The 72,089-nt window shown below is 37.8% G+C and overlaps 2 protein-coding genes across 2 annotated transcripts; both read right to left on the bottom strand.

Annotated features, from left to right (window-relative positions):
* Positions 1–45,504: 45,504 nt before the first annotated feature.
* Positions 45,505–56,375, bottom strand: LOC122026408 (eukaryotic translation initiation factor NCBP-like). The gene is made up of 6 exons (XM_042585145.1): positions 56,051–56,375; positions 55,407–55,502; positions 55,224–55,328; positions 54,972–55,049; positions 45,848–45,967; positions 45,505–45,771 (listed from the first exon to the last, which is right to left on the bottom strand). Exons 1-6 carry the CDS (start codon positions 56,195–56,197, stop codon positions 45,640–45,642), a joined length of 678 nt encoding a protein of 225 aa, XP_042441079.1. The 5' UTR covers positions 56,198–56,375; the 3' UTR covers positions 45,505–45,639.
* A 1,345-nt stretch (positions 56,376–57,720) lies between these two features.
* Positions 57,721–61,959, bottom strand: LOC122026380 (pentatricopeptide repeat-containing protein At4g28010-like). Its single transcript, XM_042585076.1, has 2 exons — positions 59,840–61,959; positions 57,721–58,236 (listed from the first exon to the last, which is right to left on the bottom strand). Exon 1 carries the CDS (start codon positions 61,903–61,905, stop codon positions 59,896–59,898), a length of 2,010 nt encoding a protein of 669 aa, XP_042441010.1. The 5' UTR covers positions 61,906–61,959; the 3' UTR covers positions 57,721–58,236; positions 59,840–59,895.
* Between the last annotated feature and the right edge of the window lie 10,130 nt (positions 61,960–72,089).

Below are 72,089 nucleotides of genomic sequence, written 5' to 3'. Positions count from 1 at the left end.
GTGCTATGTGGAGGTCGTGAGGGCGGAAGCTAATGCCGTCTGAAAAGTTCAGAGGATGGATATCAATGTCATCCATGAAAAACCACCCACCCTTGTATATGAAGAGAAGGAAGAGGTGCAGATACAAGTCGACCAACCGGAAGCTACTACCCACATCGAGTACGATCTTACTCCTAATCTGTAACGCCCGCCCCTCCACTACTACCCAAGGAAGGGCGGGGTTACTTGAAACATACATACATGCATAAATATGATATAAAATCATGGTAGCGGAAGTAGATATATATAGAAAACTAACTACTGATCATGTTATCATAAAAGCGTACTAATGAAACATGAAACATAAGTTCACATCAAGTATAAACCATCCAAAAGTATTTAGTAGGAAAAATAATTCATATGCAAAACTTAGAAAATGAATAAATCTTGAAATATAAAATAGATTTTCTTTCCACCATGCCACTTCCACACACATCCTTACCATTCCTGCTGCTCCCTTTAGTTTAGCCATTCTTTTCCTTTTTCTGCAGTACAAGGGAAATTAAAGTAGAAGCACATAGGCTTAGTAAGATCCCTTCCTACTCACAAAATCATAAATCATGCATTAATCATAAAGTGGTAACATGCTCATTCAACTCACATCTAGGTACGAACAAAAACTTACATGCTAGCATAAAGTAGTGTCATACTTATCTTAAGCAAATCATAACATAGCATGTGAGAGCATAAACATAAAGTAGTAGCATGATCATCTAAGCATCATAGTCATATCTTCAATAGCATCTTACTAAAGCATAGAGGAAACTATGTAGCATGAACATGTAGATGCAAGATGTTCTTTTGAAAACATGTATCATGAAATGAGTATATGTCAAATGTCCTTTTGAAAACATATATTACATAAATACTTAAACATAATATCAACATGAGGGCCCGGCTTTGTACCACATACATACATGAATGCGCGCATCCTAAGTAGATCCAAGGTAGCTAATCTTGAACATACTAGGAACTAGGCCCGTTTCATTGACCATCGACCTAGGGGCAACTTAGGAGTCCATCCCTTTTATTAGGCCCGTTTCATAGACCATCGACCTAAGGGCAACTTAGGAGTCCATCTCTGGTACAAGCTATACAAAAGTAAAATAGCATACATGTTTCTTGTCATAGCATAGCATATCATGTTTCTTGTCATATCATAGCATATCCTGTTTCTTGTCATATCATGAAGAGTGCTCTTAGTCCCAACTTAAGGGAAGCATCTCTTAGGCTATCATGAAGAGTGCTCTTAATCCCAACTTAAGGGAAGCATCTCTTAGCCTTTCATCTTACATAAGCCTTGCATAAACATAACATGATGTCATAAGGTGCACATAGCATTTAGCATAACATGCAGAGTCATAACATGATGGCATGAAGTGCACATGACAAATAACATATTATAGGAATCATAACATGATGGCATAAGTGCACCTAACACATAGCATATCATAGAAAGTCATAACGTGATGGCATGAAGTGCACATAACATAAACCCTAGCTTTCTTAGTGTGGCCGAAACTTACAAGCTATGGTTCTAGGTTTTGCAAGCAACATCTAAGCATGAAACTTTAACTAAGATCACACCATATATAACATAGCAAGTGAGACTCTTAGCAAGCATAAATGAGCTCCTAACCCTAATTTCCAAACCTTGGCTGAAACATACAAACATGATTATGGGTTATTTAAGCAACATTTAAGCATGAAACTTTAACTAAGATCACACCATATATAACATAGCAAGTGAGACTCTTAGCAAGCATAAATGAACTCCTAACCCTAATTTCCAAACCTTAGCCGAAACATACAAACATGATTATGGGTTATTCAAGCAACATTTAAGCATGAAGACCTTAAACTAACATCATATAATGGATTGCACATCATGAGGAACCACAAGCTAGCATAGTTTAGGTCTTAAATTTCCCTTAATCCCTTTATCTCTTCTTGGCCGAAACCCTAAGAGTATGGTGCTAGTTTCTAAGCAATATAAAGCATGAAAAACTTTAAACTAACAACATATAATGGGTTACACATCATAAGGAATCATAGCAAGCATAGTTAGGTTTCTAAAGTTTCCTTAATCCTTTTTATTCTTTCATGGCCGAAACTTTAAGGGAGCATGATCTAGATTTTTTAGCAACATAAAACATAAAAACTTCACACTAACATCCTATAGTGGTTATACATCATAAGGAATCATAAGCAAACATAGTTAGGTTTCTAATTTCCTTTAATTCCTTTTTATCTCTTCTTAGCCGAAACCTTAAAAGCATGAATCTAATTTCTAAGCAATATATAGCATGAAAGACTTTAAACTAACATCATATAATAGATGTCATACCATGAGGAATCATAAGCAGGCATGATTTAGGTTTTAAATTTTCTCTAAGCCCTTTATCTCTTCTTGGCCGAAACCTATTAGGTACATGGTTCCAAGTTTTTAACCAACATAAATCATGAAGACCTCTAGAAATCATAGATGGCCTCTTAACCTTATTTTCTCATCTTGGCCAAAATCTATAAGGTAAGATCCTAGGTTTTCAAGAATTCTTTAAGCATAGAAACATGTAGAAGCTACTTGTACTGCAGGTGAGGGGAATACTTACATCCCCTTGCTTGATTTACTAAGAGAATACCCTTGTCTTGTGAAGCTTTCCTAGGAAGGAGACCTTAGCTTGGTTCGGCAATGGTGAGGAAGGAGGGCTTGATTTCGGTGGAGAGGAGGAGGAAGGAGGAAGAGGGAAGCAAAAATGAAGTTTTCCTTTCCCATTTTCCTATTTATTCTCAATGAGGAGAAGAAAAGAAATGATCTTTTCTTCCCTTAGCTCTTTATTCCTATTCATTCTAATGAAAGGAAGAAGACAACTTAAACTTTTCATTGGAGGAAGAAGAAGAAAACTCAAACTTTTCCTCCTAAGTGAAGGGAGTCTTCACCTTCCCTACCTTTAACTATCATTCCCCTCCTCTTTCTAATAGCACACCCTTGCTGGTGCTACTGGTTATCACATACATTCATCTAACAAGAGGTCCAAGGTTCAAACCTTGGTCATGCCTCTTTTTGGTTCTATTTTTCTTTTATTTTGGAAAAATCCACATAAGGCCTATTCTAATTCATGCAACAATTTATATGAAATCATTAGGGATCCTATGGGTGTTACATGATCTCAAGGAAGACTTGGTCAAATGCCTGATGAAAAATAGTGATGTGTTTGCCTGGACACCTAAGGAGGTGAAAGGTGTAGCATCAATGGTTATGGAGCACGCTCTTCATGTATATCCAGATGCTCGGCCGGTCAAACAAAAGAAAAGGGATTTTGAAGCTGATCAGAACAAAATTATCAAGGAAGAGGTGGATAAATTGTTGGATGCTAGATATATTCGGGAACTACAATTTCCAAACTGGCTGGCTAATGTCGTTTTGATTTCTAAGCCAGGTAATAAGTGGCGAGGATATAGTGATTTCAGGGATCTCAACAAGGCTTGCCCGAAGGACTATTATCCTCTACCCTGTATAGATCAAGTGATGGATTCCACGGCAGGATACAAATTTATTAGTATATTGGACGTCTATCAAGGGTATCATCAAGTTCCACTCGCTAAGACAGATCAGGAAAGGTTAGCTTTATAACTGCTGAAGGTACTTATTATTACAATGTTATGCCTTTTGGTCTAAAGAATGCAAGAACTACTTATCAGAGGTTTATAAACAAGATTTTTCAGAAGCAGATTGGAGAAATATGGAAGTTTATGTGAATGATATTCTTATTAAATCTATGCGGACTTCTAGTTTATGTGTTGATATCGAATAAACTTGTAGGACCCTGAGGAGGTATGGACTCAAGCTTAATCCTAACAAATATTTATTTGGGGCCAAGAGTGGGAAGTTCCTGGGATACATGGTGATCGAGCGGGGAATAAAAGTCAATCCCATCAAGGTGAAAGCACTACAAGACATGACTCCTCCACGAAACCTAAAGAAAGCACAAAATTAACATAGAGGATTACCGCCTTGTCCCGCTTCATCTCTCAGTCGGCCAATCGGGGTCTCCCCTTCTTTAAAATACTTCGACAAGCAACTACATTTTAATGGGATGAGGACTGCAGTAAGGCGTTTGAGGAGCTGAAAGAATATTTGTCTACTCTCCTTGTATTAACTAAACCAGTAGTAGGAGACTTTATGGATGTACTTATCATCCAACGATCATGTTGTGGGTTATGTATTAGTGAGGCATGAAGAGAAAAAACAGTTACCTGTGTATTTTTTAGTCATTTATTAAAAGGAGTAGAGTGTCGATATACGACACTCGAGAAGTTAGCTTATGGATTGGTTTTAGCAGCTCGGAGATTACGTCCTTATTTTCTGTCACACCCAATTATGGTATTGACTAACAACACTCTTGGTCGGGTACTCATTAACCCAGAAGCATCTGAAAGATTGATCAAGTGGGCGATCGAACTTAGTGAATATGATATATAGTATCAACCTCGGGCAACCATCAAAGCTCAAGCTTTGGCAGATTTCATAATAGAAATACCAAGTCCAGAAATAGAGGAAACCTGGATCATCTATGTGGATGGGTCTTCTACCCGACAATGTAGTGGAATAGGGATTCTTCTTATATTTCCTAGAGAAGATCAAATATAGCTATCTGTTAGATTGAATTATAGAGTCACCAACAATGAGGCCGAATATGAAGCATTGATAGTAGGTTTACAGGCTGCCAAGCATGTGGGAACTGCTCGTTGTTGGTTACTACTCGGAAAACCTAATGGTTCCACTGTACAAAAATTTTGTACAAAGATCTGAACCTTTTCCTAGCTACCATGTGTTCTTTTAAATTAAACTTGGATCGCCTGCGGAACTTAATACGTTTGATCCAAAGTTTAATTTATTTGTTCTTTTAGGTTTAGACTTGGATCTCCTGTGGAACTTAACACTTTCGATCCAAATCACCTAGGTTATTAATTCTATTAAATATTAATTTCTAAAATTGGCTTCCAGTACTGACGTGGCGAGGCACATGGCCTTCTTGGATATAGGAGCATCCACCACCGACTAGACAAAATCTTTTAAGGAAAGCTAATATTTAATTTCCTTAAATAACATTAGGTCAACAAAAAAAAATAATCAAATCACAAGGAAAAAGAAAAACAAAAGAACACAACATCGAAAATAAATTCGAAATACTAGAATCGCATGCCTCTTGTTTTTGGTATTTTTACAAAGAAATAAAACTAGTATGATGCGGAAAAACATTACTAGTTATACCTTTCTTTTGAAGACAAAGACCTCTTGATCTTCTACCGTATTCCTCTTCTAACCTCGGACGTTGTGTGGGCAACGATCTTCCGAGATGAGAACCACCTTTCCACCTTCCTTCTTTCTTCTAGATTTCGGCCACAATAAATTTCTTCAAGGATGAAGAATTTCGGCCACCACCAATGCTCCAAGGGATGCTAGAGACGAGGCTTGCTTTCTCTTCTTCTTCTCCTTCCTTGATCCGGCCACAAACAAGAGCTCCACCAAGAACATAGGTTTCGGCCAACAAGAGGAGAGGAGAGAAATAGGGCCGGCCACCAAAACCAAGGAAGAGAGGGAGAAAAAGAATAGAGGTTGTTCACCCATGAAGGCTCCTCTACCTCCTCTTTTATAATCCTTGGTCTTGGCAAATAAGAAAATTTTAATAAAAACTTCCTTAATTCTTTTGCCATGAAAAAGAAAAATTTATTTAATTAAAAATAATTTTTCTTCTCATTACTATAATGGCCGACCACACCAAAACTCCAAGCAAATAAAAATTTTAAACACAAATTAAAACTTCCTTATTTGCTTCCGCAAATTTTATAAAAAATTTCTCCAATAATTTTTATTCCTTCATGATTGGTTAAAAGGAAATTTTATAAATTAAATCTTTCTTTAAACATGTGGATAATTTCCGGAAAGTTATCTCTAAAAATTAAAATCTCCTTTCAATCTACAAATAAGGAAAGATATCAAATCTTTTCTTAATCTTTTGTAGAAACTAATAAAAGAGAATTATTAATTTTTTAAACTTTCTTTTAAATCATGAACATGATTAAAAGGAAAGTTTTTACCAAAATTAAAATCAACCTTTTAATCTACAAATAAGGAAAGAGATTTAGCTCTTCTCTTAATCTTTTGTAGAATCTTATAAAAGGAAAGATTTAAATTTTTAAACTCTCTTTTAAATCATGTTATCCACATAAGAAAAATTTTAAAAATAAAAATCCTTTTATTTTAATTTGGGCCGGCCACACCAAGCTTGAACCCAAGCTAGGGCCGGCCACCTTGAAGCACCCATGAACCAAACTTTGGTCGGCCCTAGCTTGGTCTCCAAGCTAGCTTGGCCGACCCCTATGGGATGGGTAAGAAGGTGGGTATAGGTGGGTATAGTATTCTATAATTAAGAGGCTACGATAGGGACCGAGAGGAGGAATTGGTTTTGGTCTCCCAATAAAATTAAGCATCCCGTGTTCGCCCCGAACACACAACTTAATTTTATCAATAATAATTCATTCCACTAGAGAACTATTATTAAACTACCGCACCAATCCCAAATTACATTTTGGGCTCCTTCTTATTATGAGTGTGTTAGTCTCCCTGTGTTTAAGATAACAAATGTCCACTAATTAAGTAAGTTACTGACAACTCACTTAATTAATATCTAGCTCCAAGAGTAGTACCACTCAACTTCATCGTCATGTCGGACTAAGTCCACCTGCAGGGTTTAACATGGCAATCCTTATGAGCTCCTCTTGGGGACATTCTCAACCTAGATCACTAGGACACAGTTTCCTTCTATAATCAACAACACACACTATAAGTGATATCATTTCCCAACTTATCGGGCTTATTGATTTATCGAACTAAATCTCACCCATTGATAAATTAAAGAAATAAATATCAAATATATGTGCTTGTTATTATATTAGGATTAAGAGCACACACTTCCATAATAACTGAGGTCTTTGTTTCTTTATAAAGTCAGTATAAAAGGAACGACCTCAAATGGTCCTACTCAATACACTCTAAGTGTACTAGTGTAATTATATAGTTAAGATAAACTAACACCTAATTACACTACGACCTTCCAATGGTTTGTTCCTTTCAATCTTGGTCGTGAGCTACTGTTTATAATTTATAAGGAACCGATAACATGATCTTCTGTGTGTGACACCACACACCATGTTATCTACAATATAAATTAATTGAGCAACTACATTTATCGTAAATGTAGACATTTGACCAATGTGATTCTTATTTCTAGATAAATATTTATACCAAAAGCTAGGCTTTTAGTATACATCCTAACAATCTCTCACTTATACTAAAAGACTAAGCTGTCATATCTGCTGCCATACATCTGATTCCCAACATTTCAAAAGTCTTGCCTTAAGGGCCTTAGTGAAAAGATCTATAGGTCATCATCTAATGCAATCTAGGCAGCAACAACTTTTCCTCGTTTGTATTGGGTGGTACTTGCGCTCTATTGTGTTTACTTGCCTTATAGACTTATGGTTTCTTCGAGTTTGCTACTGCACCAATATTATTACAATAAATTGTAATAATCTTTGGACAAACCAGAAATCATATCTAAGTTTATCTTGAGGTTATTGAGTCATTCAGCTTTTATGGCTACCTCAGAGGCTTGCCATATACTAAGCTTCTATGGTGGAGTCCAGAAAAACACCTATGCTTATCACTCTTCTATAGTTATGAATTTACCTCCTAAAGTAAACACAAAACCCCGATGTTGACTTACTATTGTCCCTTTCCGATTGGATGTTAAAATCCATGCAACCCACAGGAAACAAATTATCTGCCTTATAAGCTAGCATATAATCTCTAGTGCCTCTAAGGTACTTCAATATATGCTTTACCGCAGATCAATGTCCTTGTCCAGAGTTGCTTTGATATCTAATAACTATGCCCACGGCAAAATAGATATTTAGTCTCGTACACAGTATTGCATACATTAGGCTTCCCACAGCCGAAGCATAAGGAACTGCCTTCATGTCCTTTATCTCCTTTGATGTCTACGGAGACATTTCTTTAGATAAAGTTACTCCATGCTAAAAAGGTAAGAAACCTTTCTTGGAGTTTTGCATGCTTAAAATGAGCAAGGATTTTTTTTTTGATATATGAAGCTTGGGATAATTAAAATATTCTTTTCTTGCGATCCCTTATTACTTTGATCCCAAGAATATATTCATTCTCCCAAGTCCTTCATATCGAATTGTTTGGACAACCATACCCTTACTTCTGACAACATTTTGATATTGTTTCCAACTACCAAAAATATTATCTACGTATAGTACAAGAAATATCATCACGTTTCCATCACACCTTTTGTATACACAAGACTTATCCGGTTACTAAATAAATCCATAGGTCAGGATTCCTTTGATAAATCGGATGTTCCAAGACCTTGAAGTTTTGCCTCAGTCCATAGACTGATTGAGCTTGCACACAAAATGCTCTTTGCCCTTTACAATGAACCCTTCTGGTTGTTTTGTATGGATGCTTTTTTCAAGACTTCCATTAAAGAATGTTGTCTTGACATCCACTTGCTAAATAGATAAAAGAATCCGGATAGACTTAAGCATGACTACCAGTGAAAAAGTTTCCTTTTTCATCAAGCCTTGCTTTGAAAGTTTCCACCTTCCTGTTTATCCATCTTTTCCTATTGTAGACATATTTTCACCCAATGGCTTTTACAACATCTGGTGGTTCTACAAGCTTCCAGATTTGATTAGAATACATATATTCTAATTCTGTATTCATTGCTCTTTGCCAAGATGCTGTATCTTTATTTTGGAGTGCTTCATCATATTTTCGGGATCAGACTCATGTTCATTTGGGATCAAGTCCAAAAACTTTCCCAAAACATGAATCCTTTTGGTTGTTTGACAACCCTCCCACTATGATGATGTACTGTCTATAATTGTGTATCAATTGTGATATGTGTTGCAGTTTCTTGTGATATTTCATCTTGTAGAGTTGGTACTTGATTAGACATGTCCTTTATAATTTCTTTAAGAACAAATTTACTTATGGGCTTATAGTTTATTACATAGTCCTTTTCTAAAAATCGATCATTGATGCTAACAATGACCTTCTGATTTTTAAGACTATAAACCTACATTCATTTCTCTAGGATAACTTACAAACAAGTGAATTCCTTTCCAACTTATCATTGTCTCTCTTCAGCATATGTGCTGGACTACCCGAATCCGAATATGCTTCAAAATAGGCTTATGCCTATTTAGCAATTCTATATGAGTAGAGAGTTCTGACTTTGGAAGGTACTATGTTCACTTCTGTTTCCAGAGTATATCCTTAAAATGAATTTGGTAATTTTCCAAATAACTCATCATCTACTTATTTCCATAAGAGTCCTATACCTTCCTTTTTCTACACCATTCTGTAGGGGTGTACCAGGTGCAGTTAGTTGGGATTGAATCCCTACTTTTGATAAGTGACTCCTAAATTCTCCCAAGAGGTACTTGCCACTACGATCTCACCGTAGTGTCTTGATACTTTTACTTTGATGTTTCTCCGCATCAGCCTTGTACTCTCTGAACTAATCAAAGCACTTAGTCTTGTGGCACATTAAGTAAATGTATTTGTATCTTGAATAGTTGTCTATAAAATAGATGAAATATTCGATATACCTCTTGTCTGGATAGTCATAGGATCATACAAATCAGAATGAAACAATTCCAACATATCTTTGGCTCCATACCCCTTAGACTTAAAAGCTTCTTGGTTATTTTTCCTTCCAAGTAAGTCTCGCAGGTTGGAAAGATTTCCACTACTAATGAACCTAAAAGTTCATCAGCTACCAATGAATCCTACTCAAGTTAATATAACCTAGCCTTATATGCCAAAGATATAATTGGTTCTTTTCCGAAGGTTGCTTTCTCTTAAAGTTAGAAGGTGTGTTACTAATTTCCATTTGTTACATCATGGGAGTTATTGGATTATAAATTGTCAACCAACATACCAGAATAGACAACTTTCCTATTTTTCTTGATAACAACTTTGTTATCAAAATAGACACAATATCTATTCTATAATAGTTTAGAAACTGAAATCAGGTTCTTTCTAAACTTAGTATGTAAAGACAATTTCTAATAATCCATATTTTATTCCTATTAGAGAATAAACCTCTCCCACTGCAACAGCTGCTACTTTTGCAGTAGTGCCCATGTGGACGGTGTTTTTATTTTCATTTAGTTGTCGGGTTTCCTGGAACCCTGCAATAAATTACAGACATGATTAATGGCATCTGTATCTACACTCCAGGTTCTGGTAGATAACACCACTAAACATGTTTCAACTAATGAATTAAATATACCTAAATTGTTCTTAGTTCTAAGAAGACAGTCTACCTTAATGTCCAAGTCTTATTTCCAATCATTACAATTGGGACTACTAAGTCTTTTCTATAGTATAACAACTAGGGGATTGACAAACATTTTAAATCCTAAGAATCACAAAAATATTTGGTCAAGATCAATTCTTTTAAAAATCCCTATGAATTTTGTATGCCACGATAGTGTGGGCGTATACAAAATCAAAGAGGAGATTTTATCCATTAATTTTATTATCTCGTCAACTTTACTTTATGACGAATAAAATTAATAGTTGATCTGTCTTTGATCAAATATTTGGTCAGAACTTTTTGAATTTAAAATAACATTGATTCCTCAAACAATATTATTTAAATTCACCAACACCTCAAACACCGTGAATTTTGCATGCCACGATAGTGTGGACGTATACAAAATTTAAACATTTGTACGAGGAGGGTTTTACCTATTAATTATCTTGTCAATAAATCTTCATGACAAAATAAAATTACCTCAAACACCGTAAATTTTGTATGCCATGATAGTGTGGACGTATACAAAATCAAACATTTGTAAGAGGAGTTTTAATTTTATTATCTTGTCAACCTATTTATTTGATAAATTAATAGTTGGCTTTCTTCGGTCACACAAACAATAGCAGTGACTCCGATGGGGAGGATACTATTAGACGTGCCTAAGTGTATACCATTACTTGACACTAAGTCCATTAATAAGATTGTGCCCCTTCCGATGGGGAAAAACACACGCTCTTAATTAACTTCCTATAGTCATCCAAAATGGAAGTTTAAGCTAGTGATCTGCAAACAAGCTCATCTGATATGGAGGAAGGCACTCAGAGCCAACGCGCAAGCTTGTTGCATCACTTATAAACCAGTAATGGAGATCGTGGAATTTATTTAAAAATAAATCCCTCTCCCACTTAGTTATTTAAAGTGAGGAATTTTGACTATGCTAGCCTACTTAGCATGCATACTAACAAGCACACACAACACAACATAAAAAGCAATAAATAGAAAAATTAATTTTCAACTATTATGGCTTTTATCTATTGTTGTCCTCCGTGTGTCGCCAACCCTAGCTGCTGTCATCTTTGGCCACCGCCACCGGGTCTAGTTGTCGCATCCATCTTGCTCCTTGTTCCGCTGCGCCTCTGGTCCTCAAAAGGTTCCACGCCTTGCAAGATTCGATCCGCGACATAAATAAAATTTTACATTTTTCAATCCTATATTCCTCGAAGGAATGTACATGTAAACTAGATCGAACATAAAATAAAATTTACATCCATCGATCCTATATTCCATAAAAGGAATGTACATGTAACTAGATCAAAAAAAAATAAAATCCTAATAAAACTAAATACAGCTCCTGCTGTATTTTATAATACAATCATGTACACACAATAAAATGCCCTTGACATGTCCAAGGGTCCAATCACACACATAATAACTATAAGTCATAATAGTTGGATCCTGCATCCACAAAGTTAGCACATCCTACTATTAACCTGCCTAAATTATGTATGACATGTGCATAATTAAACTAATACCAAATACACAGAGGCAAAACCCTTGCTCTGATACCAATTGTTGGTTGCTACTCGGAAAACCTAATGGTTCCACTGTACAAAAATTTTGTACAAAGGTCTGAACCTTTTCCTAGCTACCATGTGTTCTTTTAAATTAAACTTGGATCGCCTGTGGAACTTAACACGTTTGATCCAAAGTTTAATTTATTTGTTCTTTTAGGTTTAGACTTGGATCTCCTGCGGAACTTAACACTTTCGATCCAAATCACCTAGGTTATTAATTCTATTAAATATTAATTTCTAAAATTGGCTTCCAGTACTGACGTGGCGAGGCACATGACCTTCTTGGATATGGGAGCAACCACCATCGACTAGACAAAATCTTTTAAGGAAAACTAATATTTAATTTCCTTAAATAACATTAGGTTAACCAAAAAAAATAATCAAATCACAAGGAAAAAGAAAAACAAAAGAACACAACATCGAAAATAAATTCGAAATACTAGAATCGCATGCCTCTTGTATTTGGTATTTTTACAAAGAAATAAAACTAGCATGATGCGGAAAAACATTACTAGTTATACCTTTCTTTTGAAGACAAAGACCTCTTGATTTTCTACCGTATTCCTCTTCTAACCTCGGACGTTGTGTGGGCAACGATCTTCCGAGATGAGAACCACCTTTCCACCTTCCTTCTTTCTTCTAGATTTCGGTCACAATAAATTTCTTCAAGGATGAAGAATTTCGACCACCACCAATGCTCCAAGGGATGCTAGAGACGAGGCTTGCTTTCTCTTCTTCTTCTCCTTCCTTGATCCGGCCACAAACAAGAGCTCCACCAAGAAGATAGATTTCGACCAACAAGAGGAGAGGAGAGAAATAGGGCTGGCCACCAAAACCAAGGAAGAGAGGGAGAAAAAGAATAGAGGTTGTTCACCCATGAAGGCTCCTCTACCTCCTCTTTTATAATCCTTGGTCTTGGCAAATAAGAAAATTTTAATAAAAACTTCCTTAATTCTTTTGCCATGAAAAATAAAAATTTATTTAATTAAAAATAATTTTTCTTCTCATTACTATAATGGTCGGCCACACCAAAACTCCAAGCAAATAAAAATTTTAAACACAAATTAAAACTTCCTTATTTGCTTCCGGAAATTTTATAAAAAATTTCTCCAATAATTTTTATCCCTTCATGATTGGTTAAAAGGAAATTTTATAAATTAAATCTTTCTTTAAACATGTGGATAATTTCCGGAAAGTTATCTCTAAAAATTAAAATCTCCTTTCAATCTACAAATAAGGAAAGATATCAAATCTTTTCTTAATCTTTTGTAGAAACTAATAAAAGAGAATTATTAATTTTTTAAACTTTCTTTTAAATCATGAACATGGTTAAAAGGAAAGTTTTTACCAAAATTAAAATCAACCTTTTAATCTACAAATAAGGAAAGAGATTTAGCTCTTCTCTTAATCTTTTGTAGAATCTTATAAAATGAAAGATTTAAATTTTTAAACTCTCTTTTAAATCATGTTATCCACATAAGAAAAATTTTAAAAAATAAAAATCCTTTTATTTTAATTTGGGCTGGCCACACCAAGCTTGAACCCAAGCTAGGGCCGACCACCTTGAAGCACCCATGAACCAAACTTTGGCCGGCCCTAGCTTGGTCTCCAAGCTAGCTTGGCCGGCCCCTATGGGATGGGTAAGAAGGTGGGTATAGGTGGGTATAGTAGTCTATAATTAAGAGGCTACGATAGGGACCGAGAGGGGGAATTGATTTTGGTCTCCCGATAAAATTAAGCATCCCGTGTTCGCCCCGAACACACAACTTAATTTTATCAATAATAATTCATTCCACTAGAGAACTATTATTAAACTACCGCACCAATCCCAAATTACATTTTGGGCTCCTTCTTATTATGAGTGTGTTAGTCTCCCTGTGTTTAAGATAACAAATGTCCACTAATTAAGTAAGTTACTGACAACTCACTTAATTAATATCTAGCTCCAAGAGTAGTACCACTCAACTTCATCGTCATGTCGGACTAAGTCCACCTGCAGGGTTTAACATGACAATCCTTATGAACTCCTCTTGGGGACATTCTCAACCTAGATCAATAGGACACAGTTTCCTTCTATAATCAACAACACACACTATAAGTGATATCATTTCCCAACTTATCGGGCTTATTGATTTATCGAACTAAATCTCACCCATTGATAAATTAAAGAAATAAATATCAAATATATGTGCTTGTTATTATATTAGGATTAAGAGCACACACTTCCATAATAACTGAGGTCTTTGTTCCTTCATAAAGTCAGTATAAAAGGAACGACCTCAAATGGTCCTACTCAATACACTCTAAGTGTACTAGTGTAATTATATAGTTAAGATAAACTAACACCTAACTACACTACGACCTTCCAATGGTTTGTTCCTTTCCATCTTGGTCGTGAGCTACTGTTTATAATTTATAAGGAACCGATAACGTGATCTTCTGTGTGTGACACCACACACCATGTTATCTACAATATAAATTAATTGAGAAACTACATTTATCGTAAATGTAGACATTTGGCCAATGTGATTCTTATTTCTAGATAAATGTTTATACCAAAAGCTAGGCTTTTAGTATAAATCCTAACACTCGTGTGGTAATTCATTCTGATTCTCAATTAGCAACACAACAATTAACAGGTAACTTTGGAATTAGCAATGAAAGACTCAAGCTATATTCAGAGAAATTTAACAAATTGAAAGTTGAATTTCATGAAGTAAATGTAAAGAAAATCCCCCGAACAGACAATCAAGCAGTAGATGAATTAGCTAAACTAGCTTCTGCCATAGAATTTGAATAGATCAGTGGAGCAAATATTATTAATATATTGTATTGAGCAACATGCTAATCTAGAAATCCAGAGTGATTGGAGAACACCTATCATTTTATTTTTACGACAAGCAATTCTACCCACTGATACAGAACAAGCTAGGGTATTCAAGAAAAGAGCAAGCCAATACACTATGATCGGAGATCACTTATATAAAAGGGCCTTCTCTATTCCTCTACTCAAATGTGTTGGATCGGATGACATACAGTATATCCTACAAGAAATACATCAAGGTTCTTGTGGTAGCCATATGAGAGGTTGATCTCTTGCTAGAAAGATATTATTAGTTGGATATTTTTGGCCTACTTTACAAGAAGATGCTGCTCAACTTGTGAGAACTTGTTTATCTTGTCAGAAACATCAAAATATCCCCCATCTTCCTACTAAACTATTGAAGACTTCTATAGTATCTTGTTCTTTTGATCAATGGAGCATGGATATAGTGGAGTCTTTTCCTCTTGCACTTGCTCAAAGGAAGTTCTTATTAGTAGCTGTTGATTATTTTTCTAAATGGGTAGAAGTAGAACCATTGGCCAGAATTACTGAACGTGCAGTTATTAAATTTCTATGGCAGCATATTATTTGCAGATTTAGCATTCCCCACAAAAAAGTTTTTGATAATGGAAGACAATTTCAGGGTTGAAAAATTAAAAAATGATGTTCTGATTATAGCATCACACAAGTTTTTACCTCTATGGCGTATCCATAGAGTAATGGACAAGCTGAAGTAACCAACAGGGAAATTATCAGAGGACTCAAAACTAAATTAGCTCACGTTGGTGATAGCTGGGTAAATGAATTACCCAATGTATTGTGGGCATATCATACCACTCCTTGAGAAGCCACAATAATTACTCCTTTTCACCTGGTTTATGGGGACGAAGCAGTGATTCCGATTGAAGTTGGAGTGGAATATGATCGAAGAAGGCTTTATGATGACAACAATACGGATTGACGCCTTATGGAACTTGATTTAATAGAGGAATCACAAGATAAAGCAGCAACCCGGCTCATTTCCTATGTGGGAAGCATCTGACGATCGAACTTGTGCTTTGATTATGTCAAAGGGTTCAAAGTTAAGTTATCTTGTTATCTAACAAGGTTCATTGAACTTGTAGAAAAGTCCTAAGTTATCTTAAGAAAAAGTCCTAGTAGATTCTAGGCGGGTGGAAAACCCTAGGGGGTGGTAACCCTTGGTCCTAGGGGGTGGTAACCCTACGCTGAAGAATATTGTAGGGGGTGATAATCTTAGGTCCTAGGGGATGGTAGCCCTAGGCAGAAAGTCCAGTCAGTCTGGAGGACCGATCTGGCAACAGGTAAACTCTCCTGAGAGGAGTAGGTGAGGACACATTCTCCGGTGAGGGAACAGTAGGCGTCGGTTCGATGAAACTTAAAGTCATAACCGGACAGTCAGAGGTTGTTATAATTTCATATTATACGTTTATTGTTTTTGCCTGAACTAACTTTGTTTTACAAAAAATAAGGGCTAGAGAAAGTTGGTCCGGGCGCCCGGAATCCAAAAGTTATCTACAAGCTGATGTGACACACGCGGAGTGACCAAACCACGTGGTCCGGGCACCCGGAACCCAATCCAAAAGTTATCTACAAGCTGATGTGACACACGCGGAGTGACCAAACCACGTGGTCCAGGCACCCGGAGGGGTTCCGGGTGCCCGGAATAGCCTATAAATGTAGCCTCGACCAGAAGCTTCAGTATAACATAATGAACAACTTCCGCTTCTTCGAGCTGCTCAGAAAATGCTTCCACGATGCCCGAAAGCTCCGATGACGTTTCTTCTGGAGATTTTATCAGATAGAGCTGTTGGTATTATTTTTATTTAGAAGTTCCTTGTACTACAATTATAATCATTTTGTACTATTTCGTATGATTGTCCATCGAAAGCACTTTTACATGCAAGCCTTGGAGTAGGAGTTGCCACAGGCTCCAAACCAAGTAAAATCTTGGTATTTACATTGTGTATTTTATTTTCCGCTGCGTGTTTTACTCTAAACGAATGAATTAGCCACGAGCGCTATTCACCCCCATCTAGAGCTTTCGATCCTACAATTGGTATCAGAGCGGGATCGTTCTGAATCGGTACAACTATCATTCGAGCATTCTTATTCTGAATCGGTACGCCTTTCATTTTTTCCCTCCAAAACTATTTTTGAAAAATTCATTTTCATCTTTTCACTAGTGGTAGATATTAGCGAAATATCGCATTTTTAAAAATTTGTAATAATATTTTTTTTATATTTTATTAATTTATTATTATTATTTTTAAAATTAGTAAATTATTATTTTTATTTTTCTCCCGCATTACTAATCCAAGACCAAGTCTTAAGACATTTGTTTCTTTTTATTTTTTGTGTGCGAGATTCTTATTTTAATGGCCCACCAAGAAGGCTACAGCACAGCTCGCCCGCCTCTTTTCTTCGGCGAAGATTTTGGCTACTGGAAGGGCCGAATGGAATACTACCTCCAAACCCAACTCGAGATGTGGATCATCATTTAAATGGGCTTCTCCCTACCAGTTGACAGCACCGGAGCACTTGTCCCCTGCGACAAATGGGATGCACCAACTCGTAAGAAATTGATGCCAATGCAAAAGCAACACAAACTCTTCAATGCGGCTTAACCAAAGAAGAATTGAATCGAGTCGGCTCGTTCTTAAGCGCCAAAGATCTATGGGAAAAGCTAATCGAGCTCCACGAAGGGGCTTCTAACACGAAGGTAAGTAAAAGAGATCTAATCTTGAATAAATTATACAATATAAAAATGTAGGAAGGTGAGTCAGCGAGCCAACTTCATGCTCGCATAAAAGATCTACTGAACGGACTTCACGCGATTGGATAGAAAGTGGAGAACTGCGATGTAATAAGGTATGCACTTAATGCTTTTCCGAGGAATACCTTGTGGGCATCCATGGTAGATGCTTACAAAGTATCCAAGGACCTTTCTTTAATTAGATTAGACGAGCTATTTTCAGAATTTGAATTGCACGAATAGACTAATGCACGTTCAGCCGAGAAAGGTATAGCTCTGATTGCAGGAACAAGCAGAACGCGGGAACCAAAAGCAAAGCGCAGAACCCAACCCGAGTCCAAAGATGAACCGAACTCAGATGACAACGATGACGAGATAGCAGCTGAACTCGTCAACCTAATACGAAAAATGTTCAAAAAGAAGAAGGTGACTCAATCAAAGACGAAGGCCAAGTCTGGAGTTACCTGCTACGGTTGCAACCAGAAGGGACACTACAAGTTGGAGTGTCCGAACCAGAAGCAACGAAAAAGGAAGTCCTTGAAAGCAACGTGGTCTGAGTCCTCTGAAGAGCCCTCTGAAGAAGAACATAAGCAAGCAAGCTACCTTGCTCTACCGTACAAGCGTACATTACAGAAACCGAGTTCGAGTCTGATATCGAGAGCGAATCAGAAACTAAATATGAGAGAAACCACGGATCCGTATCCATTTCTGAAGGACCTAATCACATTGTAAGCTCTCTAATTTTTGGTACTAACGTAGATGATTTACAAAATTTAGTTTCATATTTATTAAAGAAATTGGCCAAATCCAACATCCGGGTCAAGTCACTCCAAAAGGAGGTAACAATCCTTAAGGAAGAAACTAAACTAAGTCCTTTGACTGAGTCAGTTCAAAATGGAAGTTCAACTCAAGTCCAACAACTTGAGGAAGAAAATTCCAATTTGAAAACTCAAGTTAAAGAACTTAAGGACATGTTGGAATGATTCACGTTGGGTTCCAAGAATCTTAATCTGATTCTTGGAAAACAAAGAGTCGTTTACAATCGATTCGGACTTGGATTTAAGGCTAAACATAAATTTAAATCTTATTTATTTTTAGTAAAATGCTCAAATAGAAATTTAGTCCAAGCATGGGTCCCCAAGTCAAACTTGATCAATCAAGTTAGACTTGGTCAATATTGGATTCTCAAGGATCATATTCATTACCTTGATAGACCTTATCAAGGCTATGGTCTAGGGGGAGCCAATAAAAAGACTATTTTTTATTATAAAATAGAATTGTATGATGTTTGGTTTATTATTTTTTATTATTCATGCTTAGACTAGGCTAGAGAAGGACCTAGGCATGGTTTACACTTAACTAATTAGACCTAGGGGTTTCAAAAAAGAAATTAAATATCCAGTTTCTTTGAAAGGATTTGTCTAGAAGTGGTGGATGATCCCATACCCAAGAAGGCCTAGTGCCTCGCCACAGCCTGGAAGCAAATCTTTGAAATGCATATTTAATGGACTGATTGTAAAACATGAGTCTAACTCAAATGTAAATCAACGCTTAGATTGGAATTTAAATTGAAGATTAAATTAACCATCTCACAAAATTATTAAGGTTCCCTGTTTGAAAATCTAAAAACAAGGTGAGATGAATTTAGATTTAAAATATAAAGTAGTTAACTAAACCCAAATTAATTAAAATTAATTCAATTAAGTTAACTTAATTAATTTCAAAATCTTAATTAATCGTATTTGTAATTTCTAATTAATTTCAAAATCTTAATTAATCTTAATTGTAATTTCTAATTAATTTTAAAATCTTAATCTTAATGTTAAAATATTATTTAATTAATTTCCAAATCTTATTTAAAATTATAATGAATTTCAAAAATCCTGATTATTTGATTATTAACATAATTAAATTATAATTATTTTAAAATTTCAAAATATTAATTACTTTCAAATCATAATTAAATTATAATTATTTTTAAATCATAAATTTAATTATTTTTATATCATAATTAATCTTAAAAGGATAATTAATTTCAATTAATTTTTAATCAAAGTAAATTTAAAATTGAATTATCCAAATATAAATATTTTCAAATTCAAATCTAATTATGAAATTTAAATATTTTTTCAACATTTTGAAATCCTCAAATTCAAACTTAATAATTATTTTTGAAATATACTTCAATATCATAAATATTTTTCAAAGTTAAATCAATTTAACTCCGTCCCACACACACTCATAAGTTGAATATGCTTGATAACATACAATGAGTGAGATGGAAAATAAATAACTTAATTAAATATCTTTATGTTTTTGATTTACATGCTTGGACTCTAAGATTCCCAAACCAAAAATTACTTAATTAAATTTTTTTTGGCATTAAGTAAGGGGGAGTGGAAGACGAAGTTTAATTTTAAAACTATTTTTGAAAAACAATTTTTTTTTTGAAAAGATAAAAACTATGTTGTGGAGAAAGTGTTTTTAAGTATTTTTCAAAGAAAACTTTTATTTAGCTAAGTTTTTTTTAATATTTTTAAAAGCTAAGTGTTTATCAATTTTTTTTAAAGCTAAGTAGTTAACTAAGTTTTGATCAAATTTTTTTTGAAACTAAGTTTTTATCAAATTTTTTTTACAAGAAATTCTGTTTAAAGTTAAATGTTTTATCAAAATCCTTTTAAAGCTAAATTTTTTTAAGCTAAGTTTTTATCCAAATATTTTTAAAGCTAAAGTTTTTATCATATTTTTTTTTAAAAAAAGCTAAAAGTATTTTTTGGTAGCAAAAGTTTTTTTTTTAAAAAAAAACTAAGTACTTAACTTAGTTTTCATAAAAAAATTTAAGTTTTAATTAAAATCTTTTTTAAGTTGAGTACTTTTAACTAAGTCTTTTTCAAAACTTTTATAAAGCTAATATTAAAGCTAAATTCTTATTAACTTCTTTTGAAAGCTAAGTATTTGACAAAATAATTATTTTCAAAATATTTCTAAATTAGCTAAATGTATTTCAAAGTACTTATTTTCAAAAGTTAAGTTTAGCTATGTTTTTTTTTAAAGGCTTACTTACTTTCAAACGCTTAAAAATTAACTAATTTTTTTAAGTGGTACCCTTTAGGGGGAGTTTAAAGTAAAGATAATAAATATGTTTTTAACAACCTTCTCTCTACTTAATATTAATTTTTGAGTTATGTCAAAGGGGGAGAGAAAAGTCAAAGTTAAGTAAGAATTTAAAAGGGGAGCATAAAGATTTTTTTTTTTTTACAAATTATTGTATGCTCATGCTTAAATTTGCTTAAATTCCTTTATTATTTTGTTATGTTTTACTTAACTTTGAACCGCGTTGTCATAATAAAAAATGAGGAGATTGTTGGTGCGGGAAGCATCCGACGATCGAACCTATATTTTGATTATGTCAAAGGGTCCAAAGTTAAGTTGTCTTGTTATTTAACAAGGTTCGTTGAGCTTGCAAAAAAGTCCTAAGTTGTCTTAGGCAAAAGTTCTAGTGGATTCTAGGCAGGTGGAAAACCCTAAAGGGTGGTAACTCTAAGTCTTAGGGGGCGGCAATGCTAGGTGGTGGAAAGTCCTAGTTGTGGTTAGGTAGGTGGAAAACCCTATGGAGTGGTAACCCTAGGCTGAGGAAAACCCTAGGGGGTGGTAACCCTAGGCTGAAGAAAATCCTAGGGGGTGGTCACCCTAGGTAGAAAGTCCAGTCAGTCTGGAGGATCGATCTAACAACAGGTAAATTCTCCTAAGAGGAGTAGGTGAGGACACGTTCCTAGGTGAGGGAACAGTAGGCGTCGGTTCGACTTAGAGTTTAGAAAAAACTCAAAGTCAGAATCGGACAGTCAAAGACTGTCATAATTTCATATTATATGTATATTATTTTTGCCTAGACTAACTTTATTTTGCAGAAAATAAGGGCTGGAGAAAGTTGGTCCGGGCGCCCAGAACCCAAAAGTTATCTGCATGCTTATGTGGCGCACGCGGAGTGGCCGAGCCACGTGGTCCAGGCGCCCAGATGGGTTCCGGGAGCCCGGAACATCCTATAAAAGTAGTCTCGACCAGAAGCTTTAGTGCAGCACAATGAACAACTTTTGCTTCTTCGAGCTGCTCAGAAAACACTTCCACGACGCCCAAAAGCTCCGACGACATTTCTTCTGGAGATTTTCTCAGACAAAGTTGTCGGTATTATTTTTATTTAGAAGTTCCTTGTACTAAAACTGTAATCATTTTGAACTATTCCGAATTGATTAGTGATTGCCCATCAAAAGCACTCTTACATGCAGGCCTTGGAATAGGAGTCGCCACAGGCTCCGAACCAAGTAAAATCTTGGTGTTTACGTTGTATGTTTTATTTTCCGCTACGTGTTTTACTCTAATGAACGAATCAGCCACGAACGCTATTCACCCCCTCCTCTAGCGCTTTCGATCCTACATAAAGAATGAGATAAAAATTATAACAAAAGAATTATTCCAAGGTTCTTTCAGGTAGGTGATCTTGTATGGAAGCGCATCAAGCCTATTGGAGATGTTAACAAGCTGGAACCCCAATGGGGAGGACCTTATAAAATCATACAAAAACTTATATCGGGCTCCTATTACCTCCAAGATGCAGAAGGGAGAAAACTCGAATGACCTTGGAGTGCTAATCATTTGCAACTATATAGAACTTAGCAAACATTGTTAGGACCGAAAAGTAGCTAGAGGGGGGGTGAATAGCTTCGCGTGTGCTCGTCGTGCTTCGTTGCTTGTTTCTTCAAAGTGATGCGCAGCGGAATACAAAGAAACAAACTACAACAATGCTAACAATAGGATTTTACTTGGTATCCACCTCATAAGAGGTGACTAGTCCAAGGATCCACGCACACACACACACCTCCACTAATAAACACTCCTTTTCGGTAACTACAGAAGGCGGAGAAGCCCTACAAGACTCTCAATACAAGTAGAAGAAAGGGTAGTAAAGAATAAGCAAAAGCTTACAAGAGATGCAGTAAAAACCCTAGCTTCTTCTTCTTCTCGTTGCAACTCGCCTCTTGACTTGGATGAACCTCCAAGAACCTTCAAGAACTGGCGGTGAGGAGCTTAGAGAGTGCTGGAGAGGAGCTGTGATGAATCTGGAATGAATCAGTGAAGTTCTGCCGAAATGATCCTGCGCTAACGGTCAAATCCCGATCGATTGGAATGCTCCCGATCGATCGGAGGCTGGATCGATCCACGGATCGATCCGACCATTTCGGATCGATCCACGGATCGATCCACGGATCGATCCAGCGCTATCGCGCGAAGCAGCCGCATCCATCCACCGATCGATTGGGACCTCTGATCGATCCACCAATCGATCCGGAGGGTTTCGCGGGGACTCACCGGATCGATCGGTGGATCGATCCAAATCTTCTGGATCGATCCACTGATCAATCCATATCTGCTGGATCGATCCACGGATCAATCCAAACCTGCTGGATCAATCCACGGATCAATCCAAACCTGCTGGATCAATCCACGGATCAATCCAAACCTGCTGGATCAATCCACGGATCAATCCAGATCTTGGTTTTTGCCCAAAACCAAGCCCAAAGCCCCCTAAACCAACATCTAGTCAACCATGACTTGTTGGTACATAAGACCTAGCATCCGGTCACCCTTGACCAGCTAGGACTCTCTCACCAAGTGTCTGGTCAATCCCTTTGACCCACTTGGACTTTTCTCTTCTTGCCAAGTATCCGGTCACTCCCTAAGACCTACTTGGACTTTTCTTCCTCGTGCTAAGTATCCGGTCAATCCCTTTGACCTACTTGGACTCTCACCAGATGTCTGGTCAACCTTGACCCATCTGGATTTCTCTTGCCTGACTTCACTCACCAGGACTTTCCCAATTGCCTAGCTTCACTCACTAGGTCTTTCACCGGCTTCACTCACCAGGATTTTCTCCTAGCTTCACTCACTAGGACTTCCCAATTGCCTAGCTTCACTCACTAGGTCTTTCACCGGCTTCACTCACCAGGATTTTCCTCCCACCTAGCTTCACTCACTAGGTCTTTCACCTGACTTCACCCACCAGGATCTTCCTTTCAACCTTGCTTCATCACCAGGATCTAACCAAGACTCAAGCTTGGTCAACCAGGTCAACCTTGACCTGAGGGATGTTGCACCAACAATCTCCCCCTTTTTGATGTTTGACAATACCAACACTATCACTTACAATACCACATGTAAGTTATGCTAATCCCATAGGCTAAACCTTCTTCATGCCACTAGGTAATGAATACATAAGTTAAGCCCTTCATTCTCCCCTAAGAGGGCAAACTCCCTCTAGGTGATAAAAGCCTAACTTACTTCCTTTCATTCTCCCCCTATTGGCACACATCAAACCATGCCCCATTTTTGGGCACTATCCACTTGAAACCACTTGAACAATGAGGATATCCACTCCCATTAAAGTTCAAACGCTCAACCTTGAGCATGTTCTTATGAAGGTTAACCACCTTCCAAGGTTCATGAAAATAATTTTCATATCTTTAAAGAGTCCCTCCCCTAAAGACATGGTGGTAACATCATTGCACCAACAATGACTTGGAATCCCCAAAACTTTAGGAAACCCAATTTTAAAAGTTTTGAGGTTCACATATTCAAAATTTGAAACAAACCTCAACCTAAACTTCAACTTAGCCTTCCTTAACCATTTCATCCTTGTTTTCCACACGAAAACACCCTTTTTATGTATACAACTATATTTTCAGGGGTTTGGAATGGTTTCCTAGACTAAAATAGGTTCAAAATGCTGAAAATAAGCTTTCCCAGCCAAAATCAGCATCTTCAATCAATTGGAGTTGGGTTCCAATCGATTGAACCCTGCTGAATCGATCCACTGATCGATTCAGTCTTCTTGGATCGATCAGCTGATCGATCCAGCGAGCTTCTGCTCGCGAGAAATACCTTCTCAATCGATCTGCTGATCGATTGAGGCACTCCAATCGATCCACTGATCGATTGGAGGCCTGAAATTGCTGAAATTCAATTTCAGCCAATTTCAGAAACCCCTAGAAAATTCTACAAAATTCCAAAAATCGTAAAAATTTGTGTAAACATTATTTAGGGTATAATTTATCATGGAAAAATAGTTTTCTATGAAAATACATCATATTTTCAAAGATTGACACAAACAGAACTTGCAAAAACTTTAGTGTTTTCTTCAAGTTTGTGTCTAACTATTCAATGGTGATTACTATCAAAAGATAGCCTTCACCAAGGTTTTCCAAAATCATTTTAAAAACATTTTCAAAACCAATATCCCACCATGTTCCTTGGGCTTAATGCACATGACTTGTACATTAGCTTTCCCAATGATGGGAAAACACATAACTATGTGTTTTGATGAACCTAAAAACTCAAAAGAATGCACTAAATCAACATCTTGAGCTTTGTTCATCATCCTAACATCTCACTTGTATCTAATGTGCACTAAAACACATACAAGTTACCTTATAGTCTTTGTGAGATGTAGATTTTGGTTTTTCCCTAATCTAGGGATCATGCATATCTATCTAGGCATTTTAGAGATATTAGACATTCACCTAGGATGTCACTTGTTAATCAGTGTTGTTAAATGTCATTTGTCCTTAATTATAAGGAATTAAACTAATGCATGATAATGTTATGGCATACATCAAAAAGAAATAATTTTCAGAAGAAAATTTCCTATAACTACATGATGTATGTATGTCATGACATGATATTTTTGAGTTTTTCATAATAAGTCATGAATGCACAAATAAAACATGATGTCATGGAATATAATGGGCAACCAAACATGGCAAGATTTTACATAATTAAAATATACCTAGATTATCTATCTAAGTATCCTTAACCCTTAGCTAATCCTAAAGCATAAACCCTAGATTGCCCAATTTCCTTAAGAAAATGTCAAAACCCAACTTGACATTTCTTTAATCTCTTGAATTAATTATGCCAATTAAAAATTTAAAACATTCCTCAAATATTGGCATATTTCATTTTCCCATAAGAGTAATCACTTTAAATTAAGGCTTAGATTTGCCTTAAATTCCTAAGACAACACCAAAGTCCCAATTTGGTATTTCTTAACACTTGATTTCTCGTGCCATTTAAAGTCATCTCAAATTTCTTCCTTTATAGCACATTTTACTCTTTCCAAGATTAACAATAAATCCATTTCATTTTCAAAGGTTAACAAAAACCTTGAAAATGCTCCTTGAGTGTCAATTTCTTCAAAGTTGGGTTAACTACCCTTCTTCTCAGAGTTGACACTCTCTAACCCATCTATGGGATAGAGAAAATGCTCCTAGGAACCCAAAACCTATTGGTGCTCCTTGGATACTCTAGGTATTCACTAGGGATAACTTCCCTAGATACCTTCCTAGTGACCTTGTTTGGTTTCTTAGAAGTCTTAGTCACTTTTTCTAGGTCAACTCTAGAGATTGCTTCCCTTGTAACCTTCTTTGTGACTTTCTTAGACTTCTTAGAAGTCTTAGTCACATTTGTTGCAAAAATACTCTTAGGGATAACTTCCCTTGTATTTTTGGCTTGACCACTAGACCTAGGGTTGGTTCCATAACTATATGGAACCCTATGGTAAGAGATTACATCCTTCTTAGCCTTTGGTTTGTATCCCAAACCACTATGGCCATTAGATGACCTTTGTGCTCCTAGACCTAGGCTATGCTCATTTTGCCCTTTTAGGATATTTTCCATCCTTTTTAGGGTCTTTTCCATTTTATCAAGCCTTGACCTCAAGACTTGATTTTCTATCACTAAGTCCTTAGTTTTTGGTTTTCCATTAAATTTATGAGCATTTTTATTTCTAGACTTGTAGCTAAGGTCCTTAGTATTATTGCCTAGATTTTTATCTACCTTCCTAATCCTAGGTGTGGTAGTTTTAGCATGGTAAGCTACGTTATTTTCCTTAATTTTACCATGCTCTCTATTCTTATGGTAAATAGCATTAAAATGATATAAGTTAGAACTAGCATGCTTTTTACCATAATGTAAAGGGATAGGCTCAATAAAAGTTACATTCCTTTTTACCTTAGAGGCTCCCCCTTGACTTGAGCTTCCTCCTTGAGCCTTGACCATCTTCTTCCCCTTAGGGCATTGACTCCGGTAATGCCCCTTTTGATTGCAAGAGAAGCACACAATGTGCTCCTTACTCTTCTTTGTTCTGGGGATGGTCTCCTTTGGCTTCTCCTTGCCCTTAGGTGCCACTTTGCCCTTCTTCTTGGCCAATTTAGGGCACTTGCTTTTGTAGTGCCCATGTTCCCTACATTCAAAACATATAATATGATTCTTATTATTAATTGAACTATTTATACCTTCTTGTGTAGGGGTGGCACTTGCTCCTCCATTTGATATGAATGTAGAGGCTTCCTCTTGATCCGAAATCGATTTCCCTCCAATTGATTTATCTTGACTTGTGGAGGTGGAAGCTTCTTCATCCTCTTCTTCTCTTGACCAGGATGTGGAGGATTCTCCTTCTTCTTGATCCGGTGTCACCAAGAGTTGCTCCCCCTCAATCCTAGAGGTGGAGGCTTCACCTTCTTCTTCATCCTCTTGTACATGAAACAAGGAATATGCTCCTTCCTTGCTCTTTTGATTACACTCCCTTGAGAATGAAGTTTCTTGGATTTCCTCTTCTTCGGAAGTTGAGCATCTCTCAACTTCGGAGTCCTCCTCTTGATCTTGCTCCAATGAGTCACCCTCTTTGGATTCTTATTGGTTAGGTACAGTGGAGGGGATCTCATGAGCCTTTTCCAATTTGCTCCATAGCTCTTTGGCATCTTCAACTTCTCCAATTTTCTCCAAGATGTTGCTCGGCAATAGATTGACCAAAAGTTTGGTCACTTTGTCATTGGCCTCACATCTTTGGATTTGTTCTTGGCTCCATTTGCTCCTTTTGAGAACTTTGCCCTTTGAATTCCTTGAAGCCTTAAAACCTTCCATTAGAGCAAACCATTGCTCTATCTCCATCATCAAGAAATTTTCAATTCTTGATCTCCAAGAATCGAAGCTTGTGGATGTGTATGGTGGAGCCACCCTTGTATCAAATCCAAGTCCATCTTGGAATTGCATCTTGAAGTTGAGCTTCTTGAATTCTTTGACTTTGATGAATTTGCTCCAACTTCTTCACCCTCTAGCCTTGCTTGTTATGTTTGCCCCTTCCGGCGGTGATTCCGGTGAAGAGCAACCTTGCTCTGATACCACTTGTTAGGACCGAAAAGTAGCTAGAGGGGGGGGTGAATAGCTTCGCGTGTGCTCGTCGTGCTTCGTTGCTTGTTTATTCAAAGTGATGCGCAGCGGAATACAAAGAAACAAACTACAACAATGCTAACAATAGGATTTTACTTGGTATCCACCTCATAAGAGGTGACTAGTCCAAGGATCCACGCACACACACACCTCCACTAATAAACACTCCTTTTCGGTAACTACCGAAGGCGGAGAAGCCCTACAAGACTCTCAATACAAGTAGAAGAAAGGGTAGTAAAGAATAAGCAAAAACTTACAAGAGATGCAGTAAAAACCCTAGCTTCTTCTTCTTCTCGTTGCAACTCGCCTCTTGACTTGGATGAACCTCCAAGAACCTTCAAGAACTGGCGGTGAGGAGCTTAGAGAGTGCTGGGGAGGAGCTGTGATGAATCTGGAATGAATCGGTGAAGTTCTGCCGAAGGAAATGAACGCCTGCGGCTTAAATCGACGCTAACGGTCAAATCCCGATCGATTGGAATGCTCCCAATCGATCGGGGAGGCTTTGGATCGATCCACGGATCGATCCAGAGCGCCTCTGTGCTCTGGAAAAACTTCTGGATCGATCCACGGATCGATCGCGCGAAGCAGCAGCGTCCCAATCGATCCACTGATCGATTGGGACCTCTGGATCGATCCACCGATCGATCCAGAGGGGTTCTGTTCGCGGGGACTCACCGGATCGATCGGTGGATCGATCCAAATCTTCTGGATCGATCCACTGATCGATCCAGATCTGCTGGATCGATCCACGGATCAATCCAAACCTGCTGGATCAATCCACGGATCAATCCAAACCTGCTGGATCAATCCACGGATCAATCCAAACCTTGGTTTTTGCCCAAAACCAAGTCCAAAGCCCCTAAACCAACATCTAGTCAACCATGACTTGTTGGTACATAAGACCTAGCATCCGGTCACCCTTGACCAGCTAGGACTCTCTCACCAAGTGTCTGGTCAATCCCTTTGACCCACTTGGACTTTTCTCTTCTTGTCAAGTATCCGGTCACTCCCTAAGACCTACTTGGACTTTTCTTCCTCGTGCTAAGTATCCGGTCAATCCCTTTGACCTACTTGGACTCTCACCAGATGTCTGGTCAACCTTGACCCATCTGGATTTCTCTTGCCTGACTTCACTCACCAGGACTTTCCCAATTGCCTAGCTTCACTCACTAGGTCTTTCACCTGGCTTCACTCACCAGGATTTTTCTCCTGCCTAGCTTCACTCACTAGGACTTCCCAATTGCCTAGCTTCACTCACTAGGTCTTTCACCTGGCTTCACTCACCAGGATTTTCCTCCTGCCTAACATCCCAGTTAGGACTTCCCAGTCAAGTATCCGGTCATCCTTGACCTACTTGACTCTTCTTCAATCAACCTTGCATTGTCAAACATCGAAATCCAAACCAAGACTCAAGCTTGGTCAACCAGGTCAACCTTGACCTGAGGAATGTTGCACCAACAAACATGTCTGTAAGTTATTCATAAATTTTGTACAAACATTATTGATATGAGTAATAGAAAGGGTGTAGGCAATATTATGGGAAGGGGTCATATACTTCTCTTTAAACCCCTATACAGTCGATCGGGAACCTTAAGGAGTGACCAGACATGCTTTCTTAAGGAAAATCAGAGACTTTAAACCATCGAACAGTCGATCAGGGACCTTAAGGAGTGACTGGGCAGATTTCCTTAAGGGGAACTAGAGACTTTAAACTATAACAGTCGATCGGGGACCTTAAGGAGTGACCGGGCAGACTTCCTTAAGGGGAACCGGAGACTTTAAACCACCGAACAGTCTATCGGAGACCTTAAGGAGTGACCGAACATGCTTCCTTAAGGGGAACCGAAGACTTTAAACCATCGAACAGTCGATCGGGGACCTTAAGGAATGACCAGACAGGTTGGGGAACTGGAGACTTTAAACCATAACAGTCGATCGCGAACCTTAAGGAGTGACCGGACAGGCTTCCTTAAGGGGAATTGGAGACTTTAAACCATAACAGTCGATCGGGGACCTTAAGGAGTGACCAGATAGGCTTCCTTAAGGGGAACCAGAAACTTTAAACTATCGAACAATCGATCGGAGACCTTAAGAAGTGATCGGACATGCTTTCTTAAGGGGAACCGAAGACTTTAAACTATAGCAGTCGATCGAGGACTTTAAGGAGTGACCGGACAGACTTCCTTAAGGGGAACTGGAGACTTTAAACCATAGCAATCGATCGAGGACCTTAAGGAGTGACCGGACAGACTTCCTTAAGGGGAACCAGAGACTTTAAACCATCGAATAGTCGATCAGGGACCTTAAGGAGTGACCGAACAGGCTTCCTCAAGGGGAACCAGAGACTTTAAACCATAACAATCAATCGGGGACCTTAAGGAGTGAACGAACAGACTTCCTTAAGGGGAACCAGAGACTCTAAACCCTCCCTAAGATCAACCATGGGTTTTAGCATCAACATTACTTATCGTGCAGATGTTTAATTTCGCTCAGGCATACAAATCCGACCGGTCTATCAGACGGTCGGGGAAAGTCCAATGGAGCATTTATATTGCATATGTTTAATCTCACTCGGGCATACAAATCCGACTAGTCCATCAAACGGTCGGGGAAAGCCCAAAGAAGTATTTATATTGCAAATGTTTAACCTCGCTCGGGCATACAAATCTGACTGATCTATCATACAGTCGGGGAAAGTCCAAAGGAGCATTTATATTGTATGATTATTTCATCCGGAGATATACATCCGATCAGCTTATTAGACAGGTCGGGGATTCTTCATATATATATATATATATATATATATATATAAGTAAGACATTTAACTTATCATACAAACCTGGAGATCATCAGAAAAGGTTCATTCAACATTACATATCACTTAAAAGATAATTATGAGGTTTACTTCCTTCGATTATAATTTTTCTATGGGATTTCTCTGCATATGGTGAGTATATTGAAAAAGTTCGTTTATATAAACACTTGGGTGGTTTTGAAGGCAGAGAAATCACACAAGGAAAGATAGGTGAGTGAAAATTTTTATTAACATTTAATAAACAACAAGTAGTGTACAGTAGTTATGAAATTATAAGAAAGTATAGATACAAGATCCCAAGTTTACTCAAATTTACGTAGGAGGTCTTTTGGAAGTTCCTGGTTAAGTCGACGGTGATCTACAAATAGGGGAGGAGGTTCTTCAGATAGGTAACCCCCCTCTCTTAGTTGTTGGATTACTCCTTCAACAGAGTGGGTGAGAGTTCCTATAATGCGCTTAGTATACTCCTTACCAAACTCAGGAGAACTTAAATAGGACCTGCGCCTGCTTTGCCAGCGCTCTTCCTCGCCTGCCTTATATACATGAAACTCAGAATGTAGGCTATCTTTTTCTCGATGTAAAGCAGTTTTCTCTGCCTTAGCCTTCTCTAGTTCTTTCAAAAGCGAGCTTATCTGTAATTCCTGGGCTCGTAATCATTTCTGCTGCTGAAATAAGGTAAAATCTTTAGAGGCCAACTCTGGGGCTAATTCAGGGGACTTCGAGCTATAGGATAGCTGTAATTGGTCTAGAAGAGCAGTTTTGTGAGCAACATCTGAGAGAGCTTTGTCTTTTAAGCTCATTTCAACATCAAGCTTAGAATTGAGTTCTTTTAATTATAATTCTAAGTTTTTCTTTTCCTCCTCTCGGGATTGTAGCAATTGGTGGCAGTCTTGTAAAGCTTTTTCTAAGCTGGCGTTAAACTCAGTCTGTGACTTCACCTTGTCCCGTAACTGAATAAGTTCATTGTTAGGGAGGTTGGAGGTAGCTTGTAATTCCTTCACTTTGTCTTTTAAAGTCTGATTAGTTCTCTCCAAATCTATAACTAGTTTGCCCAAATGTAGGCTCGAAGCATAGAACTGGATAGAATCATAGTGTTGGTGCGGGAAACATCTGACGATCAAACCTGAGTTTTGATAATGACAAAAGATTCAAAGTCCTAACTGCGGTTGAATGATCTAATGTGGTTGAATGAGTTGCAGGAAAAGTCTTAAGGTATCTTAGGCAAAAGTTCTAACTGCGATTAGGCAGGCAAAAAACCCTAGGGGGTGGTAACCCTAGGTGCTAGGGGGTGGTAACTGTTGGGGATCGGACGACCGGCTTGAAGGGGGGTTGGATAGACGGCGCCCCCAAATACTCGCTTCTTTCTACAACGTTAGTGCGCAAGCGGAAATGCAAACAAAACAAGTAGAAAGCTAAATACTAAAGGAAAGAATTCAAACCAAGCTACACGATCATTTACGTGGTTCGGAGATAAAGCTCCTACTCCACGGCGTATCCGTAAGGTGGACGATCCCGATCCTTCGGTGGATTACTCCCCGGAAAACTTCCGGCTAGCTCAAACCTCCTTGTGGGTGGAGAAACCTCACCACAACCCTCACAAGAGCTCTTTTGACGCTAGGGCACAAGTAGACTACTAATAGAGATTAACCACCTCTATTTCGTCAACTCAAACCAAGCTCCCAAGCTTTGGTTTTATAGGCCCAGGTTGGAAAACCCGCCTACGATCATTGCTAAAACATGCGATCGGCGCCTCTGTGAAATTCGGCCGTTACATCCCAACGGCTCGATTCCACATTACGATCGATGCCGATCGGCGCGATCGGCGCGATGCTAAAACATGCGATCATCGCTGATCTTCTACGATGGTGCTACGGTACTACTACGATGGCGCTACAGATCTTCTGATAAAACCCTAAAAACTAGGATTTTACTCCGAGTACAATCTCTCGTGCACTCGCACCCTCACCCTTATGACTCACTTGATTCTTCCTTTGCAGCCTTGACCTTTTGCCTTCAAGCCTACTTCCTTTGGCTCTCGTCCCTCGGATGCATTCAAGCCCGCGGCTCGTCCCAATGCCATCCTTCGCGTATGCCTCGAAGTCGCTTCCCTCGGCCCTTGTCCTCGCTGCCTTGTCCACGGTCCCGCGGATGCTCCATCCTTCACCGGACCCGAAGCCATCAACTTGAGTCACATGTGTATCCTGCAAACCTGCACAACTCAAATACACATATCAAATACAAGGTGAACCTAACTTAAACCCTTTGCCCAAACACCAAAACACATGGTCCACGGACCATTGGGATTGCTCCAACAATCTCCCCCTTTTTGGTGTTTGGCAATACGTTTAAGTTAGGGAAAACATATAGCAAATAAACATGCTAAAACAAATGGACTTACGTTGCCAAGGCTACACACTTGGACTTACACCGCCGAATGGACTTACGATGCCAAAGCTACACACTTGGACTTACAACGCCGAATGGACTTACGTTGCCAAAGCTACACACTTGGCAACCGCCGAAACAATGCACAGGGCTTTTTAAGAACCTATCCCAAGGCTCCCCCTACACCTAAGCTCCCATTGAGATAGGATTTTCCACATAGGGCTTTTTAAGGACCTATCCCAAGGCTCCCCCTTTACCTAAGCTCTCCATTGAGCTAGGATTTTTACAACGGGCTTTTTAAGAACCTATCCCAAGGCTCCCCCTACACAAAGGCACTTTCAGGTTTTCCCAACTAAACCTTACTTCTCCCCCTTTGCCTAACATCCAAAAAGTCCTTCAACAATATCCCAATTATTGAAAACTTGTCATCCAAATGACCCTAAACTCATGTATGTATCACCCATGGATCCCATACATCTATATGAGCTGACCCGGTCAAAATCTAGTGCTGAAAACACTTTCAGACTGGTATCAGTCGACTGCAAGAAGTACCAGTCGACTGCCCCCATGAAAACGAGCTTACAGAGACATTCTGTGCTCGTGAACAGTGTTACCAGTCGACTGGTAACTGTACCAGTCGACTGGTACACTATTCATGAAAAAATCAGCCTTTTCTGGCCAACTTCAGAAATGCGCCAGAAATTCCACAGACCTCCAAAAATCCCCAAATTTTGTGGAGAGGTCTGTTTTACCCATGTCTACTTGGGAAAAATACATTCAAAAATGTATCTATCACCAATCCCAAGATTGACACAAAACTCAAAACTAGCTAAATGGTTCAATTTAACCTTGACCTAAAGCCCTAGTTTTGGCTTCCTCTTGATGTATTTGCCCATACTAACCCACAATGCATCCCTAGCATTGGTTTATATGTCATCTATACATCCAAAACCAATTATAATGCTATATGACCCCAATGTCATATTTTCACGCATGAAACACAAACTAATTGTGCCAAAACCCTAAGTTTGAGACTCAAGTTCGTCTCCAAACTACTTGGCACATTCCATAGCTTGTCTAGACTCCCAAGTAGAACCCACTTGAGATCCATTGGCCATGGGTCCCAAATTGACTCTTGGAGCTCCCCCTAGAGCTCTTTACCTTAGTCACCTCCCTAGGTGACTCATCTATTGTGACCAAACCACAATGATGTCCCTTAGAAGATCTCCTTATCTTCTTGACCTTGGACATATCATCCTTGCCATAATCATATGCAACCCTAGCATATTTCTTTTTATTGGCCTTGGATGACTCTCCCTTGCACTTATCATGTGCCACCCTAGCACATGGTCTCTCATTAGCCTTAGAGGAACTAGATCGGTATCCCAAGCCCGATCTATCATTGTTGGGTCTTTGGCTACCCAACATCATCCTTAATTCCTTAGATCCAACATTGAATCTCTTAAGGAATTGTTCCAACTTATCAAGCTTTCCCCTTAAAGCTTGATTCTCCTTCTCTAGGTTTCTAACCCTAGAGTTAATTTGTCCAAATTGGACATTCCTAGACCTACCCTTCCTAGGCATGTGTCTCCCCTTCTTGGGATTAATGCCTTGGGTCTCCTTAGGTCTATCATTTCTAAATTTATCATGCATAGATTTCCTAGGGTTATGATCCACATTTACCCTACTCCTATCATAATATCTAAATCCAAAAATTTTCATTGCTACATAATGATAATCATTATTTCTCCTAGCATGCATGGGAAGATAAGAATTTGAATTTGAATTACACTTCAAATTAGGGTATACCTCCCTTACCCTTGAAGCTCCCCCTTGATTTGAGCTCTTCTTCTTCTTCTCCCATTTCTTTAAATGTGCAAGCTTCTTGAGCTCTTTCTTCTTTGGGCATTTGGTGTGGTAGTGGCCCTTCTCTCCACACGTGAAGCATATAATGCGCATTTTCCTTCTTTGGGCTTCTTCATTCCTACAACCCTTGTTAGTGTCTAAAATAACTTGATTGGGTTTAGGAATTACCTTCTTCTTACCCAATGGACACCTACTCTTGTAGTGTCCCTTCTCATTGCACCCGAAGCACATAATGTGGTCCTTTGACTTTGCTTCGGTGGAGGTGCTTGCTAAATTGACCTCTTCCAAGACCTCTTCTTCTTCTTCACTTGCCGTGGAATTTTCTTCAATTATTGAGGATGTAGATGATGCCTCATCTTCCTTCTCCTCCTCGGATGTTGAGCATGGCTCAACTTCCGTTTGCTCCTCTTCAACTTGAGCAACTAGACCCATCTCAATGGGTTCTTCTTCCTCTTGTGTAGGTTTAGGTTCTTCTTGTAGAACCATCTTCACCTTGCTCCACAACTCATGGGCGTTCTTATACTCACCTACACCATTTATCACATGATTAGGCAAAATATCAATCAATATAGATATTACCTTTGAATTTGCCTTCGATCGTGTGGTTTGCTCTTCCGTCCAACGTCGTGGTTGGAGTCTTTTTCCTTTCTTGTCTTTTGGGACTTCAAACGGTTCTTTAACCACCATCATGGTGTCCCAATCCGTGTTGAAGAAAACCTCCATCCTCATCATCCAATACATGATATCCCCAAGGCTTCCTCCTTCAAATTTTGGAGGGACAATAAACCCGGCCATCTTGTGCTTCCTTGGCGGTTAGTCCAACGGAGAGCGTCCTCGCTCTGATACCACTTGTTTGGGATCGGACGACCGGCTTGAAGGGGGGTTGGATAGACGGCGCCCCCAAATAATCGCTTCTTTCTACAACGTTAGTGCGCAAGCGGAAATGCAAACAAAACAAGTAGAAAGCTAAATACTAAAGGAAAGAATTCAAACCAAGCTACACGATCATTTACGTGGTTCGGAGATAAAGCTCCTACTCCACGGCGTGTCCGTAAGGTGGACGATCCCGATCCTTCGGTGGATTACTCCCCGGAAAACTTCCGGCTAGCTCAAACCTCCTTGTGGGTGGAGAAACCTCACCACAACCCTCACAAGAGCTCTTTTGACGCTAGGGCACAAGTAGACTACTAATAGAGATTAACCACCTCTATTTCGTCAACTCAAACCAAGCTCCCAAGCTTTGGTTTTATAGGCCACGGGTTGGAAAACCCCGCCTACCAGTCGACTGCTAAAACATGCAGTCGACTGCCCTCTGTGGAAATTCGACCGTTACATCCATTCTGTTCGCTGCCAGTCGACTGCCCCAGTCGACTGCACCAGTCGACTGCTAAAACATGCAGTCGACTGCTACAGTACTGCTACAGTAGCGCTACAGTACTGCTACAGTAGCGCTACAGTACTGCTACAGTAAAACCCTAAAAACTAGGATTTTACTCCGAGTACAATCTCTCGTGCACTCGTACCCTCACCCTTATGACTCACTTGATTCTTCCTTTGCAGCTTTGACCTTTTGCCTTCAAGCCTACTTCCTTTGGCTCTCGTCCCTCGGATGCATTCAAGCCCGCGGCTCGTCCCCAATGCCATCCTTCGCGTATGCCTCGAAGTCGCTTCCCTCGGCCCTTGTCCTCGCTGCCTTGTCCACGGTCCCTCGGATGCTCCATCCTTCACCGGACCCGAAGCCATCAACCTGAGTCACATGTGTATCCTGCAAACCTGCACAACTCAAATACACATATCAAATACAAGGGTGAACCTAACTTAAACCCTTTGCCCAAACACCAAAACACATGGTCCCGCGGACCATTGGGATTGCTCCAACAGTAACCCTAGGTGGAAAGCCTTGGCGGGTCGAGGTCTTCGAGTAAAAGTCCTAGAGTCGGAAACTTTAGGTGAAAATCCCGATGTCGCGGATCGGGTGGAAAGTCTGGGCGGGTCGTGGAGCGGACATCCAGCGGAAAGACTTGAAGACTCGGGCGTTGAGCAAAAGCCAGTCTGTTAGAGTGTATACTGAAAGCCTAAGTTTTTGTAGACATTTATTTTGAATAAAGAATCACATTTGGTCAAATTATCTACATTTATTTATAGTTGTTCAATTAATTTATATTATAGATAACATAGTATGTGGCGTCACATATAGAAGATAATGTTATCAGTACCTTATAAATTATAAACAGTAGCTCACGACCAAGATGGAAAGAAACAAACCATTGGAAGGTCGTAGTGTAATTAGGTATTAGTTTATCTTAACTATATAATTACACTAGTACACTTAGAGTGTATTGAGTAGGACCATTAGAGGTCGTTTCTTTTATACTGACTTTATAAAGGAAAAAAGACCTCAGTTATTATGGAAGTGTGTGCTCTTAATCCTAATATAATAACAAGCACATATATTTGATATTTATTTCTTTAATTTATCAATGGGTGAGATTTAGTTTGATAAATCAATAAGCCCAATAAGTTGAGAAATGATATCACTTATAGTGTGTGTTATTGATTATAAAAGGAAACTGTGTCCTAGAAATCTAGGTTGAGAATGTCCCCAAGAGGAGCTCATAAGGATTGTCATGTTAAACCCTGCAGGTGGACTTAGTCCGACATGACGATAAGGTTGAGTGGTACTACTCTTGGACTAAGATATTAATTAAATGAATTGTCAGTAACTCACTTAATTAGTGGACATTCGACATCTTAAACACAGGGAGACTAACATACTCATAATAAGAAGGAGCCCAAAAATATAATTTGGGATTGGTGCGGTAGTTCAATAATAGTTCTCTAGTGGAATGAATTATTATTGATAAAATTAAGTTGTGTGTTCGGGGCGAACACGGGATGCTTAATTTTATCGAGAGACCAAAATCAATTCCTCCTCTCGGTCCCTATCGTAGCCTCTTAGTTATAGAGTACTATACCCACCTATACCCACCTTCATACCCATGATGTAGGGGCCGACCAAGCTAGATTGAGGACCAAGCTAGGGCCAACCAAGCCTTGGTCCATGGGTGGCCGGCCCTAGCTTGAACTCAAGCTTAGGTGGCCGGCCCTATTAAAATAAAAAAGAATTTTAATTTTAAAATTTTCTTATGTGGAAGATATAATTTAAAAGAGAGATTAAAAATTAAAATATCTCTTTTATAAGTTTCTACAAAAGATTAAGAAAAGAGATTAAATCTCTTTCCTTATTTGTAGATTGAAAGGATATTTTATTTTTCTTCTTTGTAAATTATTCACATGTTGAAAAATTAAAATTATAGAAATTTCTTTTTATCAACCATGAAGGGATTTTAAAGGGAAATTTTATTTTTTAAAATTTCCGGAAACAAATAAGGAATTTTAATTGGTTGATTGAAAATTACCTTATTTGCTCTTCTATGAGGTGGTCGGCCATTACATGGGTAATTAGGAAATTTTATTTAATTTTTTTTAATTAATTCATGTCAAGGAAAGTTAAGGAAATTTTATTGTAATTAAATTTCCTTATTTCCCAAGAGGGGGTTTGGGTGCCTTCAAGGTGAACAACCTCTATTCAATTTTCTCCCTCTTTTCTTCCTTGGTGTGGCCTGCCCTTCAAGTTCTTTCCTCTCTTTGGTGTGGCCGAACCTCTCATCTTCCTTGGAGATCAAGTGGTGGCCGGATTTTAGCTTGGAGAAGAAAGAGAGAAATCTTGCATCCCTTGGAGCTTGGTTGGTGGAAAAAGATCTTCATCCTTTGGAAGCTTTGTGCTTGGCCGAAACTTGAAGGAAGAAGAAGGAGGTGCTAGGTGGTTCTCGTCTTGGAAGATCGTTGCCCACACAACGTCCGAGATTAGAAGAGGAATACGGTAGAAGATCAAGAGGTCATTATCTACTAAGAAAGGTATAACTAATATTGTTTTCCGCATCATGTTAGTTTTATCTCCATGTAAAAATATCAAATACAAGAGGCATGCGATTCTAGTTTTTCGAATTAGTTTTCGAAATTGTGTTCTTTTGTTTTTTTGTTTTCCTTGTGATTTGATTGTTCTTAGAGGTTAACCTAGGATTACTATGGGAAGGTTAAATATTTAATTTCCTTAAAAGGCTTTGTCTAGTCGGTGGTGGTTGCTCCCATATCCAAGAAGGTCATGTGGCTCGCCATGCAGTACTGGAAGCCAATTTTGGAAATAGATATTTAATTGTCTTCGTGACCTAGGTGATTTGGATCGAACGTGTTAAGTTCCGCAGGAGATCCAAGTCTAAACCTAAAAGAACAAATAAATTAAACTTAGGATCAAACGTGTTAAGTTCCGCAGGCGATCCAAGTTTAATTTAAAAGAACACATGGTAGCTAGGAAAAGGTTCAGACCTTTGTACAAAATTTTTGTACAGTGGAACCGTTAGGTTTTCCGAGTAGCAATCAACACAGTCGATCTGGAGGATCGAACTAGCAGCAAGTATACTCTCCTGAGTGGAGTAGGTGAGGGCGCGTTCCTCGCTAAGGGAACAGTAGGCGTCGGTTCGACCTAGGGTTTTTTGATGGAAATCCAAAGTCAAAACTGGATAGTCCGGAGATTGTCTAATACTTCTGTTATCATGTTTATAGTATACTAACTTTGTTTTGCAGGATATGTTATTGTTTTGTGGACTAACGTATCTTGCAGGACGTAAAAAGAACTCAAATCCCCGGATGACAGTGTCCAGGGCGCCTCCATGGAGCTTGGAGGCACCTCGGATGCTTTGGCAGAAGCTGCGCAGAAAGTCGGGTTGAAGGCGCCCTCCTGGAGTGCTCAGGCACCTCGGACGGACTTGGAGGCGCCCTCAAGGGCATCGGAGGTGCCCTCAAGAGGATAAGTAGCGGGCGAAGCGGAGCTTATTGGCGCTGCGAATCCGCCGGTTATAGAGGGCCCTCAAGGGCCTTGAAGGCACCCTCAACGGCTTATACCAGCCAGTCTCGACCAGCAACTTAACACAACACATTCCAAGCAATCCTTCAGTTGTGCACTGCTAACGAGACGATCCAGCTGAGCTATAACAAGACCCCGACGAGTAGACCTGACCACGGTTCGGAACCGACGGTTCGGAACCGCCGGTTCGACGGTTCGGAACCGCCGGTTCGACGGTTCCAGGCAGGTCGACCCTTAACCTTAACCGCCCAAGACGATTACGGTTCACGGTTCAGAACCGCCGGTTCACGGTTCGGTTCACGGTTCGCCACGGTTCAAGATTAATATGTTAAAAAAAAATTAAAAATTAAACAAAACATTAAAAATTAGAAATTAAAATTTATTGAAAAAAGGGCTTACACTTATTTAAGTTGCCTACGTATCCCTTTAGGGGAATCAAAGGCCACGTAGTTCTTTTACATTTTTATCCTTTTACATTTTCATTCACTTCCATTTCCTGTTCCTGTCGTATTTGTTCCTTCAGTATCAAAATCTTCAACTTCGTCATCTGAAAGTTGCATTCCTTGGATTCTTTTCTCCGCTCTGGTCCAATCGTCCAGTAATGCTTGGGCTTCCAATGAGTCGGGAGACAAAGTTGATCGTCGTTCATCTAATATGTTGCCGCCGGCACAGCAACAGTTGACACTGGACAAGCTAAAATTTCTTTTGCGATCACGGAGAGAACAGGAAAGCTTTGAGCCTTCTGTGACCACCACTTTAAGATATCGAAGTTTTCGCTATCTGCTTCATTAAAATCAAAAGAAGTCGTAAAATAATTCTCAAGTTCCTGTGTGGAACTTGAGGATCCCCGTGGACGTTTTGTCCGTTCTTTTAATAAGAGTTGTGCTTTTGTAAGTTTTAAATTACTACTAGTAGTTTGTTGAATTTCAGAAATATTAATTTGTGTTCCATATTTTGCATAATATTGATTATAAATATCATATAAATAAATTCTAACATTATATATAATATTAACTGGATCAGGGGAAGAAGAATCTTTAATTGGAATTAAAGCATCATAATATAAAGTTAACATTTCTTGTAAAACTTCTAATTTAAATCTAGGATCTAAAGCAAATGCAATTAAATAAATTTCAGGAATTAAATAAAAATATTTTTCCCATTTAGTTTTCATAGCTAAGATGCAAGGAGATAAAGATTCATTATTAATATGTTCATTTAAAACTAATACTATATTAGAAAAATTTTCTAAAACTAATTGAGCAGTGGGATAATAAACATCGGAAAGTTGTTCGGTTGCATCATTAAATACTTTTAAAATTTCACAAATACTACTACAAATATTCCATTGTTGTGAAAATAAATATATATTAGTATTAGTATTTTGTGCAAAAAATGAACATAATAATTCTTTATATTGAAATGAATCTTGTAATAATTGGTATGTTGAATTCCAACGTGTTGGTACATCACGTGGAAATTTTTTAGGTCTCATTCCATTAATTTTACAAAACCTACCTCATTGTTTCATTATAGATGGATGAGACCATAAATAAGAAATTGCAATTCTAATTGGTTTAATATAACTTTCAAAAAATTTTAAACCATCTTGAACACATAAATTTAAAACATGGCATACACAACGAATATGAAAAAATAAACCTCCAATAATAGGTTGACAAACAAATTTTAGATCATCTATACAAGCGGTATTAGAACTAGCATTATCTAATGATATTGAAAATATTTTATGAGTTAAACCATATTCCTCTAAAATTAAACATAATAATTGTGCGATATTATGAGCATTATGTGATTCATCAAAAACTCTATAAGCTAATAATCTTTTTTGGAGGTTCCAAGAGTTATCGATCCAATGGCAAGTCACACCCATATACGAATGTGTTTACCAATGATCACTCCAAATATCGGAACATAAAGAAACTTTATTATCTAATTTACTAAATTCATCAATTAAATTCTTTTTTCCTTGTTTTACTAATTTTTTAATTGTACGAGTAAGTGTAGTCCTAGGAACACGTTTAGCACATGGATTAAGAGATTCTTTACAAAAATCTTCAAATGTGCATTTAGATCCAAAACTAAAAGAAAGATGTTCTACGGAAACAAATTTAGCTAATGATTCTCTTAATTTATTATCCGAATATAAAAATAAACCGGAATCGGTACTACCGCTAGTTGAAGAAAATCTTGATAATTGTGTTTGAGAACGGTCGAGTCCATATTCCGTCGGGTGCTTCGTTTCTACATGTCGTTTCAACGACCCATAGCCGCCGCCGGCTTGGAATTTGTAGGAAGCATTGCAGTGCTTACATTTTGCACGCATTTCTTCCGACGGAAGAGTGACATTCTCAAAATGTTTAGTAAAAATAGAAGACTTTAGAGGAGGAAGTTCCCGAACCTTAGAAGTAATTACATCGGTACTTCCTTGTGTTTCGGGTGTCGGATTCGGAAGATGCTCGATCTCATCATTGGTGGATTGAATGTTGGGGTCCTCCTCCCGCGGATTCATTATTTGTTTTCCCTTCCGAGCTCGAGATGATGCACCTTCGCGACCTCCTTCCATTGTAATTGAAAATTGAAAACGAAAGCGTGTAGAGATTAGAGAATACGAAAATGAGATTAAGAGTAGAGAAGATGTGTGTGAAAAATGATGAAATGAGCTCTCTATTTATAGAGTTTTGATAGTAACGGACACTAAATCATAGCTATTGATCAAAAAACGTTCAAATGATCCTAACCGTTGAAAAAAAATACCCAAAAAACCCTCCCAACGGCTACGAACCGCCGGTTAATCGGCGGTTAACCGGCGGTTCACCGGGTTTACAGCCCATGAACCGGAACCGGCCCGGCAACTTGCCGGGCCGGTTCCGGTTCGACCCAGTTACGGGCCCGGGCCGGGTCCGGGCCAGACCCGGCCTGGGGTCGGGTCTACCGACGACCCGAAGTTGTGAAGTTTCAATTTCTTGTTGTTGGTATAGTTTTTCAGTACAGTTATTGTAATAATCTCTTGAAATATTTACGATCTTATAGTTGTTGTTCAAAATAAATGTTTAACGAGCGTGGGCCTTGGAGTAGGAGTCGCCACAGGCTCAGAACCAAGTAAATCCATGTGTTTGCTTGTGTCTCTGTGTTTTGATTTCCGTTGCGTTTATTCTAAGATTTCTGAAACCAAAAGTGAAAGCCACGAGCGCTATTCCCCCCCCCCCCCCCCCCTTTAGCGCTTTTCGATCCAACAATAGGTATTAGAGCGGGGTCACTTCGATTTGGTGCAACCACCAATCAAGCATATATTTCGTGGTAATTTTCAATTTTTCGGAGTCGATCGGAATCGATATTATTGTCGTCTTCTGATCTAATTTTTTTTCATAATCGAATTTTTCCTCTAAGTTGATGCAACACCACTTGAGTTCGCATGTTTATTTTTTCCCCGCACTACTAAATCCAAGACCTAGTCTTGGAATCTTTGTTGTTTATTTTTCTGTGTGCGAGATTCATTTCTCAAATGACCCATCAAAAATGCTATAGCACAGTCCGACCACCGCTCTTCTCCGGGGAAGACTTTGGCTACTAGAAGGGTCGAATGAAGTCCTACCTCCAAACTCAGTTTGAGGTATGGATGATCATCAAGACCGACATCTCGCCGGCAAAATTGACTCAAATCTCAAACAAAAAATTTACGTTTCCAGACGATCTGATCCTCAAACTAAACTAAAAATCATAAGCGGAAAGGGTGGTCGGAAAGGAAAGAAGATAAAGGAACTTACCAGCGGAGTTTGCACGCGAACAACTCGGTGACCCGCCAAGCGCTCCGGAACGGCCCTCTCCATCCACCAGCCGAGGAGAACCAACCTCACTCACGCCACCCCCACCGATCGATCGATCGATCAGGGAGGACAAATGCAGTTAGGTTAGACGTTAGAGCAGGCGGTGAGATGGGGACGAGAATGGAAGATCGCCCTTTGGATCTTGAAGCGAGGGAACCTACGTTGCTTGCTTGATCTGAGATTTGTTTACTTGTTTCTCCGCTCGGTGAAGAGAGCACTGGGAGGAGGAAGGAGAAAAGGGGTAAGAAGACCGGCACGTGAGTACACTGTCCACTGACGCAGACACTCAGCTATGAGTCTACGACAAGTATTGTTTACAGGTAAACGTCCCAATTTTATACATGCTCGTCAATGTATCTATTATATTTAATTTCATTGATAACTGTCATAATGGCAGGGAGAAAATTGGAAATTCAATATTTGTGATAATAAATTGATTACCAAATTATATTTGAATAGTCAAAATTAATTTGACAAAGTAATTAAGATTTTTTTTATAAAAATTTCATAAACAATTAATATTTACAACTATAATTATAAATTTTCTTTTTAAAATAATATGAGGTAGATGAGTCCTTTAAAGATATATAGACAATTTTAAAAAAAAAATTGAGAGAAGGAGCTAAGAAAAAGCATTTGAAGGGCCGCAAAGTTAAAAATATACCATTCAACAAATAAATACAAAGTAAAATTATACTCTTACAGTCTTACTCTTCTTAGCTCTCGTCCAATTTTGTTTATACATTGAATCCTTTTTAAAAGTTATATAAATTGAAGTTGTTATATTAAATATCTTTAAAAATTTTAAATTTTAACTTGAATTTATAAAATCTCTTACATGAATTTAATATTTGGATTTTATAAAATAAAAGATTAAATGATTTGTTTTTAAAATTATTATTTTTATTAAAAAAAATACAAAATAAAAGGATAAAATGGGTTTATGAGTTTGAGTGAGATTCCTTTTCATATTTTCAAAAATATAAGTCGCCATCTTGAATTGTGCCCTATTTTTAGTTTATCCTACAGCGTTCCATTCAAGAAATCATACATAATTTTAATTAATATTACAGAAATAAAACATAAAAAATTGATTCAACTTTTAAAATACTTATTTTTTAAAAAATAATTTTTTAATCCCGAAATCACATAAAACTCACACTTTTAAAATAATTACATTCCAAATTATATTCCCTATTTAATGATATGACAAATATACTCTAGAATCACTTATTACTTTAATCAAATAGGATTAAAATTTTAGATAGATAATCAAAATTTATAAACAATATTCTTCAATCAAGCCTACCTTAATTTCTTCTAAACGATTGTCAGGGATTTAGACATTATTTGGAAGTTGCAATATTTGTTTTTCTATCAGTGGAAGATACGACTGTGAACCAATAAATGGAGCAGACTGCATGCATGTCGCCCACAATGTGTTTCTTCTTCTGTTTCAAAATTAGAAATATAATAAAAATATAAATGATAAATGAAAGAATTAATAAGTTAAAGCTTCATAAAATATGCAATTCAGTCGATTTACCCAGATCATCCCAATCTGCGAGCACGGTTGAGTTAATTCTCAAGCCAACGCAGAGTTCGAGTATTTGGTATACTGCAACAATCAGTGTCTGAACCTGGCCGAATTCAACGAATGTATGAAGACCATCTAACGAAATATCAGCTACGCACCGCACAAGAATAAGACAATTGGGTGTTTAAGATATTAGCCAGCAAATGGAATCAAACACCAAAGATTAATCCAGAAGAAAACAAGGTCCCAGTTATTGGAAATCATCTGTCACAAACAGTTCCAACATTTTTAGATTAAAGCTGTAGAAGAGAATTGTTCTGAGTTCTCCATAATCAGGCAAACAACAAGGTTACGATGCCTATCCTCTTAACCAAGTATTCCTATATGACGAGTTGTCACGTAGCGAAGCATCATGCGGTTTGTACTCCATTAAGTAGCTCTGTGGCAGTTTTAGGTGCCGCTTGATGGAGTCCCTCAGAGCCATCACACCCTAGACACATAAAAACCAGTGTCATCATCTAAATTCAGATCAATATGTCAAGTTAAATCTGATCGAGATACAAAACCTTTTGGTCTGATGCATTTCGGTTCCAAACACTTAAAATGTCCTCGTTGAGACGGATGCTCAACACAGCACCACAAACGTCGTCACCAAAGTCAAGTTGGTTACCAACTAGTGCCATTATCTATATACTCAAACAAAACCAAACAAAATTAGACGCACAATGCGGTGATTTATTTTTATTATTTTTTAAAAAAAACAGAGTAGAGATGTTGTCAATGAAGACAGTATATCATCTAGACTTCAAGAAAATAAAATTAAGCTCTCACGAAACAGGTTAATAGGCCAATAAATAGCACCCAAAAAAAAACTATAACTAAATTCCAACTCACTTATGGTACCATTTCAGGATAAAGATCAGAACAGTTACAGGATCAAATTGATTGTATGGATTTTGGCATCTAGGAAAGGGAAAAACAGTTTAGCTTTATCTGATTCTAACATCTATACTCTCCTCATCCAAAACCTTCCATTATAATATCACTTTAATTTCCAGTATTCACGCAACCTGTCTTTTTCACAAGAATGAAATTCATATGGATACCACAATAAACGTCATTAATTATAGATATTATATTTATTTAGTTTCCACTATACAGTGATGTAGAACCAGACCTGCCTTTTTCATAAGAAAATTGGCATGCAATGCACTGACATCAAGTTAATGTCATTAATTCTAAAGCTTCAAAAACCATTAGCCAGCTGTGCGCTTATCAGATTATCACACATAAGATGTGGCAAGGAAAGCCCAAGAGTGATTCCTTGGTCTGTTTTTTTTTGTTAATCCATGTGACGTTGTGTTAATTGATGAAAATATAATTCGATCAAATTTTTAAAAACAAAACATTTTAATACGACTAGAACAAAAAGTAAATGTATGTTTCAGTAGCAAAAGGATAGTTGAGATGAATGACAATGCAATAGTATAAGTTTTACATACCCTAAATCTATATTTCAACGGGGAGACAATATTGATGATGGTCGAAATGAAAAGTAACTTCTTGTGTTTTGTGTGATTATTGTGCCCTTAGACAATACGAAAACTAATATTGCGCTATGACCTATCTTACATTATGGATCTAAGTGTTGAATTGTTAGGAATAAATATGACCAATAGATTCAATAGTTAGATAATTGAACCTACTAAGGTGGAAGGAGTAGAAGAAAACAAAAAAAGGGCAATGTAATAAAAAATAATTTTAATTAATTTAAATAATAATAGTGATATAGTCTGACAAAAAGCTTGATGTAGGAATAAAACTTATGTGGTCCGCCCTAATTATACACCAGGATATATAAATTCTCTAATTTTCAATATGAGAAAAATTGGAGATGTCTCGTGATGTGTGTATTCCATGTATATGTTTTCTTCCTTTTTTCAAAGAACTGTTCTTCGCATGTTTTTATTGACATAACATGAATGTGGAGCTAAAATGGAGACAAAAAAACTTTGGAATGTGATTTTCCAGCAAGATGCACGGTCTAGCCATGTCGACTGAGGAGACACAACCGTGCATCATTTGAAGAGTTAAGCACGAAATAGATCGACAACCGAACTTCCCGCAAGAAACACGGGCGGGCATGTTCTTCTCTGTTGTTTGATGAGGAGACATCCAGAGTGTCACACGGCCAAGCCGTGCTGCCCAACATGACCGTGGACTATGTGGCGGCAATCTCTTATTTTTATGGAAATTTTGTATTTTAGGAAAGTGCCCCTAACTTTTTTGGGAAGTTTATTAATTTTGGTATCCTTAGAGGTTATAAAAAGGAAAAAGGGGTATCTATTGGAGGCATCGAGGGATCAAGAGGTTCTACCCTTCCCTAAGGAGGGGTTTGCTAGTGACAAAGAATCCTAGGTGAGTGTCATTTCCAAAGAGCTGTAGAGATTCCATCTTCCCAAGAGCTTGGAGTTCATCCAAAGACATCGACACACATGATGACTAAGTTTTCCCTCTTTTCTCTTTGATTTGAGTTGTAGAATGCTTTTTTGTATTGTAACTCCATCTTTATGAAGTAGTTCTTTTGATTTTAGGATGAGAAAGTTGCCCAATTAATTGTAGACATGCATTTAATATTTATTCATCTCTTTTATCACATGACGTGTTTGGTTTATGATCCGACTTTAGTATGCATACATAACTATGACACTCGCATGCATTTTCATATCCCACGGGAGGTCGGGCAAGGCCGAGAGGTGACCCCAATTCCCCGACCCCTAAAGTTCAAGACCTAAGGGGTTGTTCATGAAAGTAATTCGAAACCTCACAAGAGCACCAATAACTATCACAGAGCTTAATAGGTTTACCCCAATTCGACATCACAAAATAAGGGATAACACCTAGAAGGCCACCTAAGAAAGTGATCGCTTTAGGAAGGTTATCTTGACAATAGGCACCACATATGGGTAGGTACACCGGTATTACTCCAAAAGTCTATATCGGGTATCTCGAGATAAACCACCTTCATAATTATCAAACACATACGTAAAAGAGTGAATAACATTTAAGGTGTTAATGATCATCGTGGCGAAACTGCAGTCCTAGAATTACTTCCCAAAATTGATTTTCTCCCGCAAACTCTTCTTGCTTTCTTAGTTTGTTTTCTTTCTCTCATGATTCTGTCAACTTCAATTGCTTTAGATAATCTGCTTCGCGATTTGAATTAGTATTCGATTTACAGTTCAGCGAACGATATTTTATTATTTAACGATGGTCGCGCATTTACGGATATCACACAATCAACCCCTTTCCCGACATTTATACTTGACATCCTTTATAATATCTAGTCACTCTACCTAAAATCATTTTGAGTTGGCAGCATATAAAGCTCAATCGAGAACCACAACAATTTAGATTCCTTTCATGTGGGCTCCATCACGAAGCCAAAGTCCCACTCTGGTAATCTTCAAGTTGCAACACTCGAAAACCATACAAGTACACTATGTTGGTGCAAAGTGCACTAGAATCAAACCTGAGTTTTGATGTTGTCAAAGGTTCAAGTTAAGTCTTGTTTTAATCTGATGATTTGGCTAAGTGTACAGGCTATTTACTCAATCGGGAAAGCCCTAGTCATGACCAGACAGTAAAGTCCAAACAGGTCTGGAGGACTCAATGTTTGGCAGGTAGGTTGAGATAAATAACTGGAAGAGCGACAGTGAGGTCGGGTTCCTGAAGGGAACAACCTAAGGTCGCTGATCCAATTGAAGAAACCGGGAAGGTTTCCAATTTGAGATCAAGACAGTACTAACTGTTATACTCATGCATATTACTACTCATGTATTATAACTGTGCTAACTTTGTTTTGCTGGAATATTATTGTTATATCGAACTAACTTTGTGTTGCAGAATCATATGAACCCTTGAACTTCAAATGGTCATAACTTTTGAATCAGAACTCAGAATCAGGCTCTGTCAGCGGCCACGCGACCAGCACTCAGAAACCTTCATTTTACTAGGGGTTCAATCGACTGAACAGGAGGTTCAGTCGACCAAAAAAGGCATTTTATCAGTCGACCGAACAGGCAAATTTGGCAAAACAGATCAGGATCGCAAACATGGTATCACAGCATGATCGGTCGACCGAAAATGAGGTTCAGTCGGCCGAACAATAAAAGCATTAATGGAGCATTAAGTGCGAATCTCGACGAGAAGGGAAGTCCATCATTCGGTCGACCGAACACGATTATCGGTCGACTGAACCATTAAAGATCAGTTAATGCTCGAAGATCAGATCTCAACGAATCTCATCACAGAAGGAAGGGAGCGGGTTCGGTCGATCGAACCTAAGGATCGATCGACCGAACGTCGACGGTTCTTATAAAAGAGAGCTCGAGATCCAGGGCTGAGTAACACTGTTGGGGTTTGAAATTCATCTATGTGGAAGCTTCTGCTGATCGTGCTACTGCTCTACAACTTGCAAGCTACTCCATCCAGAAGTGCCGCCCAAGCTGTATCCTAAATCAAATTGTCGGTATATTTTTATTATAAGCATGCATTGTAATTAACTAAAGTAAGATAGTAGGCTGTTACTATTTTACTCATCTTTTGTACGCACTGCCTCTTTCCGAGCTTTCGGAAAAAAGAGACTTAGTGGATTGCCCATCGGTGCGGTCAAGATCGTGGGCCTTGGAGTAGGAGTCGACCTAGGCTTCGAACCAAGTAATTGAATCTGTTCTCTACTTTTCCGCTGCACGACTTTGTTTTTAAAGTAAAAGAAAAGTTTTAAAAGCGCGATATTCACCCCCCCCCCCTCTATCGCACTCATTCGATCCAACAATTGGTATCAAAACCTCGTAGCTCTGAAATTACTTAACCGTTTTTCAAAACACTTTTAAAACTTTTTCTTTTCACTTATTCCTTTTCTTTTTCTTTTAGAATTTTCTTTCTTTTCTTATTTCTTTTTCCAGCACTACTAATCCCAATACGAGAGTCTTGGAAATTCTTTTTGTTTCTCAACTTTTGGTGCAAGAACAAATGGCACAATCTGAGGGATATTCGACCGTGCGTCCTCCGCTATTCGATGGAAGCGATTTCCCATACTAGAGAAAGAGGATGGAAGTTTTTCTCAAAACAGACATTGATCAATGGTTCATTATCCGATGCGGCTACACATCACTAGTCAACAACCTAGAGGAATGGACAGAAGAAATAAAGAAGAAAGTACAAATTGATTCAAAGGCACTCAACACTTTACAATGTGGATTATCAAAAGAAGAATTAAAACGAGTCGGCCTCTTCGAGAATGCAAAAGAGTTGTGGGATAAGTTAGTCAAACTACATGAAGGGACAAACGAGACAAAGGTAATAAAGCGTGATCTTTTATTAAATTCATTACTAAATATTAAAATGCAAGATGGTGAGTCGGCAAGCCAACTACACATGAGGATTAAGGGAGGACTACATATCATCGGCCATCAACTCGAGAATCGTGATATCATCAAGTATACACTTAACTCATTCCCTCGAAACTCCTTATGGACATCTATTATAGATGCCTATAAAGTTGCGAAGGATCCTTCTACTATTAAATTAGATGAATTATTTTGTGAATTAACATTACATGAGCAGACTAACTTGAGTCAAACCAAGAAAGGGTTAGCTTTGTATGCAGGTCCAAATAAGGAAGCTAAGCCCAAAACAAAATCAGAACCAAAGCACTTGAGTCATATAGCATTTATGGCAAGGACAGAAGAGTCTGAATCCGAGTCTGAAGATGAGTACGAGTCAGAGTCCGAAGATGAGTACGAGTCAGAGTTGGACGACGAGTCTAAGACAAGCCACGGATTTGCATCCGTTTTCGAAGGATCCGATAAGGTAACTTTCAATTCGAAGTCTGAAATGTTGAAAGTAATTAAATGCTTGTTTAAAAAATTAACAAAATCTGAAAAACAAAATAACTTGCTACTTAAGGAAATAGACCACCTTAAGAAGCAAGTTAACTTGAGTGACTCGACTAATCATGTTCAAGTTGGAACTTCGACTCAAGTTACAAAACTTGAGGAAGAAAATTCCAACTTGAAAGGACAAGTCGAGCAACTCAAGAAAATGTTGGAAAAGTTCAAACTGGGATCCAAGCGTTTAAATATGGTACTTGGGTCGCAACGAGCTACGTACAACAAATCGGGACTCAATTATAAATCAAATAAAACAAACAAACCATACTTATCTTTAATCAGTCAAAATGTTATAAGTCAAGCCCAAGCATGGGTTCCAATAAAATATTTAACCAAACCAATTAAACCAAATTTTTATTTAATCCCTAAGAGTCAAATTCACTACTTAGATAGACCTTATCTAAGCTATGACTGAGAGCAACTAGAAAGACAATTCAACCAACATGATTAACCAAACTCATACACTTAGGATTAGGTTTACTTATGCTTAGAACGGTTAGATAAAAAAGACTTACCAAAACCTACAACATAGCATCGGAATGAATTGAGATGATAGTACGTTAAGGAAACTTTGTCGAAGGCATGTCTAGGCTGAATCTTGTGTATTCTACCTGGTGCACTAGACCTAGTGGATCTGACCGAAGCTACCCCAGTTAAACATGGGCTAGTTAGACCAAAATTTAGTATTAAGTTTTTTGAGCGGGAACAGTTTGGAAAGTCTTCAGCAAGTGGTCCACCGTTGATACACAAGAAGGACATATACCTCGCCACTGAACTGAAAACTTATCCTTAGGAAGCCTGGTTGATTAACCCAAAGCTAAGTTTGAATCTAATACGGATTCAATAACCTTTTTCAATAAATAAATAATTATTTTAAAACTTAATTAAAAAACTATTTTAAAATTTAATTAAAATTATTTTAAAACTTAATAAAAACACTTAATTAAATTTATTTTAAAAACTTAATTAAATTTTATTTTGAAACTTAGTTCAAGTTAAGTCTTGTTATAATCTGATGATTTGGCTAAGTGTGCAGGCTATTTACTCAATCGGGAAAGCCCTAGTCATGACCAGACAGTAAAGTCCAAACAGGTCTGGAGGACTCAATGTTTGGCAGGTAGGTTGAGATAAATAACTGGAAGAGCGACAGTGAGGTCGGGTTCATGAAGGGAACAACCTAAGGTCGCTGATCCAATTGAAGAAACCGGGAAGGTTTCCAAGTTGAGATCAAGACAGTACTAACTGTTATACTCATGCATATTACTACTCATGTATTATAACTGTGCTAACTTTGTTTTGCTGGAATATTATTGTTATATCGAACTAACTTTGTGTTGCAGAATCATATGACCCCTTGAACTTCAAATGGTCATAACTTTTGAATCAGAACTCAGAATCAAGCTCTGTTAGCGGCCACGCGACCAGCACTCAGAAACCTTCATTTTACCAAGGGTTTAGTCGACTGAACAGGAGGTTCAGTCGACCGAAAAAGGCATTTTATCAATCGACCGAACATTCGAACAAGCAAATTTGGCAAAACAGATCAGGATCGCAAACATGGTATCAAAGCATGATCAGTCGACCGAAAATGAGGTTCGGTCGACCGAACAGTAAAAGCATTAATGGAGCATTAAGTGCGAATCTCAACGAGAAGGGAAGTTCACCATTCGGTCGATCGAACACGGTTATCGGTCGACCGAACCATTAAAGATCAGTTAATGCTCGAAGATCAGATCTCAACGAATCTCATAAGGAAGGGAGCGGATTCGGTCGACCGAACCCATGGATCGGTCGACCGAACGTCGACGGTTCTTATAAAAGAGAGCTCGAGGTCCAGGGCTGAGTAACACTGTTTTGATTTGAAATTCATCTCTATGGAAGCTTCTGTTGATCGTGCTACTGCTCTACAACTTGCAAGCTACTCCATCCAGAAGTGTCGACCAAGCTACATCCTAAATCAAATTGTCGATATATTTTTATTATAAACTTGCATTGTAATTAACTCAAGTAAGATAGTAGGTTGTTACTATCTTACTCATCTTTTGTACGCACTGCTTCTTTCGGAGCTTTCGGAAAAAAGAGACTTAGTGGATTGCCCATCGGTGCGGTCAAGGATCGCGGGCCTTGGAGTAAGAGTCGACCTAGGCTCCGAACCAAGTAACCGAATCTGTTCTCTACTTTTCCGCTGCACGATTTTGTTTTTAAAGTAAAAGAAAAATTTTAAAAGCGCGATATTCACCCCCCCCCCCCCTCTCTATCGCACTCATTCGATCCAACACACTAGTGTATTCCAACCAACAACACCCAATACAAGTACACTAAAGAACCTAACAACTGATTGCCACAATACTGCAGTGATATGATTTGAGAACATGATGAGTACTCCTCTAGATCATATAAACTGTCATGGGTGAAGTCATTATAAACATATTTGGTACAGTTTACAGTTTGGTCTATTAGGTATAAATGAAGTCAATGTTGGGAACCTGGGATAGGTTTCTCCTGGCTGGTTCAACCATGGTTTTGCTGGTGAGTCAATAATCATTGAAGTTCCTATATTAGCCATAACCCAATTGACCCCTATAGGGCATATAGTAGAACCAAAAAAAAAAAAAGTTCCAGAAATCCCACTAAATCCAACAACTTAGACCAATCTTTGGAGCTCCCATATTAGACAAGTTACAGCTACCTATGATTCTGTCAAAAACTTTGCTTGGCCAAACAATAACAATCAAACATTAAGTTTGAGGATTCTGATTTTGAATTAAAGCCTAAAAAACAACCATAGAAACAAGAAAAAGTACTCACAGTTAAGCATCTGGAAGCAAGCACAACTACAAGATTATCTAATATTACTGGAAAACTTACTGGAAAAAACTCATAATCTAATATTAACTTATTGTGTATTATAAGATTATCTAAATTAGGCAGAAAAAGAAATTAAAATTTTCATAAAATTAGCTGTGTACTACAACCTTTGTATTTTTTTTAATACAACTTGTTTCTTTGCTACACTCGTGTGGATTTAAGTAGAGTGAAAGGCATGAAAAAATGGCAGCACATACTCTTGTAAACACAGGGTAGAGATAATAAATTATATATATATATATATATATATACCCTCATTCCTAATAGATGCGCAGAGGTCTCTAATCCGGTTAGACCTACTTTTTTCTCCGAGCGCATCATTATCACTCGCTCCTCTCCCATCCTCAATGAGTCAGTAGGGAGCACGCCTCAGATCATGCTCCGTAAGGATTGGATTCATCCAGCTCTTGCAGTTGGAAGGAGGAGGAATCTACTTAAATTGAATTCTAAACAAGAAAACCCCAAATCAAATTGCATGAATAAATTTGATTTCCCAGAAAAGATTCAAACATGTTCAGTAACTTGGACCTTATCATACCCATACATAGTACCATGATAGTTGAAGCAACAAAAAGAAATGAGTTCTGAACGATCAAACAAACACATAATATATACTGATTTGACAGATGAATCTTAAAGCAGTTCCATGGACTAAAGTTGAGGAATATATAGAGCATCAAAAGTCATATGTTTGCTTTGCATTGGTAAACCAACTAAGAGCTAGGCAGTTAATAAATCATGTGATAGAAACACTACAACATGAAGCAAAAACTGAGAAAACAAATAGGAAAGCACACATATATTCTCAAATCTAATCAGAAGAAATTAAATAGTGTACAATTTAGAGAAAATGTTTTCTTTCCCTTACCAAATCTTCCCAAAAACGACCTGAAACAACCTTTTTGAATCGCAATATCCACTTACCACCATTACGGTTTGCAGCATCCTGATCAAATCAAATTTAAAAAAAAAAAACATTGGAGAAAAATGATTGTGCTATGAGCTTAGTAAATATGCAAAAAAAAAAATTGTGGATTTTCTTGAATTCCACTTATACATCTTAAGAAAATGGGGGAAAATGAAGAGATGATAAATAAATTGCAGAAGAAAAATGAAGTACCTCCCACAGAGGCCTAATACCCTCTTTGAAAAGATGGACATCTGTTGGGCTTGGTAGCGAGGCAGGCCGTGCTAGATGGCAATAGCAAACCCAAAACCCTTCAACCTGTAATAGGAAACAAAATACTATATACTTTGATAGATAAAAGGGGATCACATTGCAATCTTCCAAGAAGGAACATACCGTACTAAATTCCACAATTTTCTTTATGTTATCCTCGTATGATGTTTGTGAACGTACTCCAGGAGTTCGGCGAGAATACCAAAACACAAACTTATGCTGAACACAATTAAAGAACTTTACGATTATATATAAAAGATGAAATCAGATAAAATTCTCTTAAGGAATCCAAGATCCCTCGAACTTTCTCATCAAAGTAACATAAAATAACATAACTAGCTAGCCAATCGAGAATAGACTTAATAGCTAGCCACATATTTCCTAGAAGCACTGATCATTTAATCCAATTTTCAGATACCCAGAAAGGAAGTAAGTCTATTGCATGACCATAAGAAAGAAAATACAGAACTTCATCATCCTAGGGTTCTGTCAATAAAAAATTCAAGGAATCGACGCTATGCCTATGCTATCATTCACCCTTACACCCAGGATACAGATCTCTAATGTTCACTAATCTGACGAGAAATTCCAACTTCATTTTACCATCCTCAAAGAGAGGTCAGTATGAATTTGTCGCATAACGAGCCTAATCAAATCAATCGGCAAAAAACAAGTACAATCGAGATCACTCATAGGGGTAAACAAAGATTTTTGTTTTTCCTGGGAAATGCAAACGCCACGGGAAGGATGATATGAAAAGAAGAAACCTTCAAAGGATGGAGACCAGCTTTGATCTCGCGAGAATAGCGGTCGCGTTCGACTACATCGCTCTCCGCTTCGGCGGCGGCTTCAGTGGTATCTGTGGGAGGGGGCGAGACGGAACCCTTAATATCCGCTTCCTCGGTGTGCTCCATGGTCCCTTTCTCGATCTTGCTTCCTTTTTACCGGATAAGAATCGAAGCACTCCAGTCAACGAAGGTGGAAGAGCAGCGAAGAAAATCCGGAGGGTCGTTCTCCAGCAGAAGCAGCACGGGCCGCAAGGGTTTTTTTCCGCTTGTGATTCGGTTGTCGCTGAGATTTTTTCCTTTTCCACGACATTTCGGAACGGGTAAATTTTACTTATATACCCTACAACTTTCAACAATTCTCAAATTTAAATTAATGTATAATTTATTTTTAAATTAAAAACTATTAAAAATAACCATCGAAGTAATTCTAGGTGTACCTTTAATATAAAATCATCATTTTTATATTAAAAAACCAGAAATATATATTTTTTAAAAAATATATTTTAAGACAAACAATTACTTTTACAAACACTGCTCAAGAAATTTGTGTCACAATATCAATTGCCACACATATTTATAAATTATAAATTGCAAAATTTAGTTGCAACGGAGCTGTTAAGGTTCGCGCCTTTCCAAAACATCTAGGGAACGAGTGCGCACTATAATTGCTGTGAATAGTAAACGTCTCACCATGCAGCACCGAACTGTAAATAAATTAAATGTTCGTAAATAAATTTAACGTTCGACTTGATAAAAATTTATTTATATTTATTTAATATATATATAATTAATTAAATAAATAAATTTGAACATTTCATTAAGTTAAACAAACAAGTTTGAACAGATATGTGTTCAGCTCATAACGTACATGAACAATTTTCGTAAACAACATTTGTGAACAATGTTCACAAATCATATTTATTAATAAAACTCTTTTCAATATGCTAAATAAACACAACAACAACCAAGCCTTTTCCCACTAGGTGAGGTCGGCTGTATAAATCTTTTTACGCCATTGAACTCTATCTACTATTATATCATCATCTATATTTAAATAAATTTTATCTTATTTTATTATTGCTAACCAAGTCTTTTTTGATCTTCCTCTTCTTCGTTTGATATGCATGTTTATCATAGTTTCACATCACCTAACTGGAGCATTTATTGGTCGTCTAAGTACATGTCCGTACCATCTTAAACGCGTCTTTCAGAGTTTTTCCTCAATAGATGCAACTCCGACTTTCTCTCTAATGCTCTCATTTCCAATTTTGTCCATCTTCATATGCCCACACATCCACCTTAGCATCCTCATCTCTGCAACTCTCATCTTCTGCTCGTGTGCTCGAGTCATAACCCAACATTCATCTCCATATAACATAGTAGGTCTAACTGCGATTTTATAGAACTTACCTTTAAATTTAAGAGGTACAATATGCTAAATAAAGAATAAAATAAAATAAAATAAATTTAAATTATCAATCTTAATAATAATCAAACAATTAAAAGTCTCAAATAATCAAATAAACTTGAATTGAGAACTTGATAACATCTAAATAAACCAAGTTCAAATCAAACTCAAGCTCGAACCAAACTCAAGTCAAGCTCGAACCAAGCTCAAGCCAAGCTTGAATTGAGAGCTTGATAACATCTAAACGAATCAAACTCAAACCAAATTTCAAACAAACTCAAGCTCATAAAAATTAAACCAAGTCAAGCTTGAACACTCATTTCAAAAGATTGGTTCATTTTAAGCTCGGCTCGACTTGGCTCGATTATCTTATTAAACAAGCTTAAACATCCTAAAACTCGGCTCGACTCGTTTACAGCCCTAATGCAGCAAGCTCACAAAAATCCTGGACAAAGTAGAGATCGGAGAGGCCTGAGAGTGTCTGTTCATCTCAGAAACAATGTTTATCGAAAGTGCATGAATTCCATGCTGCTTTATTTGATGCAAGCGTTTGTTGTTTGGTAATGGCAAAGTATTCAGTATGGATCTCAAAATGGAACTCTGGAGCAGCCTGCTAAGAGAGAGCATCCAGAATGTTGTTTCAGTAAACCACTTGCAAAGTTGCTGGTTATAGACTCCTGCAACAGCTGCTTCTCATGATGAACTTGAATACTCATGCTTCTTTTTGCATAAAGCATGAAATTGGAAATCCATATTCCTGTCAAAAGATATGAGACGTAAATGTAATAGATTGATAAAGGGTTCACTAACAAAAACAGGTGGTTCACTAAACAGTTATACTCCAAATGCACATAACATTCTTAATTGACATATGAGTGACTGAAAAGTGCAAGCAGTAAGGACATTCACATCATAGAGTATAAAAGTAGTATGAATGAGAAAAGTTTTGGTGACATTCTGCATGGACCAACAATTGCTGAACATGAATGGCAGACGAAACCAACTTGTTTCATTGCTCGATTACCAGCAACAATATGTAAAGGCTATTCCTACAAAGCAAACTCGAGCAGGATAATACTTTTTTTTATCTTTGATGAGGAGAAAGGTACAACCATACAAGTCTCCGTTCATTCATAACAGTTTCAAAATGAAGGTAGCCAATGCAGGCAGCTCTTGCAACTAATACTGTGGTCTATCCAGTGGTCAATTGCTAAAATTATCATCCTACAGATGTTAATGAACCAGTTAATATACTTTAACATAGAAGTTTTCTTACCGTAATTTCAGACATGATAAGGGTTTTGAGTTAATTGGGGGATACAACATCAAGTTTCTAATACCACAATAAACAAATTGTAGCTGAAGTATACATAGAAAAACTGATATCAGCAAAGTGCCGTCAGGGAAGAAAATGTTCCAAGACAAAAATTACAATAGATATATACTAATCAGGCACAGGTACTGACATAATTCTCAAAGTATTTTGGATAAAATCCAGTTCAGTAATTGGCTATTAGCTTAGAGTATCATAACACAATGCATTCACTAAAATGTTGTGACACTACCTAAGCCAACAACATAATGTTTCTTGCATTTTGATTTAATGGAGTCCATTTGACAAGGAGCAAGAATATTGGAAAAACATTATATCCAAATAAACAGATATTTTGCTTGCAGATTAATAATATTGAACAGCCCAAACATCGAATTCTAATTCTTATTCCAAAAAAAAAAACCATTTAGAATGCTTATTTACTAAACAAGTATAAAATTTGACATTTCTGAAATAAGAATACTAAAAAGAACAATCAGAGTTGTCAATATACCAGATTTTCCAAATTGAATTTTCTTTTTTGGCTCACTTTAAAAGGTTGGAATGTAATATATCAATTGGTTTAAACTACAAACAGTTTGAGAGTTTTTCGTAGGATTTAAACCATGACAATCTGGATGAGATGCCACAGTTAAGAGTGTGCACTTTAATGAATCAATTTAATTCTCCTCAATATTAAATTAAACAGATTGGCTATAGCTAGTTTACTTGAACATGGTTTTACAAACGGATAAGAGAAATAAAATTTGACTAAAACCATTTAAAGTATTTTTTCTTCTTCATTTGTAAATGTGCACGCAAACTAATTTAATACTAGTACCAAGGTAATGTAGGAAATAACTAGGAATGATGTTGGCCAAGATCAAATAATACACGGAAGTAAAATTTAAGGGGGGAAAGGTTAAGAGATCGCAAGTTCCCAACTATACAAATGTTTGCTACAAATTGCAAAGCCAACAACAAAGTCTTAATCCAGTGAAGTGTTGGTCCTAAGTTTAGTATGCAAGAAAAGGAAAAAGACACATACAATCGTTCTCCAACTCAAGATGCCTCACTAGCTGGTAATCGGAGCTCAAGGCAAGATCATTGGAGCTTTTCCATCAATTCATGACATGAGAATTTTGTTCTTCCGGCCAATTCATTTGAGAAATTTGGCAAAGATTTCAATAGGGTCTTGTCTTCTCCATCAAATGACAGGGTATCCAAAAGGGTTGACATGAACTTTGTATCAAGAGCCACATCATTTGCTGCCATTTGATGAAGCAAGCTAACAATCTTTCTAGTATCGCCTTTTTTTATGAGGCAATGTATAAGTGAATCATATATTTTAACATTTGGAACTAATCCACTACCATTCATGTGCTCCAACATTTGGATAGCTTCATCTGTTTTTCCAGATTCAACAAATCCATTTATTAATGCAAAATATGTAACTGAATCAGGAGTGATATCACTTTGACGCATATCCACAAATAAGTCCTTTACCAAATCCATATCTCCAGTTTTGCATGCCGCATCAATTAAAATGGTGAAGGTAACCACATCAGGCTTCTGCATCTCATTGAATAAACTCAGTGCTTGCTCCATTCTATCTGTCTTAGCCAGTATTGTCATTATAGAATTATAATCATGTAAGGTAGGACAAAATCCTTTTCCCTTCATTTCACCAAGTAGCTTTTCTGCATCCTCAACATGCCCCATTTTGCAGAGCCCATTTATAAGGATGCTGTATGTGAAGGAGTTAGACTCCAGTCCTAGGCAGTCCATCTCTCCTTTCAAGCAGATAGCCCCTTCAACGTCCTTCGTCTTGAGGAGTCCGTCGAGTAGCATATTGAAAGTAAACAGATTACAGGTGTACCCTCTACGTACCATCAGCTTCTGTACCTTCAAGGCTAGTCTAGCATAATGACTCTTGCAAAGTCCATGTATAACCGTGTTAAATGTCCACAAATCGGGTTCAACTCCAAATCTACTATCAAGCATTTGACCGAGCACTTTCAATGCTTCACCAGTTTTGCCTACATTGCAAAGACCCTGGATTAGTGTATTGTAAGTAACAACATCCGGTGACTTTCCTTCCCTGGTAATCTTCTCAAGGAACTCAAAAGCATCATCAACCAGGTTATCCTTGCACAGATGATTAATTAGGACGTTATACGTGACATTGCTTGGTTCTTCACCTTTCTCCACCATCAGACCTAGCAGCTTCAGGGCCTCAGAGCTCTTTCCATCTTTGCAGAGGCCATCGATCAAGCTAGTATACGTTATGACATCGGGACGGATTCCCTGACTCGCCATGTTATATAACATATCTTTAGCCGCCTTCCAACGTCCAAGCTTGGATAGACCGTGAATCAAACTGCTGTAAAGGACCAAATGTGGGCGTGGGCTTGAGCGTACCTCCTTCAGGGACATTTCGTGAAAGAGGTCCAGGGCCTTGTCCACGGAGCCAGCGTTACATAGACCACTTACAAGAGCACCGTAGACATACGCATCGGCTTCAAGCCCGCTCCTTTTCATGTTATCCAGCAAGGACATGGCTTCCTCCACCCTTCCGGCCTTGGAGAGACCATTCATAAGCGTCGAGTAGGTGACAGCGTTCGGGGAGCAGCCAGGACCAGTTCCCGACGCCATCTCTCTCCATAGCTCCATGGCTTCTTCCATCCTTTTCTCCTTGCACAGGCCATTGATGAGAGTGTTATAAGTGACGACGTCGGGAAAAATCCACTTCTTCCGCTCGACCTCTCGGAACAGCTGCACGGCTTTGGAAACGGAGAGGCCTTTGCAGAGACCCTTCACCAAAAGGTTCAAAATGAAAGCGTCCGTCGCATGGCCGCTCTTGAACAGCAAACACACAGCCGAAAAAGCAGATTTGAGGTTTTTAGCCTGCAGGAAGGAGTCGATAAGATCAACGAGAGCATATAGATTGGGGGCAGTTGCCTTGGGTGAGAGAGGCGGCGGTTGCTTCCCTTCTGGATTGGAGACAGCACAAGCGACGTGCTTGGAGACCGAGCTTGGTTCTGGGGATTGGGAGAACAGGGAGGTTAAGGCGCTGAGGTGGCGGCGGCTCGTGAGAAATCTGAACTGAGACATGAGATTTCCTGACTTCCTCCGACGAATCCAAGGTCAGAAGAAATTTGATGCCCTTTTATGTTTTTTAAGAAAAGCAAAACTTGAGCCTCCCTAATTTTTTTGGGAAAATTTACGTACAGTCGCTCTTGATAAACAAAATTTTACATGTAAAAATCTTTATTTTCACTCCTTAATAAATATATTTATCTAATCATTTCTAATATTTTTAAATATAAAAAAAATAAAATAGGTATAATTTTTCTTAAATTTATTACATTAAATTAGAATCTAGTATATTTTCTATCAAATTAAGTACGATTCTTTTTTTCACCTCAATTAGATGAAAAATATATTAAAATTTTTTTAAATGGTACTCAATTAGATGAAAAATATACTAGATTTTCTTTAAATGATGCTGAATTTAGGAGGAATTATAGTAAGAAGGAAAAAAAGTCATAACTCAATTTAGTAGAAAATATACTTGATTATAGTTTAAAATACTGAAATTAACATAAATTATACTCATTTTTAAATTATTTATACTTGAAAAATATGAGGGGCATTTGTGATAGAAAATATACTCGATTCAAGTATAAAGTGCGGACTTTAAACTGAATTATACTCATTTTAGTATTATTTTAGTATATTTTCTATTAAATTGAGCATGATTCTTTTTCCTCCTCAATTGAATGAAAAATATACTAGATTTTCTTTAAATGATACTCAGTTGGATGAAAAATATACTAAATTTTCTTTAAATTCTGTTGAATTTAGGAGGAATTATATTAATGCAGGAAAAAAATCGTACTCAATTTAATAGAAAATATACTCAATTCTAATGTAAAATATTGAGGGCCAATTAGGTAACAATGTTTGCATGAGGGAGTTGAAACAAATAAAACTTTGCATACAAAGAGTGGAAATAAAGTTTTATGTGATTGGGGACTACATACAAAGTTAAAGTTATGATTAGGGATTTTTCTCAAATTTATCGGAAGAAATTTGATACCTTTTTATTTTTTTTTAGAAAAAAAAATTAAGAGTGCATTTGGTTTGAGATTTTCTATTTTGACATTTTCTATTTTTATTTTTTATTTTAAAATATTTTCTATTTTTTTAAAAATACTATCTTTAGAAAATACTAATTATTTTTTTAGAAAATAGATATGAAAAATATAAATTAAACATTATTTTTTAAAAACATGTAAATTAAATACTAAGGATGCGTTTGGTTTGATCATTTTCTATTTTTATTTTTTGTGAAAATAGAAAACATATTTGGTTGATAATTTTTACCTATGTTTTCCAAAAAATGAGATATCATTTTCTAGAAAATTAGAAAACGTCTAAATGTCGTTTTCAGAAAAAATAAAAATGTGATTGAAAAATTAGAAAACGCAGTCGAAAAAAAAAATAAAAACGCGGTGTTCAACAATTTTTTTCATTTTCTTTGATTTTATTGTCATTTTTTTCCTTCTCTCCCTTCCTCCCGCTCCCTTGCTGCCCAACACTCCCATGCCCTAAAATGCCACTTCCACCGCTCCTCTCCCCGTGCCCTAACGTCGCACTGTCGTCGCTCCTCTCCCAATGCCCTAACGTCGCGCTTTCGCCGCTCGTCTCCCCGTGCCCTAACGTCGCACTTCTATCACACCGCCGCTCCTCCTTCACCCCATGTTGCTCACATACCGCCACCCATTTGCTAGTTCCGCATCCCGTCTGTCGAGCTCGCCTCCCCCGCGATCCCTTCCGTTCGTCGCCTTCTCCACAAAGTCACTTCCATCTATTGGGCTTGCCTCTTCCCTTCCGTCGCAATCTTGTTGCGTCTAAATTCCAGCCACGGGCATTTATCTACGCCCACCTCTACTTATTCCAGATCGTGTAATCATCCAAAGTCATATTTTCAATTTGTTCTATGGCAAATTTTCAACCTTTGACTTAACCTCATATGCTATTAATTTTTAACATTGTGCATCTTGTTCCTTTAGCTCAAAACAATTTACTTCCCTGATGCAAACTTTCATGTTTTGAATTTCCACATGAAGATGAGTGGATTAAAGTTGAATGATAATTTTTTTTTTTTGCTTTCTTAATTGAATTCTTTATAGCTCGTAAGGAATTCTGTAAAATATCGTCATGACTTGTGGAGTTAATCTTGTATTGAAATTTGAATCATTCTATTTGCATGCATTGTTTAGAAAGGGACCTGACATTCTTTTCCATTTTTCATTAATTCTACTTATGTTACTGTTCTTCATTCTATTTGTGCCCTTAAATATGAAGACAATTGTTTTATAGAAGACATTATGGGAGGGCATAATCTCGGTATCGATGTGGAGAAATATGAGTGGTCAAAGGCTAATGTTGTTATGTTTGTCGAGATCATTTATGATAAAGTGAAGCAAAATAAGTTATAAACATCTACATTTAGTAATGTGATTTGAGAGGAGATCAACAAAGAATTATATCAAGCTATGAAGATGAATTATGGTGTCGATAAACTCAAAGGTAAATGAATCGTCTACGCATCAGATAACGACTTTTTGCTGCATTGCTTGCTCATACTGGTGTGACAATGGATCCAGACACCGGTAAGGGAATGCTCCAGAGAAAATGTGAGCAGAATTTTATATGATAAATATTTTTATTCATTCAATTAAATATTTTTATTGTATGCTAGTGTATAATATCTCAATTGGGTTTCTTTAAATCTTGTGTCCTCAGTTATTTAATTTGTTCCAAGTGAATAAGTTGGTTTTCATCAGACCCTGCTTGAAAGAGCAATATAGCCGCTTTGCCTATCGGCATACTAAATCTGCTTTGCTTGAAAAGATATCACATAATATATCTTGGATCTATTCGTGTTTGAACTTAGTATCTTGTGCTAGCCTAAATAGATTTCCTTCTGGTCAAGGGATCAATCCCTGTCGCTAAGAACAAGAAATCTCTTCTCGAAGTGGCGTCAATGAACATTGCAGAATTCCATTACTGCTGCACAGGATTGTCCAAGTTGTTAAAGGATGAAAACGCCTGCTACAATAGTATGAAAAAATGTGAAAACTTTGACTGAGAGCAAGATGCTCTTCCATAAGTGATGATTAAAGTTATTCGGATAGTATCTTTTTTCGCTCTTATACGCCCTAATCCGGTCGAACCGCGACACTTTCTCAATAGCACCTAATTAAATCAGTTGAAACATAACGACACAAATTATGATACGAAGTAAAGCCAATCCAAGCATTAACAAATTAAACCCAAAAAGCAACATTAGATTTTAGAGGTATTTGTATGTATTTTGCTTATTGTTGTGCACACAGCACTCTCTGGGCACCACCTCAGGGGCGTCGTCATCTTCCTTGTAGGATATGATACTTCTTTATCGCCATGAAGCCTCAAAAGAATGAATAGAAGCTCCATGGATGCAGTGCGTTTAAATTCTTCTTGATGTTCTAATCTAATGTTGCCCTCTTGCACCTAACAATCTTGTTTTCTCAATCAACCATGTTGTGATTTGCTTAGCTCTGGTATTATTGTAATACGGAAGCTTAATCCTATATTAGATTAGAAATAAGAATAATTTTTCTATATTAATTTTTCATCATTATTTTTTTTCTAAATAAGAATAATTTTACTTACCATTTTTCATATTAACCTATCAAATACATTTTCTAATTTTCTTTTTAATAAAATAAAAATACAGTCTATCATACCAAACACATTTTCTATTTTCTAAAAATTACATTACAGAAATAGAAAATGAAAAGAAGAAAATGAAAAATAGATGCATCTTTTAATAATTTCATAATTTTAAATATGATTTTAATTAATTATTATTCTTGTTTTAATCATCAAAATATCCCCATGTCCATATCATTTTTATGTGCATTTTTTATTTTTTATTTTTAAAAAATCACTAGGCTATGGTATATTGAAAGAGCGTTCAATTGTTACCAAATAAACATACAATAAAGTACTGTACTTCTAGGTTTATCCATTGATGTGGTAAGTAGAGAGGAGAGGGGTATTTTAGTCATTTTATTGTAACACCCCTTTTTAGGGTAATGTTCACATGAAGGAAGGGGAGCTTTGGCTGGAGTTTCTTTCGTCGCCAGGGAGCTCACGCTCCTCTCCTCGCTGACGTCGACCGCTCCCCTCCTCTTCTCTTCTTTCCCTCTTCGCTCGCGGGCAGATGCCTCCAGCCACCACTTCTCCCCTCACACGCCGCCCCTTTTTCTTTCTATGTTTGGGCCGCCGTCGCCACCACGAACGGAGGAGGGATGGAGTTTGCTTCTCTTCACGCCACCACCACAAGAAGAGACGCCTCAGTTGCCTCGCCGTCTCCTGCTACCTTCCTCGCATCGACGCCGCATAGGAGCATCGCCGCCGTCTAACCCACGTCGACGCATACCTCTGCCGCCTCGCCGCCTTCCATCTCATCGCCTCCTCCTTAGCCAAGGAGGCCGCCGCCGAACCGCTCCTCATCTCCCTCTCCACGTGCCGCAACCCAGGTGCCATGCATCGTTGCCGCCTCAGCGGCCATAGCAACCTCGTCGGCCATCAACCCTTTCCCAACACGCGCACTGCCTCCCCTCTATCGGACATCGCCGGTGTCAGCCAAGGAGGCGCCGCCTCCTCCCCTTGCATTGACAGCTTGGACCTACACCCTCGTTGTGGGCTCCACCGGAATCCCTTCTCTCGCCACCCCCCTCATTGGTAGCCGCTACATGCTAGCAACCCACGGGTCAGCATTCCACGTGCCAACTCTACCCCCGTTTCTTCATCCACAGCCAGTTGACCGCTGCGCTGATGCCCTCCAGCAGTCGTTGCGTTTGGACAGCCGCCCTCACTGATCATGCTACTAGTCTCACGGCCACTGTCGTTGTCCTCTAAGCTACTTCCGGCCATTGCTATCACCTTCTAGTTTTGTGTTGTCTATTCTGTTTCGGCCTGCGCGCCGTTATCATATCCCGGCCTATGTATCAATGTCATATCTCGACTTTAGTGTCATTCTTGTACTCCGACCTGCATGTCGTCTTCCGGATCTAGGTCACGCTCGACTAGGTGCCGTCATATCCAGCTCTGCATCCAGCTCGTTTATATACTCTTCCGGATCACAACAACTCGAGTAGCGTCCCACTTGAGGGCACCCCCTTGGGCCAGGGTAAGTCATTCGTTCATATTCTATACACATTTAATTATTTTATGTCTTAGTCCGTTACTTATATATTCGTTGGATCTGCCTCGAGCATCGAGATATCAAGGACCAAGGTGACCCGGTTGCTGGCTGCAGATAGCGTTGACCAAAGAACTTCTGACGACTTGGTCAACATAGAAGTCATCTTAGCATACCCCCGTTCGGGACGACACGATTCGATCAATATTCCATCCACCTCATTTGACGATCCATCTAACTCAGATTTTGAACAGGATCATCCTCATCCAAAGTTCACGTATCTAGGAATCTACTCACATATATTTTGATATTTAGCTCGTTTAGCCCTAGCAGTTGTAGGATTTCTCACAGATATGAGTCCTTATCCCAGGCCACATACTATATTTTGATACTTCATACTTGGAAATCTATCCACATTTGACAATTTTAAAAACAAATGTAAAAAAAATAATAAATAATAAATAATAAATCCAATTAGTCTCAACTAACACTGAGGTAATGGCCTGACGCTACAAACACATTTGATACTTCTTGATAAAGACATAAGTGGATAATCTGATTATCTTAGAGTCTTAAGGGTCTAAATTTTGATATATAGTAAAAAAAATTTAAAAAAAAAAAAACTACTGAGTTCACAGAGACGAGATGTTCAACTTTCATAGGAGGCGGAGACACTAGAAGCTGAGTTCCTCATATATGATCAGAACAATCTGTTGCGGAGGAAGATGGTATGGTAGCTGCATATATAACAGGATATGACTACATGCAGATGCAGATGGAGATTGATGTGGCGGGGGCCTAACAGCAAGATGCAGGGTTGCCCCCTTGACTTGCCTGCATAATAGATAATATCTGGCTGGTAAGGAACTACGTGGGAGGATATATATTTGCTGCGGAGTAGGTGTTTATGAGATACATGCACATCGGACTCATACTTGGACCTCTCATTTTGCAGAGGCTGGAGGATAGACACGGTACGTTTTGGAGTGTGATGAGGAGACACAGGACGCACCATCTCTGAGGGGGCCTGATTGTTGGAAATTAAATTTGATTTTTAGATAAAATTAAAATTGTTGATAAAATTTTATGGAGATAGAATGGTGAGGTGACAAGTCTTGACTAGAGATAGGATAGAGATAGAACTTGATGAATTAATAATTTTAATAAGAGTTTGTGGAGATAGAATTTTAAAAAAAATATATCATGATTATCTCATATTAGTACTTATCCAATAAGCCTATAAATATGTATTTCTTTTTCATGAATGAATAAGTTGAGTTTTTTATTTTCTTCTACTCCTCTTCCACATAGAGTTATTTCTCCTCTTCCACATTTTTCCTTCTATAATTCTTTTTTCTTCTCCCATAATTTCTGTTTCCAACAAAGTGGTATCAGAGCTATGGCTAATGGAGGTATGGTTCCCTTCCAAGTTCCAGTACTCAAAGCGAGTAATTATGACAATTGGAGTATCAAGATGAAGGCGCTTCTTGGAGCTCATGATGTTTGGGAAGTTATAGAAAAGGCTACGTTGAGCCTCGTGATGACTCGACGTTATCTTCAACTGAAAAAGACAATATGAGAGATTTAAGAAAGAGAGACAAGAAGACTCTCTTCCTCATTTATCAAGCTTTAGATGAGGATGGTTTTGAGAAGACTTCAAGTGCTACTTCAGCCAAGCAAGCATGGGAAAAGCTCCAAGTCTCATATCAAGGAGAAGAAAAAGTAAAAAAGGTATGACTTCAGACCTTAAGAAGTCAATTTGATGCTCTTCGTATGAAAGAAGGTGAATTAGTATCTGATTACTTTTTTAGAGTCTCTACCATTTCCAATCAACTAAAGAGAAATGACGAGAAACTAGAAGAAGTAACTATTATTGAGAAAATTCTTCGATCATTGGATTCAAAATTTGATAGCATTACAACCATCATCGAAGAGACCAAGGATCTACAAGTCATGACGATTGAACAACTCCTGGGTTCATTACAAGCCCATGAAGAAAAGAAGAAGATAAATGAAGAAATTACTCAACAACTCCTAAAGACGACTCTTCAACCGACAAAGAAAGATGAAAGCTTCAGTAACAATAGAAGTCAACGTGGAAGAGGTCGTGGATATGGACGAGGCCGTCCTAATGAGCAAGGGTGGGTCTCCAACAACAACAATGAAAGAGGAGAACATTCAACAAGAGGACGTGGAAGAGGGTATACAAACTCGAGGTACGATAAATCTCAAGTTAAGTGCTACAATTGTGATAAATTTGGACATTATGCAAAAGAATGTAGATCGCCCAAGAATAAAGTATATGAAAGAGTAAATTATATAGAAGAAAAGAAAGAAGAAGATGGCACCCTATTGCTAGCGTATAAAGATAATGAAAGAGAAGAAGATACAATTTGGTATCTCAACACTGGTGCAAGCAATCATATGTGTGGGAAAAGAAACATGTTCGTAGAGCTTGATGAATCAGTTGGTGGTAATGTATCCTTCGGAGATGAATCAAAGATTGAGGTAAAAGGCAAAGGTAACATTCTCATCCGTTTAAAAAATGGAAAACATGAATTTATCTCAAATGTTTTCTTTGTACCAAATATGAAGAGCAACATCCTAAGCTTAGGACAACTTTTGGCAAAAGGGTATGATATTCATCTAAAAGATGATATGCTCATCTTGAAAGATCATATTGGTTGCTTAATTGCTAAGGTGCCTATGTCAAAAAATAGAATGTTCTTACTTAATATTCAAAATGATGTCGTCAACTGTCTCAAAGCTTGTTACAAAGACATCACTTGGCTATGACATCTTCGATTTGGACATCTGAATTTCGGAGGACTAGAACTGCTTTCAAAGAAGGAGATGGTGAGAGGACTACCTTACATCAAACATCCTGATCAAGTATGTGAAGCATGTCTACGTGGGAAGCAATTTAAAAGAGTTTTCCAAAGGAGTCAAGTTCAAGAGCTCAAAAGCCTCTTGAACTTATACATACAGATGTTTGCGGTCCGATAAAGCCAAGTTCACTTGGTAAGAGTAATTATTTCATTCTTTTCATAGATGATTTTTCTCGGAAAACTTGGGTATATTTCTTGAAGCAAAAATCGAAGGCCTACGGCATATTCAAGAAATTTAAAGCTACCATAGAAAAGGAGAGCGGTCTCGAGGTCAAAGCTATGCGTTCTGATCGAGGAGGAGAATTTACCTCAAAGGAGTTTCAAGAATTTTGTGAAGCCAACGGAATACGACGATCCTTGACAGTTCCAAGATCCCCTCAACAAAATGGAGTGGCAGAAAGAAAGAATCGAACCATCCTTGACATAACAAGGAGCATTCTCAAAAGCAAGAGGCTACCAAAGGAACTTTGGGTAGAAGCGGTTGCATGTGCAGTATACTTATCCAACCGATTACCAACTAGGAGTGTGTGGGGGCAGGACACCACAAGAAGCGTGGAGCGGAAGGAAACCTGGAATTTCTCATCTAAGAGTTTTGGGGAGTATAGCACACGTTCATGTGCCTGATGAAGCAAGAAGCAAACTGGATGATAAAAGTAAGAAATTTATTTTTATTGGCTATGATACTAACTCAAAAGGGTATAAGTTATACAATCCAAATACTGGGAAGACAATCATCAGCCGAGATGTTATATTTAATGAAGAAGAAGAATGGAATTGGGAATCTCAAAATAAAGATTACAACTTCTTCCCATACTTTGAAGAAGAAAATGTGGAGCAACCAAGGGTAGAGCAAACAAGAGAGGAGCCTACTACTCCACTAGTAACACCAACATCAAGTACTCAAGAGAATTTATCTACATCAACTTCAAATGAAAGAGTACCATGCTTTAGAAGCTTACGGGAAATTTATGAGGTAACTGAAAATCAAGATAATCTTACTCTATTTTGTCTCTTTGCGGATTGCGAGCCTATAGATTTTCAAGAAGCTATAAAAAGCAAAAGGTGGAAAGATGCAATGGATGAAGAAATCAAGGCGATAGAGAAGAATGACATATGGGAGTTAACGACACTTCCTAAAGGACATAAGGCGATTGGTGTGAAGTGGGTGTACAAAATAAAGAAGAATGCCAAAGGAGAAGTTGAAAGATATAAAGCAAGATTGGTGGCAAAAGGCTACAGTTAAAGATCTGGCATTGATTATGATGATGTATTCGCTCCCATTGCTCGATTAGAAACTGTCAGACTAATCATTGCTTTAGCAGCTCAAAATAAGTGGAAAATACATCAAATGAATGTAAAATCTGATTTTTTAAATGGAGTTCTTGAAGAAGAAGTCTATATTCAGCAACCATCAGGTTATGAAGTTAAAGGACAAGTAGACAGAGTTCTAAAATTGAAGAAGACTCTCTATGGGCTAAAGCAAGCACCAATGACATGGAATAGTCGAATAAACAAGCACCTGCAAGAGAAAGGTTTCATCAAATGTCCTTATGAACATGCATTATACATTCAGAGTAAGGATAAAGATGTTTTGATTGTATGCCTATATGTCGATGACTTGATCTTCACAGGAAGCAATCCAAGTATGTTTGGAGAATTTAAAGAAGCGATGACTAAAGAGTTTGAAATGATTGATATTGGGCTCATGGCATACTATCTGGGTATTGAAGTGAACCAAAGGGAAGATGGAAGCTTCATCTCACAAGCAGGTTATGCAAGAGAGATATTAAAGAAGTTCAGGATGGATAACAGTAAGTCTATAAATACCCCAGTAGAATGTGGAGTCAAGCTATCAAAACATGATGAAGAAGAAAAAGTTGATTCAACATTTTTTAAGAGTTTAGTTGGAAGTTTACGATACTTGACGTGCACAAGGCCTGTGATATTCTTTATGCTGTTGGACTTGTTAGTCGCTACATGGAAGATCCAATTACTACCCACCTTAAGATCGCTAAGAGAATTTTGCGTTATATCAAAGGTACGATAGATTTTGGATTACTTTATTCAACATCTAACCACTTCAAACTTGAAGGATATAGTGACAGTGATTGGGGTGGAGATATAGATGATAGAAAGAGCACTACAGG

This window comes from Zingiber officinale, chromosome 10A (genome assembly GCF_018446385.1).
Source record: "Zingiber officinale cultivar Zhangliang chromosome 10A, Zo_v1.1, whole genome shotgun sequence".
NCBI classification, from domain to species: Eukaryota; Viridiplantae; Streptophyta; class Magnoliopsida; order Zingiberales; family Zingiberaceae; genus Zingiber; species Zingiber officinale.
The sequence above is the reverse complement of the archived record's forward strand: the minus strand, read 5'-3'. Positions and strand labels throughout refer to the sequence as shown.

Excerpts from the sequence above, each read along its gene's own strand:
- LOC122026408 (XM_042585145.1), bottom strand. The coding sequence starts at position 56,197 with ATGGAGCACACCGAGGAAGCGGATATTAAGGGTTCCGTCTCGCCCCCT. Across the intron at positions 55,050-55,223 it reads GTATTAGGCCTCTGTGGGAG|GATGCTGCAAACCGTAATGG; the intron begins GTACTTCATTTT and ends TGATTTGATCAG. Across the intron at positions 45,968-54,971 it reads GTCGTTTTTGGGAAGATTTG|ATAATGGCACTAGTTGGTAA; the intron begins GTAAGGGAAAGA and ends TTGAGTATATAG.
- LOC122026380 (XM_042585076.1), bottom strand. The coding sequence starts at position 61,905 with ATGTCTCAGTTCAGATTTCTCACGAGCCGCCGCCACCTCAGCGCCTTA.